The following is a 72,089-nucleotide window of genomic DNA, read 5'->3' on the forward strand; positions in this document are numbered from 1 at the left end:
TTATGCCTCTCTCTTTATATAGTAGACTTGATTTGAATAAGTTGACACCTACTGAAATATCTTTGCAAATGGCCGATAAATCCACTGCTATACCTGTCGGTATTTGTGAGGACGTGCCTGTTGTGGTTGCAAACGTTACTATTTTAACGGACTTTGTTATTCTTGATATTCCCGAGGACGATAGCATGTCGATTATCCTTGGTAGACCCTTTTTGAATACTGCAGGGGCTGTTATTGATTGCAACAAAGGCAATGTCACTTTTCATGTTAATGGTAATGAGCATACGGTACACTTTCCGAGGAAACAACCTCAAGTCCACAGTATCAATTCTATTGGAAAATTTTCATCGATTATTATTGGAGGTTTTGAATTCCCTCTTCCTACTATCAAGAAGAAATGTGATATTCTTATTGTTGGCAATGTGCATATCCCCGTTGAGGTAACCTAGTGTTGTTCGAAATTTCTCCGGTTCCATGTTATTCGAAATGAGTTTGTTAACAAGACTTGATCTACCTTGTTAGTGGATTCCTTTTGATGAGCATGAGATGGATGAAGTTAGAAAGCACAACCTTCTGTACCATGCTTTTACTTTCTGTTTTTTAGATTAAATAAAGCAAAAATAGTATTTTCTGCCTGTTTTCTGAATTATCTGTGCAATAAAAAATACCCCGAAAATAAAAGTTCTCCAAATTCCCTGAAAATGAAATATGATTTTTTCTAGAATATTTGAGAATATTTGGCACTGAGAACACATCACGGGGAGCAAGCACCTGGCCACGAGGGTCCAGGGCACGCCCACCCCCCTGGGCGCGCCCCCTGCCTCGTGGGCCCCTGGTGGCCCCCCTCCACTTATTCCTGCACCCACACACTCCTTCTTCCTCCCAAAAAAATCACCAACCAGCTCAAGCACGAGTTCTAGCTCATCTTGTTGCCATTTTCGATCTCCTTGCTCAAAGCTCCACTCACAAAACTGCTTTGGGGGATTGTTCTTCGGTATGTGACTCCTCCAATGGTCCAATTAGTTTTTGTTCTAGTACTTTATTTATTGCAAATTTTTGCTACTGAGGTGACCCTGTTCTTGAGCTTGCATGTCAAATTTATATCGTCCCAAGTAGTTCTAATGCATGATATAGTCTCTAGGCACTTGTGGGAGTAGTTGCTATCAATTTTGTTGTGTTTGGTTCACTTTTATTTTGAGTTACTAAAATTTTCAAAAAAAATTCAGAGGAAGAAATATGTTTAGAAAAATGTACTAAGGTGGTTCTTCAAGGAAGCAAGGACCCAGGCCCACAATACGTGAGCCGGACCATGAACTACCAAGAGAAGCTCAAGTGCGGCCTTGTGAATGGCCGTCAGAAGATTTCATGGTCCATGCAGGAATTAAGGAGGAATTTGACGCATATGTGCGTAATGCTGAACTCGAGGGCTTCATGCTAGATAAGTGCCCTCAGTATTATCACCTAACTAATTCCTTTGTGAGAAGGTTCAAATTTACATCTTCACGCAATTCTCATACTGTCCTATTTGATCTCTATGGTAAATCTTATACTATGGACTTAGAAGATTTTAATACTGCTTGTAAACTTCCGCTACTGAACCTCGCAAATCTGAGTTTAAAGATTTTCTTGCTAGTATCACTGTGGGGAAATCTAGAAATAACACAAGCTACCATAGGGAGCATTCATTTTCCTGCTATACATTATTTTGCTCTCTTTATAGGTAGATGCATAAACGGTAAGGATGAGGCATGTCACATGTGTGTTCCAGATCTTAGTGTTCTCAAGAGTGCTGTTTTAGGAGATAAACAATATAACTTGGGGGCCATTGTTGCACGAAGGTTGCATAATAATGGTTTAAGTGGAGACTTGTTTAGTGGGATTTATGCAACCCATGTGGCTAATTTTCTTGAGATACCCATACATGAAAATGATATGGAATTGCCTCCCGCTTATCTAGATTATGATGATATGGTTCGCCATCAGTTTATTGAGAGGAATGAACAGCCTCTCCAGTACCGACTAATGTTTGCCAGGCGCTGCACTGTCCATGTTGCTCTCCCTGCTCCTACTTTCTTTGACTTTCAGGAAAAAGGGAGATATATTATAACCAGGGAGGAGGCGAACGAGTATAAGAGGAGGACGGAGGCAGCTAGCCTCCAAGCTGCAGCTCATGAGGCAATAGCTGCTGCATCTTAGTACAACCCCAGCTACAACTTTGATCCTTGGGCATAGACCAACTTAGGCCAAAAGCCTAAGCTTGGGGGAATGCCTGCAGATTCCAGCTTAGTCCAATGCACGTGCACTATTATTGTTATCACACCGTTCGGTCGTGCAAGTGAAAGGCAATAATGACGATATATGATGGACTGATTGAGATGAGAGAAGCTGGTATGAACTCGACCTCTCTTGTTTTTGTAAATATGATTAGTTCATCGTCCTGATTCAGCCTATTATGAATGAAACATGTTTGCAATGACAATTAGAGATTATAGTTGCTTATGCCATGCTTAATTTGCTAGGAGTTTATAATGGTTTACCTTGCGTGCCAACATGCTATTAAAATGGTTGTGATGTGGTATGATAGGGTGGTATCCTCCTTTGAACGATTCAAGTGACTTGACTTGGCACATGTTCATGTATGTAGTTGAAAAAAAATCAACATAACCTTCACAATAGTTATGTTCAGGGTGGATTATATCCGACTCATGCTCGCACTCAATGTTTATTAATTTTAATGCATGTTCATGACTGTTGTTGCTCTCTAGTTGGTCGCTTCCCAGTCTTTTTCTAGCCTTCACTTGTACTAAGCGGGAATACTGCTTGTGCATCCACTTCCATAAACCCCAAAGTTATTCCATATGAGTCCACTATACCTTCCTATATGCGGTATCTACCCGCCGTTCCAAGTAAATTTGTATGTACCAAACTCTAAACCTTCAAATGAAATTCTGTTTTGCATGCTCGGATAGCTCATGTATCAACTAGGGTTGTCTGTATCTTCCATGCTAGGCGGGTTATTCTCAAGAGGAGTGGATTCCGCTCCTCACTCACGAGAAAATGGCTGGTCACCGGGATGCCTAGTCCCATGCTCAAATCAAATCAAAATAATTGCAAACAAAACTCCCCCAGGACTGTTGTTAGTTGGACGGTACCCGTTGTTTCGGGCCAGCCATGGATTGATGCTTGTTCGTGGTGGGGGAGTATAAACTTTAACATTTTGTTTGGGAACCGCCTATAATGTGTGTAGCATGGAAGATTTCGAGATCTCTCGGTTGTTATGTTGACAATGAAAGTATGCCGCTCAAAATATTATTCATCTCTGCTTTAAAATCAAGCTCTGGCACCTCTACAAATCCCTGCTTCCCTCTACGAAGGGCCTATCTATTTACTTTTATGTTGAGTCATCGTCCTCTTGTTAGAAAGCACCAGTTGGAGAGCACCGCCGTCATTTGCATCCATTACTATTAATTTATATTGAGTATGACTATGACTGGATCTTTTTTACCATGAATTGCAATGTTTAGTCAGTCCTTGATCTTCAGAGGTGCTCTGCATTTATGTTTTGCAGTCTCATAAAGGGCTAGCGAGATACCATCTTGTTATATCATATTATGATTGTTTTGAGAAAGTGTTGCATCCGAGATTTATTATTATTGCTCGCTAGTTGATTATGCCATTGATATGAGTAAATATGAGACCTAAGTGTTATTGTGAATTTGGTTAGTTCATAATCTTTGCTGAAAACTTGAATGCTGCTTTACATATTTACAACAACAAGAGCAAACAGAGTTTGTAAAAGTTTTTCTTTATCACTTTCAGTTTATTAACTGAATTGCTTGAGGACAAGCAAAGGTTTAAGCTTGGGGGAGTTGATACGTCTCCATCGTATCTACTTTTCCAAACACTTTTGCCCTTGTTTTGGACTCTAACTTGCATGATTTGAATGGACCTAACCCGGACTGGCGCTGTTTTCAACATAATTGCCATGGTGTTATTTTTGTGCAGAAATAAAAGTTCTCGGAATGACCTGAAACTTCACGGAGAATATTTTTGGAATTAATAAAAAATACTGGCGAAAGAATCAAGGCCAGGGGGCCCACACCCTGTCCACGAGGGTGGGGGGCGCGCCTACCCCCCTGGGCGTGCCCCCTGCCTCGTGGGCCCCCGGTGCTCCACCAACCTCAACTCCAACTCCATATATTCACGTTCGGGGAGAAAAAATAAGAGAGAAGGATTCATCGCGTTTTACGATACGGAGCCGCCACCAAGCCCTAAACTCTCTCGGGAGGGCTGATCTGGAGTCCGTTCGGGGCTCCGGAGAGGGGAATTTGTCGCCGTCGTCATCATCAACCTTCCTCCATCACCAATTTCATGATGCTCACCGCTGTCCGTGAGTAATTCCATCGTAGGCTTGCTGGACGATGATGGGTTGGATGAGATTTACCATGTAATCGAGTTAGTTTTGTTAGGGTTTGATCGCTAGTATCCATTACGTTCTGAGATTGATATTGCTATGACTTTGCTATGCTTAATGCTTGTCACTAGGGCCCGAGTGCCATGATATCAGATCTGAACCTATTATGTTTTCATGAATATATGTGAGTTCTTGATCCTATCTTGCAAGTCTATAGTCACCTATTATGTGTTACGATCCGTTAACCCCAAAGTGACAATAATCGGGATACTTACCGGTGATGACCGTAGTTTGAGGAGTTCATGTATTCACTAAGTGTTAATGCTTTGGTCTGGTACTCTATTAAAAGGAGGCCTTAATATCCCTTAGTTTCCAATAGGACCCCGCTGCCACGAGAGGGTAGGACAAAAGATGTCATGCAAGTTCTTTTCCATAAGCACGTATGACTATATTTGGAATACATGCCTACATTACATTGATGAACTGGAGCTAGTTCTGTGCCACCCTATGTTATAACTATTGCATGAGGAATCGCATCCGGCATAATTCTCCATCACCGATCCAATGCCTACGAGCTTTTCACATATTGTTCTCCGCTTAGTTACTTTTCCGTTGTCACTGTTACAATTACTACAAAACTACTACTGTTACTTTTATCACCGTTACCGTTACTTCCATACTACTTTGCTACTAAATACTTTGCTGCAGATATTAAGTTTTCCAGGTGTGGTTGAATTGACAACTCAACTGCTAATACTTGAGAATATTCTTTGGCTCCCCTTGTGTCGAATCAATAAATTTGGGTTGAATACTCTACCCTCGAAAACTGTTGCGATCCCCTATACTTGTGGGTTAACAGGCTCCAAATCGTGATCATGGTGATCCAAGTGAGGCTCCAAATGATGACCAACCTTCTGTTGTTCTGAGTTCTACTATGTATGTAAATCTTGCAAGGGTCAAATACTACTGTACATTTATCACTTGACATGATCTCATTACCCTTTATGTTTTGCACAGCTCTATGGTAGGTTTGTAGAAGACGCGCAAGGTACCGACAACCAAGAGGAGAAGATAAGAAGCAATGAGCACAAGGTGCACGAGGAGCAAAGTGATGGCAAGAAGCTCAAGGAACAGACATAAGGCCCAACGCTATTTATGAATAATTATGAAACATTATGAATAATGTTGTATTTCTGTTGGATGATGTTGGACCTATGTTAGAACTATGTTTGAATGATGTTGGACCTATGTTAGAACTTCAAATTTGACATGCTATATGGATGTTGGAATTCTTTTGAAACTTTGGTAAACTCACATTCATGAAAAATGTGCTGAAAAAGAGCTCCAAAGGTAGGGTAAATGGCCTCATTTCTAAGCAAGATTTTTTTGACCTTTTCTAAATGAGCCAATTAACTTTCCTACACATATATTCTATATACGCAGACTATGTGCGCTGGTTTTTCCTTTTTTTGATTTTTTTGAATTTTGTTTTGCTCATTTGAATTCTGGTCAAACCTAACTTTGACCAAGATTTAAACTAGTCTAAAACATCAAAATGAAAAACTAAGCCTGGATCCTTCTTAGTCAATCCAAACTGAAACTGTGGTGAGGTTTTTGAAATTTTCATGAAAAATGTGCTTAAAAAGATGGGTCCAAAGGTAGGGTAAATGGCCTCATTTCTAAGCAAGGTTTTTTTCGACCTTGTCTAAATCAGCCAAATAACTTTCCTACACATATATTCTATATATACACACTATGTGCGCTGGTTTTTCCATTTTTTTGATTTTTTTAATTTGTTTTGCTCATTTGAATTATGGTCAAACTTAACTTTGACCAAGATTTAAACAAGTCTAAAACATTAAAATGAAAAACTAAGCATGGATCCTTCTTAGTCACTCCAAAATGAAGTTGTGGTGAGTTTTTTGAAATTTTCATGTTCATTTCCCCAAAACACTTCTCTTCACTTCATACAAGAGAGTTTGAGGTACTCGAGATATCACATAAGACACATGGACTTTTCGTTTAAATGTATGTAAACCTTGTTTATCAACTTAAATCGTTAGTATATGACATAAGAAGACTATGTGCGCAGGTTTTTCATTTTTCTGATTTTTATTTAATTTATTATGCTCACTTGAAATCTGGTCAAACCTATCTTTGACTGCTTCAAACCCCTCCCAAACCCCGCTAACCCTAGCGCTGAACAAGGACCGTCCATCTAACCCTAGCGGTGATCAAGGGCCGTCGATCTAACCCTTCTAGAAGGAATCTGCGGAGAGGAGGGGGCAATTCGCGAGATGCAATCTGATTGGCTGGGAGATTGTTTTTTCTCAACAAGTACCAGGCGCGCTGGATGGACCGTTGGGCCGTCTCGTTGTCTGGGCCTGAGACCGCAGTTAATAGCCCGTCTCAGCCTTTCCAGGCATGCATGCATGCATAGGAAGGGCGGCGACGTGGGTTTGCATGCGCGGGAGGCGGACGTGCATGCATGCGAGCGAGGCGAGCAAGTCGAGCTAGGCTAGCGAGGCGGGCTAGGTGGCCATGCACGTATTGATTCAGAGTTAGGCCATTGTTTCAGATTATGGCAGCGGTTCAGATTACGACAGTGAGTCAGATGCACGCCCGGTCAAAGAGCTTCCCTATGTAGTGATTCAGATGCACGCATGTGCCCCATGCATCGTTTTCGTGCAAAAATTTAAGGGTCCAAAACGTAACGGATACACACACACGTCCGGATTCACACACGCACCATTCTCATCCCTTCTCTCTTCCTCTCCCACCCACAGGCCTATAAATGGGGTGCCTCTCTTCCTCTCCCACCCACAAGCCAGACCCGATCCATTCTCTCCAACTTCAAACACCCAAGCGACCGAGCCCTCTCCAAGCGACCAAGTGAAGATGCAGTTCAACGGGCCGATCTTCAATCGTCCGCCTGTCGTGCCGGAGCTGCGCTACCCACCGGGCGTGCTCGTGGAGAGGGAGCTCCGTGTGTGGGCGACTTCAAGGTGGAGGGGGTCCGTCGAACTCACCCGCACCTTCCTCAGAGCCGGCTATGCCCACCTCCCACGGGGCTCGCCTAGGATGTTCACCCTCAACGAGGTTCGTGACCGCGGCGGCATCCTCCTACTGCTCACGGTCACCTTCACCAACCAATTTGACGCGTGCGAGCTCCTCGGCCAAGTCTTTTGGTGCGGCTGCGAGGCCATCTTCTTCACGGTGTACAACATCTACACCAACTACGAGAGCATCTTCCCCACTCCAGGCCAGATGCACTCCCTTCCCTACGACGAGGAGGAGGAGGTGTGAAGTTGAAGACGGTGTTGAAGGGGCGCGCGACCAAGGTGGAACAAGGAGGTCAACATGAAGATGTTCAAGAAGGGGTGCGAGCCTGGAGTCAAGCTCGTCATGTTTTAGTTTTATCGTTTTTATTTTGTTGCTTTTCTATGTTGTGCGTGTCATGTCGTGTCGTGCCGTGTCCGTGAACTTATGGGTCCAAGTTATTATTGCCTAATGTAAGGGTACGGTGTGTTGCATCTTATCTATCCAAGTTATTATGTGTGTTAAAAATGTCCGTGTCCAAACATATCATTTCTTCCCTAAACCAGGTCATGAAGTTCGAGAACTTGTGGTTTTCATTAATGAAAATCGGAGGGGGTGAGAAGCCCTCTCTTTCATTAAAAAAAACCAAGTCATGAACTAACATGCAAATTTATTCCCTTTAAATCCTAAACCAAGTGTCACTCTAACCAAAATCATGTGGCAGTGCAAACATACGTTTCCAACCCTCCAAAATTTCAGTGCAAAACAAAGGAAAACCACTCTCACGTGTGTGCAAACATTCACGGTCTCACCATGTATACCTTCTTTCCCTACCCATATCAAAGTATTTCCATCTGTCCTAACGGTTACCAGCGCAGCCCTAAACGCCACAAACCCATGCGGTCCTGGGTTCGATTCCCTAGCCGCACCAATTTTTTGTGCATTTTCCACCCTTCATTTTTTTAGACAAATTATTTTTTTCTCAATGTAATGCCCTTAAAAAATGTTCATTAATTTTGGCACCAGGTGTAAACCTCTACCAGAGCTGAGGCACATTTTCCATGACATTTTGGTCTTTGATTTAAATCATGGTGTATTTGAATTGGAGTAATTAAATTGCTATTAAATATTTAACAGCTCCAAAAAAAATTCTAAACTTAATTGTTTGGCTCTGGAATAATTCAAATAATTCAATTAGCTTCCACAAAAAGTTTCAACATTATGATTTACTGCCTAAATTAAATCAGAATAGAAAACAGAAAAACACGTAAGAGAATCCCCAAATGGGCCTAATTGGATGCAGTTGGCCCATTAGTCTAGCCTGCACTTGGCTCTACGCTCTGAATTTGGCCCACCGAGGAACTTTTTTTTTGACAGAAAGGCAGAGCAGAGAGCTACATTTCATTGATCAAAAGTTTCTGAATTCCTCATTTCTTCTCCCTTTTTTCAACATATTTAAATGTTGGTCACTTCTTCTTTTTTTCAACATTTAAACAACTTTGACCAACATTTAAACTAGGTGAAATTCTCATACAATTTCAAGCTTACAAATTCCTCCATAATTCATGCCTTTCCATGCATTTTCAACATTACAACCAGTGCGATTACCATACCTACAAATGCCCAAAAGTAATTGCAAATGGGTATTGGTATTTGTGCTTGATCTTCAAGCTTCCTAACCTTCTTCTTCAACATCCTAAGCTTAACAGCTAGCTCTCTGTCAGTGCGTGCTTCGCCCTCCATCTCTTCTTCCGGAGCTCGTGTTGCGGCCACTGCCGTTCGTGGCAGCATGCACAACCATTCTTCATGCTTTTCTTGCAGTTCATTCATCAGAGTCTTGGCCAGAGCATCGATCCAAAGAAAGAAGCATGTCACCTGCATGAACACCAAACAGATCAACCCATTGCTCAAAGATCTCGACCATGAAAATGGTGCAGTTGCCCCGATTCTTACCCCATTCTCGCTGCACACGTAGAACGGACGATTCTGGTTCCTCGGTGTGTGAGAAACCCTCCTATCAACGCCCGCCCGGCACCGCGGACAGACGAAGACAGGCATGTCCACACGCGCCCGGCTCTGCATCCGCGAGGTGGCGCGGGAGCTTGAGGAAGACATGGAGCTCGGAGCCGAAGGGGATCTCAACGCCGCCGGGCCCTCCACAGCTAGCTTCCCACCGCTGTGCTCTCTCTCTCTCTCTCTAGCCGTGGTCACCGCCGAGCTCTCTGTCGCCGTTGTCACCACCGCTGTCTGTCGCCCGCTTATATAGCACACACGCAACGGCTCTCTGCTCAACGGTCTCTGCTGGGTCCCACAAGCCACGTGTGCAACGGTCTGAATAGAATTGGGCGTCTTTGCCGCCTGGTCCCACCTGTAAGGGCCGAGTCAAAAGGTTGACCTGACGGAGATGACAGAGTTCACGGAATGAGTCGGTGCGCACGGACTAGGGGCAAAACTGAGCATAATTCGCATCTGAGGACAAAACTGAGTACATGGACACCATTGAGGGCAAAAGGATATATAACCCAAAAAAATCATATGTGATTCAAATCCTACGAATGAAACAACCAACATAGGAACATTTCTAAGGGTTTTTAATCTTTCACTATATTAATGAAAATCTTTTGAATCAAAGATACCATTGCACCACACCCGATAAAAGAGGGATCCATAGATGGAAATAGAACTTGGCACTGACTCATGATTACATCTGTTAAAGGTTTTGAGCTTACAAAACGATATAACTTTGAAATTCTTAGTGTTTTTTCTATATCTACTATAAGTGATATAGAATATTCGTTGAAGCTAAGATCAAAACACATGTTTCACAATAGGTCATATTTTTCTACTTTAGAGCATCTCCAATAGACGGTCCAAATGTAAAAATACCTAACTTTTGGACCGTATGGGACAAAAAACGCTGCTCCAACAGATGGTCCATATGTAAAAAAATTGGACCGCGGCCTCACGGTGATGTAAAATTGAAAACTTTGTGATGCAAATTTACATCACGAGATGCAACTGCTTCAAATTCGGCGGCCGCCCGCCAACGCCCAACCGCCCTTCATTTCATTTCACAGTCGCGCCCGTTCGCCCGCCTGAACACCAGCTGGCCGGAAATCGCCGGCGCCACCGCCAAAATCCCTGTCGCCATCGCCGCCACCGCCCCGAATCCCCGCCGCCGCCCTCGCCCCCGTCGCCTCCCTCACCGGAAGCCGTCTCGCAGCCGCCCGGGCGCCGCCGAATCGGGAGGCAGCCGCGGTGGGATTCGGCGCCTCCGGCGGTCCGGCTGGCCCTGTAGGCCTTCGCAGGGTCCTTAGGCTGCCGCCGGCCTCCTCCCCGTCGGCCGCAGGCCTCTCCACGACCTTGTCGCCAGCTGCACGACTGTCGCACCTAGCCCGCATGACCTCCTCCCCGTCGGCTGCCGAACTCCTCTTCGCCACCCGCCGAGCTCCTCTTCACCGGCTGCCGAGCTAGCTCTCATCACCACCGCCGTCCGCAGCCGACTGCAACAACCAATCCAACCGGCGGCCATCTTCTTCCACCAAGTGCACAAGGTGTTCGTGGGGCTGCTGGTCGATTACATCTTGTTTTGGACCATCTCTTGGAGAAGCTCTTTTAATTTACATCTCTGATTTGGATCATCTGTTGTAGTTGAGCATTTTTCGGAGCTCCAAAACGCATCATTTAGCGGTCCATATTTTACATCTCCGGTTTTGGACCGTCAAAATTTGGACCATCTATTGGAGATGCTCTTAGTGGATCGTCGATGGCTATTCACAGCTACCTTGATGGCCCACCATCAGTATTTACCATGATCATTTTGGACATCATCTCCATGTGTATATAATCGGCTCAAACTTCTTGTGTGTGTCACGATTGTACCAGATAGACACATCATTGTAGGCCATGAGGTCTCACATCCTGCTACTTGGTAAAAAGTTTGTCGTTCAGCTCTTTTTTAAAAAAAACTCAGGTTTTATTTATTTGTGATAAGTAGTATATCGTTTGTGAGGATCATTACAATTGCATTTAAAGGCTCCTCAAACCAATCGAAAGTCAAAGAAAATTAGCTAGTCTAGCAAGCTCATGAGCTACTTTGTTTGCTTCCCTGTTACAGTGTTTAAATCTAGCAGTAACGAAATCACAAGCATAATGATAACAATCATCGAAGATTGCTGCTGCCGCGCCCGCCGACTGTCCTCCATCATTCATAGTTTCAGTCACCTCCATATTATCTGAATTTATAACAAGGCGATTGCATCCCGCCCTTTGCGCCGGTGTTAGACCGAATTTGAGAGCTAAAGCTTCTGCCATCAACACATCCGCGCAAAAATCTATTTTCTGATTCCCTCCAGCAATAAACCTGCTTTTGTCGTCTCGAAGGACCGCTCCCATGGAACCCCTAAGAAGATCGTGATCAAAAGAAGCATCAACACTAAATTTAACGAAACCTCTTGGAGGACAAGACCAGACCACCTTCTTCATCGACGCCTCGGGGGATGATGCATTAACAAAAAAATTGGTAAGAGCAAGAATCCCCATTGAGATTTGAGTTACATTTTGAGTTTTCTCATTGTGTACCAGTTTTCGTCTTTCCCATCATAGATACCATGCTGAAATAGCAATCATCTCACGTACGTTGTGGTCACCCAATATCCGTAAATCTTGATCTGGTAGGAGTAGTAAATACTCCAACACCGCCTCTCCCGCACGGTCAACTTCACAAGCTTTATCAATAATATCATCCACCCCAGCCTTTTCCACACCTCCTTTGCTTTACTACAGCGGAAGATCATATGATTTGTATCTTCTAAACCCTCCGAACAAGTGGGGAAGATGGGTGAAACTTTCATATGTCTGTTAGCTAGCGTAACTCAACATGGTATTGTACCATGTAGGGTATGCCATAAGAAAATTTTACTTTTGCTGGACAGACTAACTTCCATACCTTACTCCAAATGGGGTTAACTGTGGTTCGCCCCATCCCATTAGAGTGTTTTAATTTGCTTCCATACTGGTGGTGCCACTCCATAGAATAGGCAGATCGAACTGAGAAAATACCATTTTTTGAATAGTTCCAGGCAATGAAATCTTGCATATCATGTTGCGGTAGGGGAATTGAAAGAATCCTTTGTACATCGATTGGCCACATAATTTGTCTAATCAAGTCTTCATCCCAAGTATTAGAAGCAGGATCAATGAGATCACCTACCTTAGTTAACATGTTACCTCCCTTAGGCGTTACAATTTTTCTAGCTGCATAGCTTGGAATTCAGGCATCTTCCCAAATATTAATGTTGTGCCCATTCCCCACTCGCCAAATATAGCCACGTTTCAGTGTATTAGTGTCGGCCATAATACTTTGCCATGTAAAAGAAGAGCCTTTCTTTAACTTGGCTTAACTTTACCCGTAGGATAGAAGCACACAAGGAATCATGATTATCCAACAGTCACCATGCCTGTTTGGAAAGTAAAGCCAAGTTAAAACAGTGGATGTCATGAAATCTCATTCCTCCTTGATTTTTAGGGACACACAATTTCCACCAGGACATCCAATGCATCCTCTTCTGATTCTCCTCGTCTCCCCACCAGAAATGCGCTATCGCGTCGATGTTTCCTTTACATTTTTTTAGGAATTTTAAAGACCGACATTGCATAGGTGGGTATGGCTTGGATCACAGCCTTGAGTAGGATCTCCTTTCCCCCGGTAGACAGTAATTTTTCCTTCCAGCCACTGATTCTCTTGACAACACGCTCAGTTAGAAATTGGAAACAATCTGTTTTATCTATCCCCACATTTGCTGGCAGATCCAGATATTTATCACTGAGGGCCTCAGTCATTATATTCAATGTAGTACAAAGTTGTGCTCTAATCTTCACCTTCGTGTTGGGACTAAAGAAAATACTGGATTTTTCAACGCTAACTAATTGTCCCGATGCCTCGCAATATAGATCGAGCGCAACTTTCAGAGTTTCTGCACCTTGTTTGTTGGCTTTCATAAGAATCAATGAATCATCCGCAAAAAGAAGGTTTGTTATCGGTGGGGCATCTCTACATACTCTTACACCTGAGATTTTTTCATTTTCCTCTGCATGTGTCAGTAGGGCATTCAAGCCTTCAGTACACAACAAGAAAAAGTATGGTGACAACGGGTCTCCCTGTCTCAAGCCTGTTGTAGGCTTGAAACTCTCACTTTCCTCTGTATTAGTCCTAACTCTGTATTCAACTGTTGAGACGCATTGCATAATAAAGTTAACCCATTCTTGACAGAAGCCCAGTCTCAACATAATTTCTTTTAGGAAAGGCCACTCTACTCTATCATAAGCTTTGTGCATATGAAGTTTTATAGCACACAACCTTCTATTCCTTCTCTCTTATTCTTGATTGTGTGAAAACATTCATAAGCTACTAGAATATTATCCGTAATCAGTCTGCCAGGCACGAAGGCACTTTGAGTGGGACTGATCACCTCTGGCAGAAGGACCTTTAAACGAGAAGCCACCATCTTTGCAATTATTTTATATACCACATTACATAAGCTTATTGTCCTAAATTGGGTTACCTTTTCCGGTGAGTTAACCTTTGGAATCATCACAATTGCAGTATCGTTCCAACCGGCCGGGATGGTACATGTATTGGTTGCTTGCAGGACCTCCTCTATCAGGTCATCACCTAGCATGGGCCAGAATCTTTTATAGAAGATGACATGTAGACCATCTGGACCTGGGGCTTTTAGATCTCCAATACCGAACAACGCCTTGCGAACATCTTCGGCAGTGTGAGGGGCTAAAAGAGCATTGTTCATCTCAGTGGAAACTCTCCTACGAACAAGTGATAAAACCTCTTGGTTTGGTTGTTGGACTTCTGACGTGAATAGTTTTGAAAAATAATCAGTGATATGATCCTTCAACTCCTTATCTTCCTTCCAGACTCCCGAGTCATCTAGTAATTTTTTAATGTTATTCCTTTTCTTTCTGGCTGTGGCTGCATTATGGAAAAACGATGTGTTATGATCCCCGTGCATCAACCAATTCACACGCCCTCTCTGAAGCCAGAAGATTTCCTCTTGGTCCAAGAGGTTCTCAATTACCACAATAATTTCCTTCTGACGGCAGCGGAATTCAGTATTCATTGGACCACGCCTCAGTCTCTCTAACTCTTTTTTCGGTTTATTAATTCTCCGCTTCGGGCCCTTAAGAATTTCACAGTCCCACTTGTGTAAATCAGCATGCACGGCTCTCGTTCAGTTTGCAAGGGAAGGGCCAATGCCTGCTAACTTTGCTTTTTCCCAAGATGTCTTAACGATTTCATTAACAGTCTCTTCCTTTAGCCATTTAGCTTCAAATTGTTTTACACACCCAGTTGGTCCTCTAAAAATGTTATCGTCCAAATAGTCCATGTCCAGGACCAAAGACGGTGGTCAGAGTGAACATGTTCTTCGTTGATCACTACAACACGAGGGAATTTATGAGCCCACCCTACATTGCACACTGCGCGGTCAAGACGCTCTCGAATATCACCTCTACTCCAAGTAAAAGGATCGCTGGTGTATCCTAAGTCCTCCAGCCCACAATCCATAAGACATTCACAGAACTCCCTCATCATGCCATTTGGTCTCGCATTACTGCCCTCTTTCTCCGAAGAATATAATATTTCATTAAAGTCCCCCAAAATTACCCAGGGGTGATTCCCCTTACTATGTAGATTGTGTATGTCGTCCCAAGATAAGGTGCGCTCGTTCCAATTCGGGAGATAAACAAGACTTCTGTTTATGAGAAATGTTAAAAATCTGATGTTTGTTGGGCAAGCATGTAAAATCAAACTTTTTTATGGCAAATTATGTTATCGTGAGGATGATAATTTTCTTGGCAAGCACGACAAATCCTGGTAGAAAAAAAACCTAATGTGCAAAGAATCATACTTGCTAAAGCAAATTCCCATCCTCACATTAACATAATTCGTCATCTAAAACTCTCTTTGGATGATACTACACACACACTTCGTCCCAACCGTTCGAGAGACAAAAAAGGGCGACCCAGGCGACGACAGTTTCCCCTTGCAAAATGCCGGTGAAGCCAAAGCCATGGCCTCCGCCCTCTCTGTCCACTGCTTCGACGGCGGATGGAGGGGGAGGATCTCATTCCTCTTCCATGGTGTTCTGTAGATAGGGTTTATGTTTCGTTTGGTGGCATCGGAGTGAGGAGGACGGTGCCGTGTCGAATAAATCTGCTTCGGCTTCTTCCGCTCCATGATGATAATCTTTATGACGTTGTCGAGAAGCCGGTAGCCTAATCTTCTTGCCGGCTATTGTTCTTTATGTTGTTCGTGGCTTCTGTCTCTTGCAGCGGTGCCATCAGCTAGGACAAGATGATGATCCAGAAGAGGGTTTTGTGGTCCGACGACGGCATTTTCAACGTTCTCCCCTGACTTCATCGGTGGGAAGCGATAGATCCGGGTCTAGGCCAACATGGGGAAGTTCCCCGACCGACATGCCACAACGACAAGTGCCTTGCTGCATGGAGCGGGTCTGTTCATCGGTTTTGAAAGCCATTTTGGTGATGATGTTGTCCTGGATGTTGAGATGTTGGGGGCTGCGTTTCTCTTCTAATGATCGCTTTGGCGACACCAGAGATCTTTTGGGAACCTTTTGTAAATTTTATTTTCTTGGGATCCTTGATGCATAATTTTTGAGACGTGCTTCTTCGTCCAATTTGTCTAGCAATCTCCATATGCGTTTGTATTGATTGTACTATGTATATTTAATATAATGTGCGGTTATAAAGAAAAACGTCATCTCAATTTGCCAAAAATCTGACGTTCGATTTATAGCAAAATCCTTGTTCATTTGGATACGAAAAATGTGCATTCCTCCCTCGCACAAATTAGGCGATCCCGGAGAGATCTAGAGGCGAGGGAAGACGAGGCAAAATCGAAGGGGAGGTCCCGAGCCTGAGGCGGACGGGCGGACGTCGCATCCTGCCCCTGGATCAGACATCCGACGCCTAGGATCCGCGCCTCCGTCGTGCATGCACCTCGCCGACTGATCTCGCCTACCGCGGCACACCACCCACCTACCCCCCGGCGGCGGCCGCGAGCCGCCTCTTCCCAGCGCAAGCGAACAGGCTTTGAACAGAAACCCCCACACGAAAGAAAAAAGAGAGAGAAGTACGCAGCCCGGGCCCCACACAGGCGAAGTCACAAAACAACTCCAAAAGAGCAGATAAGCCCCTCTTCGTCCCGCGGCGCTTCGGCTTCGAAGGCAGGCAGCCAACCCCCCACCGCCGGCGGAGCCACCAACGCCACCATCCCATCCCATCCCGCCGCCACCCATGGCCTCCGCCGCCTCCCTCGCCGTATCCCACCACGGCCTCCTCGGCGCGCCCGCCCGCTCGCAGCCCCGCCCGCCCGCCCGCCTCGTCCGCCTCCCCCGCACCCGCCTCCGGGTCGCCGCCGTCTCCTCGTCCTCCTCGCCCCCCTCGCGGTGCGACCGCGACCGCGACCGCGCCGCGGCCGGCCTCGAGCGGTGCCTGGCCGCGACCCCGGCGCCGGCCTCCGCCCCGCCGGAGATGAAGGGCGGGAGGCAGCGCGGCTCGTTCGGGGCCGCCACGCTCCAGAAGGCCAAGCTCGACCTCTCCCAGAAGAGGCTCAAAGGCGTCCAGCCCGAGGTGCGTTCGTCACGCCTTTGGTTAAGGTTCCTTGGTGTTACAGCTTGGACTTTATGATTTTATCCCTTGCGTGAAACGGAAGGCACTACTGAATTCCGGTGCTGGTGTTCGAACGAACACGTGGGTCGCGTCCTTTGAGATGTTGGAATTGGTAGTTTATCTCTCTGTGTGTGCGTCTTCGGCATACGTTTCGTCCATGATCTGTGGCTTGCTGCCCAAACGGAGCTAGTACGTATTGGGAGGCCAAGTACTACAGGTCTACAGTGGAAGCTTGCGAATGCTCGGATAAATCACATTCGTCCACTTCTCATTCAACAACTCACTTCCATAACGTCTCTGTGATTCCGTGGCACCGCAGGTCTATATAACTTGAGCCCCTATGGCGTGTTTTGGACAAGGGCGATGCATGAGTACACGTAGAACTAAGTACTTGGGGTAGGGTATACTTGGTTGCTAGTCCTAATTTAGGAAAGCCGTATTTTGGACCAAACCAGAGCATGGGGATTCTAATGGTATAAAGTGTTCATAAATAGTGCTAATATGTACGCGTTCATTGCACTAGTGCACATAAAGTGATTAAATTCTTTTGGTCGGTTTTGTTTTTGGGCCGTCAAAATGTTGATTGTAATTATTTTATATGTACTTAACTCCTTCTAATGCACAAATTTGGCTGCTCATCCTCACCCAAATTGTTAATATTCTAAAACATTCATATTACAGCAATATGTAAATTGGCGGGGATCTCTTTTATCTTCAAGCTGAACTTAAGAGGGCATTCGAGTGCAAAAAATTGGGTGTAGTTTAAGTTGTCCAGTGCCACACTTAGGTATTTTGGAGATTCCACTTTGAAGGCCCCTTCTGATTTGCAGGATTTTAAGAACATAGGAATAAGAAAAACACAGGGTTAGAGTGTCATGTCCTCTTGAATGATCTTATAGGATTAGAAAACTTAGGGAATTTGCATAAAAAAGTGTTTGACATCACAGGAAAAACTAATGAATTGTAACAAGAGGTTTGAGTGGATGGAAATTTTCCTCCAAAGTAGAATGCAAAGGAATCCATAGGAAGTTTCCCAAGGATTCTAATCCTGCGAATCAAGCAACCCACACAGGAAAATTTTTAAGGATCCAAACACTCCAAAAATCCTATGAAATTCCTTTGAACCAATTTGTCAGTTTCTTCCTGCGGATATGCTTTTGGATGTTCCACTTTGATATGTTAGTTTGTCTGTTAATATTTAATGTTTTCTTTGCGCGCTTGGTATTGTTTAGTATCTTATCTCTTAGGAAAGTATGTACAACTTCGTTCATTTACGATTTGTATCTTTACATAACACTATAGCTGGCAACTGGTGGTGGTGGTGGAGACAATGGGAAACGAATTGGCTATGGTGGTGGTAATAGTGGAGATGATGATGGTGATGATGATGATTACTTTGAAGACTCTGACGATGGAGATGAAGAAAGTGGATTTTTCAGAAGGCGTATTATTATACAAGAGGTCTAATTCTTACTGAGAAGCCCTCTGGTCTGTGCTCCTCGGGTATGATAACTGTTTCTAAGCTGATGCATTTTACATCTCCCATTTGTACAGCTTTTTAAGAGGGAGTTTGTTGATGCCGTTCTTCAAGAGTGGTACAAAACAATGAGTAATTTGCCGGCTGGTTTGCGTCAAGCTCACGAGATGGTATTGAACTATCTGCTTTCTCTTAAATGTAGTTTGAGCTTTGATCCTTAACTACTGAACGGTATCAACTGGAATTTGTAGGGTTTGGTCAGCTCTGCTCAGATGGTCCAATATTTGTCAACGTTTGGAAGGCCCACAAAGGCTAGATATTTCTCTCGAGCCTTTCCAGACTTTTTCTCAAGAGGCCTTGTTGGAAGGTACTATCTGAAAATTGTTGGTTTGGTGATATCTGTTCAACATATAAAATTCTCCTTTTGAATTATTGTCATCTTGTTGAACTTGAGATATTGGGCTTTGTCACATGGGATTGACTCCAACATATAAAACAGAACGCTCCATGTTGAATAGTTTTTGTCTGTCATCTCTCTCCATAATGATATTACTGGAAGTACTTGGATCAAAATTGTACTCGCAAGTTGTAACATCAGCAAAGACTGATCATATTCACGCGTAAAGAATAATCACATATCGTACTTTGTTCATTTATGATTTGTATCTTTACAAAACACTATAGCTGGCAGCTATATCTAAATCATATAATGATCAATGTTTGGACATAATCTATTTGTGAATGTTCTCCGTTGGAAGTCAACATATCAGAAATCAACACTGTTGATTTTTTTAGAACTCCCTCAAGTTGTACTAAAGCAGCGACATTTAGGAGGGAGAGTGTATTTTTGTTTAACAGTGTCTTGATTGTTAGAGCTTCCAGTTTGTCGAGTTGTGCAGGATCTGATACTCGTTTAATTGACAACATATTCTAACATTATGAGTCTAAACATTATATTCTGAGTTATATTACTTCGCTGATAAAATAGCGCCAGCATGCACTCTGATTAAGTTTATAATATTTGCATGTCCCTTGTGTGGATTTTGTGACTTAGCAATAATAAAATAACAATTGGCATCTCTTCCCTAATTGCAGAATGCTTGCAGATCCATCTTTCCTGCATAAGATGACCTTTGAGTTGCTAGCTACCGCTAGTACATCTGTTTGGTGGGAGATGAAAAATCGTAAGGAGAGGTATGTTGTGCTTTCTTTTACAGTTTAAACCTGAATTTTTGGCACCTATCTCATTGAATCCTACATTTCTTGGGTGCTAGGTTCCAAGAAGAATGGGATTTGGTGTTTCTCAATGTAGTTACTGCCACAGTTTGCAATTTAGCCGTTTTCTGTTCACTTGCGCCATGCCGTTCATATATGATCCAGAAACTTCCAAATAATTTATTTGAAAAGAGCTATCCTATGAGACAGTTTGGTCTTCTAGGAAGAACCCAGTCCCTCTTTAGCAAGGCTGCTGAGCTTTGCCTAGGTGGGCTAATTATTAGCTCCATTCAAGGTGGTCTATCCAATGTCCTTTCTGCTGGAAGAGAAAGAAGGTGGGTTACTATGTGCATTTTATCTCCATGTTCACCAAATGCCCTGCTTTTCTTAAGTAATTATACAGTTCTGTCTGTACGTTTTTGGAGTTTAATTTTGAGCAATCTCGTTATGTGTAGGTTGTCGATGACTGTTCCTTCTATCAGCAACAATGCTCTTAGTTATGGAGCTTATTATGGCCTTTATGCAAATCTGCGGTATCAATTTTTATGTGGTCTTGATAGATCAATGGCGAACCATTTTGATGTCCTTGGTGTTACAATCTTTTTCGGCACAGCGATGAGGTATATCTCTACCAAATCATTTTGTCTGCAATTTCACCAAAAGTTTATGCTCAATATTGTTCATTATGTTTAGATACAGCTGCATGTTTACCTTATCTCCGACTTCTATTTTTCATTACATTATGAACCCAAGCTACTGACTTGAATTGAGTTAGATTTTGCCATGAGCGTATCACAAATGGCATTTACAATATTAGCATTTGGAAGCTAATGTTATACTTGATGTGTCACCATGTAAGTTGATCAAAGGATTCTTGTTATAGAATTGTCGCACCTTGCAGTTTCTTCATGATAGCATGTTGCGAAGATCCATCGCATCTGAGAAACCAAGTGTCAATTCTGTTATAGTTTTTTTTTTCTTCGCCTTATTTTAGCATGGATACTCTCTGCTTGAACCCATATAAGCATATAAGTAAACTGCTCCTAAAAGTAGAACATTCCAAAATTAGCCACTCATTGCACATATATTTCAGATTGATGAATATTCAAATTGGGGAGCTATCGAGACATGCCTGGCTTGGTGAGGGAGCAGATCTGCTTAACTCGGATAATTTGTTGAGAACATACAATGGCCCAGCAGCAGAGCTTGCCATCGATCAACAGACAGGGTGGTTTATATCCAAGAATGCAATTGTATCTGGCCTAGAACTTCTAGGCATCAAGTATGGTGCACCTGAAGATGCCTCTCCAAAGCTTCGGCGAAAGAGAATTGTCCGAAAGAAGTAGGGTGGATGAGGAAAAATCTAACTATTCTTTAAGCAAACGGCGAGTTTGATGGTTTTGAACTTTTGATACCCATATGCTGGAACAGTTTTGCTTCAGTTCCACCATGCCTTGTGTTGCCTATCGAAGTAGGATGGATGAAGGAAAATTAGAACAGCTTCAGTTGCAATTTGGGGCCATGATGAAAGGCTTGCAATTTTTTACTCAAGAGGCGATTCATCCAGTTCGTTGAAGGTCCTTACCATTCTTCTGCGTTGTTTTGAGCAAAAGTGCACCTTCAAAGTTCTAACTGTAATTTCTAGATTATAGATACCGCCAGACTGCTAGTAGATATCAGAGAAGCTCGTATGTTACTATATATTCTCTTTATGAGTTGTTTCTATGCATTTGCCGCTGGTCAGTTTTTCTCATGGAAGATCTATGAGCTGTTGAGTTGGGATCTATCGCTGAAGTTATGTTTCGAGATGAATACAAGTTTCTATGGCAGCGAAATTCTAAAATCTGATTTGATGAACTTGTGTTCAGTCTTTATAATGGTTAGACAGTGTGCCCATTTCAGTTTTGGCGCTGTGGTGTTTTTCAAATGATGTTAGCTTACTCTTCTGTATTTGATGGCATTTTATGGATTTATTATGAATGTGCCTTCTCTCGGCTTCCGCTCTCTACTTATTTTCCGCCTGCCTCCCCCAAGCCATGCTGTAATGGGGGCTAGCAACGTATATGTGCTACCGCGGCCACCAGCTCAGGAGGTTAGGTTGACTTCGTTGTACTCCCTCCGTTCCAAGATAGATGACCCAACTTTATACTAAAGTTGAGTAAGTTAGTAACTTTGTACTAAAGTTGAGTAAGTTAGTACAAGGTTGAGTAAGTACAAAGTTGAGTCATCTATTTTGGAACGGAGGGAGTAGACCTTTTCCAGGTTAGAAATGATTTGCTATGTTATCAAGGCAAAAAGACAGACAAATCTCCTTTGTTCACTCGACATTTGCTAGATGAACAAATTTAGTTCTCATTGGCATGAAAGTAAATTTTCACTGGAAATTGGGTTTCCATATGAATTGTAGAGCGAAAGCACATGAACAAGAACAGGACATGAAAGCACAAGGTTTGACTTTTAAGGAAATGTTTAAACTCCACCATGTACCGGAGCAAAGAAAAATATTCATGCAGATAACTTCAATGCAAATCCTATAGTCCAATCTTTTCATAGGAAACTTTCCTGTAGATCTCTGATGCTATGAGATTCCTGCAAACATCCTTTGTTCCAAAAAGGCATTGGTTGGATTGCAAGGTAGGCACATTTGCCAATGCTATGCTGGTAATCCTTTCTCTAAGGTGAGGTACCAAAATGAGACGGACGATTTCATAATGTAGCAGGGGCAATGCCAAGTGCTAGAGAAATATAGGATGATTTATGAATTTTCCAAGGACCCGGACAATTTTGCAAGTGTCGTTGAATGCCAGCCATTTCTTTGTGCAAAATAGCGGTGTTTCTTTTATATTCAAAACCATTTAAAACTGGTGGTTACCACTCTTGGGAAACTTCTGTACAAGATTTATGTACGAGGCCGGTCGACTCTGAGCATGTGCTTACTCAGCTCACGAATTGTTTCTGGAGGAGGTTGGCGCAGAACTCTAAATCGAAGCGCCCTTCCGGAGGGTCGCCGATGCAATCGAACACGGCGTCCGCTATCACGAAGTCCTCATCTGCGGTGTACCTGTTCAACACAAGAAGATAAGGCCCACTTCTTTAGGCTCATGAACAAATTCAGTATGCATGCTTAGGTTTTCAGCTAAGTTCATACTCCTAGTGCTCCATTCCCATTTTCTGCGCTGGTGTTTCTAGTATTCCTTCTCAAATTTAAACCTCTACAATGTTAGAAGCATATGATTATGCTATTGAATATGCCTTCCATTTCAAGTACACAAAGGTGAGAAAATAAATGAAGGAAAAAACATGCCATGTATGTAGCATGCGCGTGACGGCAAAACAAATCAAAATAAATTCTTATTTCTGAGGCCAGGTGATGCAGTAGGAATGGACTTATAGGTCAGATATACTGCAAAGCATTGTTCAGAAAGCTGACACATTTTTTCAGTCAAACCGGTGGCATTTGTGCGGAGCTAATAAATGACCGGGCCCAAGGCCAAAAGTATTTTGATCCCAATTTTATGCAGGACATGGACATTTTTGCTTTTTAGGAATATTCAGAGCATTAGATCTTGAGAAGATTCAGTGTTCTGTTATAAGAAACCCAGCCGGCCACTTTTCACCCGGTACTGCTCTGGTTTATTGGCTGGAAACTGTTTTCAAGATACCACTGCAGAAAGCCATATGCAAATGCAATATAAGATCTCTTGTTGAACAGTAGAAGTCAACAATTATTTTCTGTCCAAAAAGAACACCACCCTTCTTTATTATGAAATGCGTACCAACTATCATACAGAAGTACTTCACAGATAGAAAGTTATACCCGCTTTTTGTTACAATGCACTTCATACCAGCAGCTTTGGCCGCTGAAAGCCCTATGTTACTGTCTTCAACAACAACACAGCTGATATCCAAAGGAGAAATATCAGCAAAAATATTTTTAATATTACAGTAATAATTAGTACAAAAGAATTCATATAATTAAAAAATATAAAAATGTAACAAGGTTGTAAATAAAGTAATATATAAGCTGGTGCAGCAATGTAAATACAGTCGAAATTTACTACAGTATGTTGACCAAAATGGAAAGCCAAATGTTAATGTCATAGCAGTCCGTCTTCTTACATTGCATCTACTGTTCCTTTAACAATCTATGACAGTTACGACAGAGTTTTTCATGTGAACTAATGCATAATAATATTAAATCAGACTAATTTCAGATACCCTATATACAGAAATCCCACGTTCAAAACAGGCAGATCATTCTTTGTTTGGAACAATACACTCAAAAGAAAAACAGTGTAAATAACCTAAAATATTGCTTTTGCAGTACCTAGATGGATCAACTTCCAATGTAGTTGCTGCTAGCAAGTAGATTGCCTGCGAAAGCCCAAAAAAGAAACACATTATCTGTGACATGTACAAAAATACAGGAATCAGTTTTTTTATCCAGAACTTATATGTCCAGACAGTTACTTCACTGTAAGCAAATGTAAATCTGAGTATAGAAAGCATGAATTGAATCAAGCTTAATATGCCAAGCCAAACAAAAATTATAGGAGGATCATTTTGAAAGGATTTATCTTTAAAAGAAGCAAATGTCCAAGATTCCATTAAAACAAGCAAGTTTCAAACAAGAAGCTTCTGAGTGCTTGAAAACTTAATAAATCATGGGCAGTCAGATATACAGCACCTGCAGCACTGATGACTAGTTCATCTCTCCTTTCCAATGTTCAGTTGTAGTGTGATGCTGTCTATGAAGACTATTGCTTTTTTTGTCCTAGAAATTTTAAGGAGGTACTCCCTCCAGTTCACACGGTCTTCAAGTCAAGACAATCTATACATATGATTTTCATGTTTTTACCACTCCCTCTGTTCCATATTAAGTGCCGCTACTAAATCAGCGGCACTTAATATGGAAGGGAGGGAGTAAATATTTAAAACTATATTGACAGTAAAAGTTTAAAAGTTTGACGTAAGATATGTTCAAAACGTCACTTATTTGTGAACTGGAGGGAGTATGAACTATCTATGGAATGCTAATCATGGTACATCATTGCTGCAAATAAATATTATCGGGTTTCCAGGATCATTGTAGTGCACTAAGGCACATCTGCTACAAATAGGTTTGTTATAGTGGAAGGATGTCCAATGGATAATCCTTCAAATGCAATGGTGAGGTTAAGTAAATGTATGGGGCAATTAATGATATGGTATTATGTGGAAAAAGTAATTCACTGACAGTCCAAACTTTCCAAAGATTCTTGAAAGCTTCATGTAAACTTTGCAAAAAAACATTCAAACAAAAACCTAGAATATGTCAGATGAATTAGCATGTACCAAACTGTGAGATCAACTTAGGAATCGTTTGGCATCGCTGAGGCTTTTTAGGAGCACTTATTTGTTTCTATTTTCAGATGTGATCATCGGCTTAAAGTTTTTTTATCTGTCACAACAATATTACTAAACCATGAAAAAGGTTCCCCTGACAAAGTAGATTGAACTGTACAGCGCAACATCGAAACACAACTGCATACTACCCCTTACCGGATCAGGTTTTTTGCGAGGAACCACATCCCCAGCGAATATGGTAATCTTTTCTGCTCGGTCAGGCCCCAGTAAGCACGATACTATTGCTGAAACCTGCACTAAGTGGAGAGTGAAATATGTCAGATGCCCTGCATATAAACTCAAAATATAAATCAAATGTGAGGTGATTTAAATGGAGTGCAGCATAGTATAAAATGGGTTCTTCAGAGGAACTAATAGAACATTACCTTTTGAGTTCGAAAAAAAGAGAATTGCCTTTTACAAATATTGGAAGAAACATTTCTCCCATATGATGTAGTTTTTTTGTAATAATTCCTACCATGTCTCTCATATAAGCATTTGTGGTTGGGAAATTGTTACTTACAGCTTTCTCATTTGAAGTACTGCATACTGCAACTTTCACCCCTTTTCCTAGAGCTTCATCAATTAACCTGTAAAAGTTAAGAAGATAATTAGTGTAGTGTCAAAAACACTCTTATATTATGGGACGGAGGGAGTAATTTATAAATTTTCGTCTCACAAAGTTACTCCAGCATTTTTAGGTTAGTTGATTTACCATTCTACTGTTGGATTACATTGACACATCTTTCTATGCATTTAATGTAGGCTTCTTCAACGGTAAAACTTGTTAGTTATGTAAAACTTGTTTCACTCATTTCTTTAACCTTTTCAGATTACATATTAGAAACGTAATTACAATTAATAATACATATGGTTAATGCATTTTGTTCCCAGTATAGAACAGATTGGTTATGCCTATATTCATACAGCGGTAAAAATTCACTACCTATTATGTTGTTTACACGAAACATATATGATTTTTTAGTGACTATTTCGATTGTTGTAAGAAGCACTTCAAACTAGTGTAGTTGCAGCAGCCGTTTCTGGTGCACAAGTGCATTTGAACTGCATTTAAGTTACTGAAGTCATCAAATTGTTTGAAAACATGACCTTTGAACACCTGGACGGAGAGGAAGCAACTTCTTCTCAATTAGGGCCATAAACAATTCTGTTTTCCTCTTGTGAAGAGAAGCAACGAATTCCTTTCTTTCTTCGTCAGTCTTTGGCGCTTTAGCTGGCCACTCTGTCTTGTTGAAATATGCTGTCATCCTGTAAGGAATGTTCAAACTATTGTTACAGTTGAATTCAACAAAAATATTCAATTTAAATTTTCTAAAATGGATTAATTTGGTGTGAAAATCATGCTTCCAAGTGTAGGTCTTTTAGCATCACCAGTTTCAAGAAAAGTTCTTACATGTTATTTGCATATTTTACTTTTGAAAACACCTATGCTTTAATATTTGGATACCATTCTGAACTTTATTTTTCAGCTCAGAAAATCAGCTGGAGATTCCCCATACAAAACATCAGCTTTAGACTATCCGATTAGATAACTGAACAGCTGTCTTCGCTTTTCATCCTTGACATGATGATATTGCTCTTGGAGATTGCCATGGAACTTCAGATCAGTCAAATGTTTCAATATATTAGGAATAAATGAGAGGTCATTGAGTGAATATAATCTGACACAATAATAAGGAAATTATGGATTACATACTCCTAAAACAGTAAATAGATTCATCGTGGTGAATTCGTTTTAGGAATTCACACAAAAAATGTTTGAAATTCTGAAGATGCAAATAGTGGTCAGGATTTTAGCAGGCCTTCGAAGAAAAATGTGGCAGTTTGTCAAATTCCTCAAAGCAACACAAACCAATGATGATAAGGGTAAAGAATCGACTGACCTTTCCTTCCCACCGCCTATCTTGAGCAATTCTCCGTACAGTTCAACATCCCAGCTCACACCTAATTCCCTCTGCAAATACGAAGAATTATGTTGACCGGGGAGCAACCGCATCAGGAAATCGGGATGGGTCGTAGGCCAGGCATCGGTGGAGTGGAAGGAAACCATACCTCGGCGAACGTCTCGTTGAAGGAAATGCGGTGGCCGTCCTTCTCGGTGTCCACGAGCACGCCGTCGCAGTCGAAGAGCAGGGCCGCCGGCAGGGCTGCAGCCGGCGCTCCGCCCGCGCCCGCGGCGGACGCGCGAGCTGCCTCCGCTCGCAGCGTTCTCGCGGCGGATGAGCGGAGAGGAGAGGGCGACAGCATGCTCCCTCCTCCTGCCCGTCTTGGGAGGCACCGGGCGGCGATCCATGCGACGGGGCGGGCGCTTGAGAAGGTCCTCGCCGGGAGCGACGTGGAGGCGGTGGCGGTGGCGGCCATGGCGTTCATTTTGCGCGGGAAACGATGTGGATAGCGCGCCCTGTGGTCGATGATCCCGGGTTGGGATTTGATGGCAAAGCCCACCACACAATTTGCCTCTTCGGCTATGCCCGTCCTTTTGCCTTGTGCCGTCGTTGCCCCTACTCGATACAGTCAGTCTTCTTGTGCTAGTTGAGAGGGACTGCCTCCGGACGATCGAGTAGATCGAATATTTCATGAAGTGACAATTTTTCATGGTTGTATGAAACGAGAAAGTCAATTTTTCATGAAGTGGCATTTTTCGAGGGCGCTCCATTATAGAAAACTTTGCACTGGCAGCCGAACTAGTGCAACAAGCCAGGAAAAGGAAAGCACCAATGATTGTACTGAAACTTGATTTCCAAAAAGCGTTTGACAGTGTTAGTTGGAATGCTCTCAAACAAATTCTTACAGCAAGAGGCTTTGGGAGCAGATGGACCAGATGGGTGGATGATATCCTGACAACTAGTTCCTCCAGAATTCTTGTTAATGGCGCTGCTGGTGAAAGGATCATTTCAAGGTGTGGGCTAAGGCAAGGGGATGCCCTGTCGCCATACCTTTTCATTTTGGTTGCGGATGTTTTACAGCAGTTGTGTAAGAAAGAGTACCAGGAGGGGAACCTTAAGCACCCACTTGGAGCCGACGGACCTTTTTCCAATCCTGCAATACGCGGACGATGCGCTGATCTTACTAAAAGGTGACGTCCAACAAGCGCATCATCAGGCAGATTCTGGATGCTTTCAGCAACTTCACTGGATTAAAGATCAACTATCACAAGAGTACTTTTGTTCCAATTGGCCTAGAACAACAAGTTTGTTAGAATATTGCTGATGTTCTGCAGTGCCAGATTGCAGCTTTCCCTTGCACATATTTGGGACTGCCACTTTCCCTGAACAAGATACAGCATGGTCTGTTGGTCCCTGTGATAGTGGACAAGCGCCTATCTGGTTGGCTCGTAACTTTTCTATCCTGGGGGGGGGGGGGGGGGCGTCTCACCTTGATTAATGCGGTCTTGGCAGCATGGGCTGTTTCTCATGGCCAAAACAATCTTTGGAGAAAGTTGATCAAATCTTGAGGGGCTTCCTTTGGCAAGGGAAGAACAAGGCCACTGGGGGACAGTGCCTTGTCGCATGGGATGTGGTCACGCTACCAAAGGAGAATGGAGGGCTGGGAGTGCGAGACCTTGCGGCACATAACAAGGCCTTGGTATGCAAATTCATGGCAAAGGTCCTACAGCACGAAGAAGCGTCGTGTTATAATTGGTTTGCACAGAGATACTGTCAGAAGGAAATATCCTGGTCCCCTCACAGTCGGGATACTTCTATCTAGAAAGGTTTCAGAACAACCGTACAACTGGTTATGGAAGCTTCCAAATGCAAGCTCGGAACTGGTCAGGGAATTGCCTTCTGGTATGACCTCTGGCTTGACTATAGTCGGCTCATGACTGCTTTCCCGACGCTTTTTACCTTCTCTACGGCCCAGTTCTGCACGGTCGCTTCCCAGTTCAGAGATGGGTAATGGAGCCTTTAGCTCCACCCAAACCTCTCTCCCGTGGCAACACAGGAGCTGGAAGTTCTTGACGAAATCTTGAGTAATGTGCAGCCTCAAGATAATGCATCCGACACCAGAATGCCTCTGCTTGATGATAAGAGCCTGATCACTGCCTATTTCTACAAGCTGCTCACCTTTCGAGGTAAAAAGTACACGCCAGCCAGCTTCATTTGGGACAGAATTATACCACACAAACACCGTATCTTCCTGTGGATTGCACTCCGGGACAGACACAACACCAGAGATAACATGTTAAGGAAGCATTGGGATAAAATTGTTTCACATAATGGCCGTGATCTATGCCCGGCTACAGAGACAATGAGCCACATTCTACTACGATGCAAACTAGCACAAGCGCTATGGTCCAAGTTAGGCCTGCAGGAGCTGGACACATCCTCTACAGAACCGAAAATCTTTCTATGCTCAGAACAACCACGGACACTGCACGGCAAGTTATGGCATATTCTCTTCGCGGCGTGTGCGGTCACACTTTGGAATGCCAGGAACGCTCCAGTGTTTGAGGGATCTCTTTGGCAAGAGCGCCAGGTATACAATGGAGTCACTGAGCTGATCAGACTATGGAGCCTGCGTGCCTCACAACATACTAGGCAGAGCCTGTTGAACTGGGCAGCTGCTTTTACTCTGAGTTAGCAAGATGTGTTATCCCCCTTTTCTTCTATCCTGCACTATGTATCCTAACATAGGTCTGGTGATGGCCTACTGTACTAATTGTGCGGCGTTAACACCACCTTCATGTAAATGACTCTGGTCATCCGAGTTTTTTCGCCTGTTTTGAATGCATAAGGTAGGAAATGCTCTACCTTTTTATTCAAAAAAAGAAGGTAAATGATTCCTTTCATCTAACCGGCCGAAAATCTCACCGGTCGCACGCGAGCCACGATCGAACGAGATCGACACTCCCACTCGTACCGCGCACGTGCTATTGGGTCCATCCAAGGAGAGTCTTCCGACCGTTAGCCACACGTGTGTTGCTCTCGTTCACACGCTCATCTCATATTCATCCCCTACCTCGCCTTCTTCCTCGCGTGCCGTCGCCACACTGCGCTCTTATCGGGAGAGCGCTGCACCCCATCCTTCTCTCTCCCTGTAGTAAGTGCCGCCAGATAGGATGGTTGCATCACCGACGCGAGCGGGACATGGCGCGGCCTGCTGCGAGCATTCCAGGGCAAGATGACGACCACATATGCCATGAGCTGGAACCGTAAGAACACCAACGTTGCAGTTGGCTGGTTGCAGCAAATGCAAAATGTCCCACCGGTTGCAGCAAAACACCCCGTCGATCGCATCTTTCCTGCAGTTCGGTTTCATCATCGACGACTTGTGGTTGTAGCTTTTCTGCTGCCCGATTCCAGCACCAGTGACTTGTGGTTGCAGCTCTTCTGTTGCCCGGTTCCAACACCGCGACTTTGTGGTTGCAACTCTCTCCTCGCAGCCGGCCGCGACATGTTGCAACATTCAAAGGTGACGGTTCTAGCATGAACCGTGATACTACAACCGGCTGATGTCTATTACGCAACTTTATTCTTGTAGACTCTGTTGGCCTCCAAGCGCAGAGTTTAATAGGACAACAACAAATTTTCCTTAAGTGGATGACCTAATATTTACCAGTCCGTCGAGGTGTAGGATGAAGATGGTTCTCTCTCAAACAATCCTGCAACCAAATGCAAATAGTCTCTTGGGTGCCCAACACACACAATACAACTGTCAGTTGTATAGGTGCACTAGCTCGACGAAGAGATGATGATAGATGTGTAATATGGATGGTAGAAATAGCTTTTTATAATCTGAACAAATAAAAACAGCAGGTAGCAAGCAACAAAAATAGGCAAAAATGGTGTCTCAATGCTTAGAAACAAGGCCTAGGGTTCATACTTTCACTAACGCAATCTCCCAACATCATTAACATAATTGAATCACATAACAATTCCTCAAAGTGCGGTGAATAATCACTCCAAAGTCTCTATTCCTATCGAAGAAAGTAGGATGAAATCGTATAGGTAGTAAACCAACTCAAAGTTGTGTTTCCAATCAATCTTATGAACCACCCCAAAGTATCACGAATATTTCTAGAGATCTATGACAACATGATATGATACGCATCAATCAACTCTAATGCCGCCTAAATACCCCAATGTCACCACGAGTATTCGCGAGTGAGATATGCATCAAGTGATCTCAAATACAAAGTATTCAATCCGATAACAAAAAGACCTCAAAGAGTAAAACTCAATCCACCACAAAAAGATAGAGGGAAAGAACTTCATATGATTCAACTATAATAACAAAGCTCATGATATAAGTGAAGCACATAGGGTATTCAAACAAATTATGATGAATGTGTTTCTCTCTCAAAAGGTGTGTCCAACAAACAATGATTGTGGCAAACTAATAAACAAAATAAAACTATTGCAGAAGAAGCTCCAAGTAAAACTCATATCATGTGATGAATAAAAATATTGCTCGGAGTAATCATATCGATGAATTGTGGACGAAAGAGGGGATGTCATCTGGGGCATCCCTAAGTTCAGACGCTTGGGTCTTCCTTCAATATTACCTTGGGGTGCCTTGGGCATCCCCAATCTTAGGGTCCTGCCGCTCCTTAATCCTTTGTCCATCGCAAACTCACTCAAAACTTGAAAACTTCAACACACAAAACTCAACAAAACCTCGTGAGATCCATTAGTATAATCGGTAAACCATAAACTTAGGTACAGTTATAAACCAATTCATGATGGTTCTTGCATAATACCTACCGTGAATTCTAATTTATCCATGACTTATAACCCTGATATAATCTATAGCATCATTAAAACAAGCACACTATGCAATAAAATACAGAATCTGTCTAAAACAGAACAGTCTGTAATGGTATGAACTAAAATCATACTTCTATAACCCTAAAAATTCTAAAAAATAGGATGACGTAGAAAATTAGTATCAAAGTATTGTGCAAAATATTAATGTCAAGATCACGTTCCAGTAAAAAATGTAAATTCAAATACTGGACGCAAAAGTTTTTGTTTTTGCACATAATCAATTCAACTATCATGCAAATCATCCCGAAGGATTTACTTGGCATAAACACTAATTAAAATATAAAAACACAATCATTACAGTAGCAATAATCATGTCATCGCACCAAAAATAGAAAAAAAATAGTATAACTATTGGGTTGCCTCCCAACAAGCGTTATTGTTTAATGCCCCTAGCTAGGCATAATGCATAGTTTCAAGTGTTATCATCTTTTGAAGTATGGTTAACCATCTCCTTCCCAAATGGTCCAGTGCTATTATCAATCTTTCTTTTCCCCAACTTACTTTCTTTACCTTGATACGTCCATTTTGCATCATGCTTTTATATTAATATTTATTGCATTATGGGTTGTTATTACACATTATGGTACAATACTTATGCCTTTTCTCTCTTATTTTACAAGATTTACATGAAGAGGGAGAATGCCGGCAGCTGGAATTCTGGACCGAAAAGGAGCAAATCTGAGAGACCTATTCTACACAACTCCAAAAGTCTCGAAAATTTACGGAGAATTATTTTGGAATATATAAAACATATTAGGCGAAGAAGATACCGGAGGGGACCCACCAGGAGGCCACAAGCCTGGGGGCGCGCCCCTGTGGCTTGTGGGCCCCTGGCAGGCCTCCGGTGCCCATCTTCTGCTATATGATGTCTTTTGACCTGAAAAAATCAGAAGGAAGCTTTCGGGACGAAGCGGCGCCGTCTCGAGGCGGAACCTGGGCAGAAGCTATCTAGGGCTCCGGCGGATAGTTGTTCTGCAGTGGAAACTTCCCTCCCGGAGGGGGAAATCGAAGCCATTGTCATCACCAACGATCCTCTCATCGAGAGGAGGTCAATCTCCATCAACATCTTCACCAACACCATCTCCTCTCAAACCCTAGTTCACCTCTTGCATCCGATCTTTGTCTCAAAACCTCAGATTGGTACATGTGGGTTGCTAGCAGTGTTGATTACTCCTTGTAGTTGATGCTAGTTGGTTTATTCGGTGGAAGATCATATGTTCAGATCCTTAATGCTATTCAATACTCCTATGATTATGAACATGAATATGATTTGTGAGTAGTTACGTTTGTTCCTGAGGACATGGGCGAAGTCTTGTTATAAGTAATCATGTGAATTTGGTATTCGTTCGATATTTTGATGAGATGTATGTTGTCTCTCCTCTAGTGGTGTTATGTGAACGTCGACTACATGACACTTCACCATGATTTGGGCCTAGGGGAAGGCATCGAGAAGTAATAAGTGGATGATGGGTTGCTAGAGTGACAGAAGTTTAAACCCTAGTTTATGCGTTGCTTCGTAAGGGGCTGATTTGGATCCACATGTTCCATGCTATGGTTAGATTTATCTTAATTCTTCTTTCATAGTTGCGGATGCTTGCGAGAGGGGTTAATCATAAGTGGGAGGCTTGTCCAAGTAAGGACAGCACCCAAGCACCGGTCCACCCACATATCAAATTATCAAAGTAACGAACGCGAATCATATGAGCATGATGAAAACTAACTTGATAATAATTCCCATGTGTCCTCGGGAGCGCTTTGGTTTATATAAGAGTTTGTCCAGGCTTGTCCTTTGCTATAAAAAGGATTGGGCCACCTTGCTGCATGATACGTCTTCAACGTATCTAATTTTTTTGATTGTTCCATGCTATCATATTATCTGTTTTGGATGTTTTATATGCATTAATATGCTATTTTATATTATTTTTGGGACTAACTTATTAACCTAGAGCCCAGTGCCAGTGCCAGTTTCTGTTTTTCCCCTTGTTTTTGAGCTTCACAGAAAAGGAATACTAAATGGAGTCCAAACGGAATAAACTTCATGATGATTTTTCTTGGACCAGAAGACACCCAGGGGACTTGGAGTGCAAGTCAGAAGAGCCACGAGGTGGCGGCAAGGGTGGAGGGCGCGCCCTAGGGGGCGCCCCTACCTTGTGGGCCCTTTGGTGACTCCCTGACCTAGTTCGTCCTCCTATATATTCACATATATTCCAAAACCCTCAGAAGCATCCACGAAAACACTTTCCACCGCCGCAACCTTCTGTTCCCGTGAGATCCCATCATGGCGCCTTTTCCGGTATCCTGCCGGAGGGGGATTCGATCACGGAGGGCATCTACATCAACTCTATTGCCCTTCCGATGAAGCGTGAGTAGTTTACCACAGACCTACGAGTCCATAGCTAGTAGCTAGATGGCTTCTTCTCTCTCTTTGATTCTCAATACCATGTTCTCGTTGATGTTCTTGGAGATCTATCCAATGTAATCTTCTTCTGCGGTGTGTTTGTCGAGATTCGGTGAATTGTGGATTTATGATCAGCTTATCTATGAATATTATTTGAATCTTCTTTGAATTCTTATATACATGATTTGGTATATTTGTATTTCTCTTCGAATTATTGTTGGGGAACGTAGTAATTTCAAAAACAATTCCTACGCACACGCAGGATCATGGTGATGCATAGCAACGAGAGGGGAGAGTGTGTCCACGTACCCTCGTAGACCAAAAGTGGAAGCGTTAGAACAACGCGGTTGATGTAGTCGTACGTCTTCACGATCCGACCGATCCAAATACCAAACGCATGGCACCTCCGAGTTCAGCACACGTTCAGCTCGATGACGTCCCACGAACTCCGATCCAGCAGAGCTTCACATGAGAGTTCTGCCAGCACGACGGCGTGATGACGGTGATGATGTTGCTACCGACGCAGGGCTTTGCCTAAGCACCGCTACGATATGACCGAGGTGGATTATGGTGGAGGGGGGCACCGCACACGGCTAAGAGATCAATGATCAATTGTTGTGTCTCCAAGGGGTGCCTCCTCCCCGTATATAAAGGAGTGGAGGAGGGGGAGGGCCGGCCCTCTCTATGGCGCGCCCTAGGGGAGTCCTACTCTCACCGGGAGTAGGATTCCCCCTTTCCTAGTAGAACTAGGAGCCCTTCCAAGTAGTAGGAGCAGGAGAGAAGGAAAGGGAAAAGAGAAGAGAAGGAAGGAGGGGGCGCCGCCCCTCCCCTAGTCCAATTCGGACTAAGCCTTCGGGGGGGGGGGGGGGGGGCGCATCCTCCCCTCTCTCTTTCCCCTAAAGCCGAATAAGGCCCATATACACCCTGGCGAATTCCCGTAACTCTCCGGTACTCCGAAAAATACCCGAATCACTCGGAACCTTTCCGAAGTCCGAATATAGTCGTCCAATATATCGATCTTTACGTCTCGACCATTTCGAGACTCCTCGTCATGTGCCCGGTCTCATCTGGGACTCCAAACTACCTTCGGTACATCAAAACACATAAACTCATAATATCGATCGTCACCGAACGTTAAGCGTGCGGACCCTACGGGTTCGAGAACTATGTAGACATGACCGAGACACGTTTCCGGTCAATAACCTATAGCGGTACCTGGATGCTCATATTGGCTCCCACATATTCTACGAAGATCTTTATCGGTCAAACCGCATAACAACATACGTTGTTCCCTTTTTCATCGGTATGTTACTTGCCCGAGATTTGATCGTCGGTATCTCAATACCTAGTTCAATCTCGTTACCGGCAAGTCTCTTTACTCGTTCCGTAATGCAACATCCCGCAACTAACTCATTAGTCACATTGCTTGCAAGGCTTATAGTGATGTGCATTACCGAGTGGGCCCAGAGATACCTCTCCGACAATCGGAGTGACAAATCCTAATCTCGATACATGCCAACTCAACAAGTACCATCGGAGACACCTGTAGAGCACCTTTATAATCACCCAGTTACGTTGTGACGTTTGGTAGCACGCAAAGTGTTCCTCCGGTATTCGGGAGTTGCATAATCTCATAGCCATAGGAACATGTATAAGTCATGAAGAAAGCAATAGCAACATACTAAACGATCAAATGCTAAGCTAACGGAATGGGTCAAGTCAATCACATCATTCTCTAATGATGTGATCCCGTTAATCAAATGACAACTCATGTCTATGGCTAGGAAACTTAACCATCTTTGATTCAACGAGCTAGTCAAGTAGAGGCATACTAGTGACACTCTGTTTGTCTATGTATTCACACATGTATCAAGTTTCCGATTAATACAATTCTAGCATGAATAATAAACATTTATCATGAAATAAGGAAATAAATAATAACTTTATTATTGCCTCTAGGGCATATTTCCTTCAGTCTCCCACTTGCACTAGAGTCAATAATCTAGTTCACATCACCATGTGATTTAACACCAATAGTTCACATCATCATGTGATTAACACCCATAGTTCACATCGTCATGTGACCAACACCAAAAGGGTTTACTAGTGTCAATAATCTAGTTCACATCGCTATGTGATTAACACCCAAAGAGTACTAAGGTGTGATCATGTTTTGCTTGTGAGAGAAGTTTAGTCAACGGGTCTGCCACATTCAGATCCGTATATCAACAATGCTCTACATGGAGCTACTCTAGCTAATTGCTCGCACTTCCAATATGTGTCCAGATTGAGACTTAGAGTCATCTGGATCAGTGTCAAAACTTGCATCGACGTAACCCTTTACGACGAACCTTTTGTCACCTCCATAACCGAGAAAATAATTTTGACCGCTGTCCAGTGATCTACTCCTAGATCACTATTGTACTCCCTTGCTAAACTCAGTGTAGGGTATACAAATAGATCTGGTACACAGCATGTCATACTTTATAGAACCTATGGCTAAGGCATAGGGAATGACTTTCATTCTCTTTCTATCTTCTGTCGTGGTCGGGCTTTGAGTCTTACTCAATTTCACACCTTGCAACACAGGCAAGAACTCTTTCTTTGACTGTTCCATTTTGAACTACTTCAAAATCTTGTCAAGGTATGTACTCATTGAAAAAACTTATCAAGTGTCTTGATCTATCTCTATAGATCTTGATGCTCAATATGTAAGCAGCTTCACTGAGGTCTTTCTTTGAAAAACTCCTTTCAAATACTCCTTTATGCTTTCCAGAAAATTCTACATTATTTCCGATCAACAATATGTCATTCACATATACTTATTAGAAATGCTGTAGTGCTCCCACTCACTTTCTTTGTAAATACAGGCTTCACCGCAAGTCTGTATAAAACTATATGCTTTGATCAACTCATCAAAGCGTATATTCCAACTCCGAGATGCTTGCACCAGTCCATAGATGGATCGCTGGAGCTTGCACATTTTGTTAGCACCTTTAGGATCGACAAAACCTTCTGGTTGTATCATATACAACTCTTCTTTAAGAAATCCATTAAGGAATGCAGTTTTGACATCCATTTGCCAGATTTTATAAAATGCGGCAACTGCTAACATGATTCGGACAGACTTTTAAGCATCGATACGAGTGAGAAAATCTCATCGTAGTCAACACCTTTGAAATTGTCGAAAACATTTTGCGACAATTCGAGCTTTGTAGATAGTAACTCTACTATCAGCGTCTGTCTTCCTCTTGAAGATCCATTTATTCTCAATGGCTTGCCGATCATCGGGCAAGTCAACCAAAGTCCATACTTTGTTCTCATACATGGATCCCATCTCAGATTTCATGGCCTTAAACCATTTTACGGAATCTGGGCTCATCATCGCTTCCTCATAGTTTGTAGGTTCGTCATGGTCAAGTAACATGACTTCCAAAACATGATTACTGTACCACTCTGGTGCGGACCGTACTCTGGTTGACCTACGAGGTTCGGTAGTAACTTGATCTGAAGTTTCATGATCATCATCATTAATCTTCCTCACTAATTGGTGTAGGCATCACTGGAACTGATTTTTGTGATGTACTATTTTCCAATTCGGGAGAAGGTACAATTACCTCATCAAGTTCTACTTTCCTCCCACTCACTTCTTTCGAGAGAAATTCCTTCTCTAGAAAGGATCCATTCTTAGCAACGAATATTTTGCCTTCGGATCTGTGATTAGAAGGTGTACCCAACTGTCTCCTTTGGGTATCCTATGAAGACACATTTCTCCGATTTGGGTTTGAGCTTATCAGGATGAAACTTTTTCACATAAGCATCACAACCCCAAACTTTAAGAAACGACAACTTTGGTTTCTTGCCAAACCACAGTTCATATGGTGTCGTCTCAACGGATTTAGATGGTGCCCTATTTAACGTGAATGCAGCTGTCTCTAATGCATAACCCCAAAACGATAGTGGTAAATCGGTAAGAGACATCATAGATTGCACCATATCTAATAAAGTACGGTTACGATGTTCGGACACACCATTACGCTGTGGTGTTCCAGGTGGCATGAGTTGCGAAACTATTCCGCATTGTTTGAAATGAAGACCAAACTCACAACTCAAATATTCTCCTCTACGATCAGATCGTAGAAACTTTATTTTCTTGTTACGATGATTTTCCACTTCACTCTGAAATTATATGAACTTTTCAAATGTTTCAGACTTATGTTTTATCAAGTAGATATACCCATATCTACTCAAATCATCTGTGAAGGTCAGAAAATAACGATACCCGTCGCGAGCCTCAACACTCATCGGATCATATACATCAGTATGTATTATTTCCAATAAGTTAGTTGCTCGCTCCATTGTTCCGGAGAACGGAGTCTTAGTCATCTTGCCCATGAGGCATGGTTCGCAAGCATCAAGTGATTCATAATCAAGTGATTCCAAAAGCCCATCAGCATGGAGTTTCTTCATGCGCTTTACACCAATATGACCTAAATGGCAGTGCCACAAATAAGTTGCACTATCATTATTAACTTTGCATATTTTGGCTTCAATATTATGAATATGTGTATCACTACGATCGAGATCCAACAAACCATTTTCATTGGGTGTATGACCATAGAAGGTTTTATTCATGTAAACAGAACAACAATTATTCTCTAACTTAAATGAATAACCGTATTGTAATAAACATGACCAAATCGTATTCATGCTCAACGCAAACACCAAATAACACTTTATTTAGGTTCAACACTAATCCCGAAAGTATAGGGAGTGTGCGATGATGATCATATCAATCTTGGAACTACTTCCAACACACATCGTCACCTCGCCCTTAACTAGTTTCTGTTCATTCTGCAACTCCCGTTTCAAGTTACTAATCTTTAGCAACTGAACTAGTATCAAATACTGAGGGTTTGCTATAAACACTAGTAAAGTACACATCAATAACATGTATATCCAATATACCTTTGTTCACTTTGCCATCCTTCTTATCCGCCAAATACTTGGGGCAGTTCCGCTTCCAGTGACCAATCCCTTTACACTAGAAGCACTTAGTCTCAGGCTTAGATTCAGACTTGGGCTTCTTCACTTGAGCAGTAACTTGCTTGCCGTTCTTCTTGAAGTTCCCCTTCTTCCCTTTGCCCTTTTCTTGAAACTAGTGGTCTTGTCAACCATCAACACTTGATGCTTTTCTTGATTTCTACCTTCGTCGATTTCAGCATCACGAAGAGTTTGGGAATCGTTTCCGTTATCCCTTGCATATTATAGTTCATCACGAAGTTCTAGTAACTTGGTGATAGTGACTAGAGAACTCTGTCAATCACTATCTTATATGGAAGATTAACTCCCACTTGATTCAAGTGATTGTAGTACTCAAACATTCTGAGCACATGCTCACTAGCTGAGCTATTCTCCTCCATCTTGTAGGCAAAGTACTTGTCAAAGGTCTCATACCTTTCGACATGGTCATGAGTCTGAAATACTAATTTCAACTCTTGGAACATCTCATATACTCCGTGGCGTTTCAAAAACATCTTTGAAGCCCCGATTCTAAGCCGTAAAGCATGGTGCACTAAACTATCAAGTAGTCATCATACCGAGCTTGCCAAACGTTCATAACGTCTGCTTTTGCTCCTGCAATCGGTCTGTCACCTAGCGGTGCATCAAGGACATAATTATTCTATGTGGCAATGAGGATAATCCTCAGATCATGGATCCAATCCGCATCATTGCTACTAACATCTTTCAACTTAGTTTTCTCTAGGAACATATCAAAAATAAAACAGGGGAGCTAAACGCGAGCTATTAATATACAACATAGATATGCTAATACTACCAGGACTAAGATCATGATAAATTAAAGTTCAATTAATCATATTACTTAAGAACTCCCACTTAGATAGACATCCCTCTAATCATCTAAGTGATCACGTGATCCAAATTAACTAAACCATGTCCGATCATCACGTGAGGTGGAGTAGTTTTCAATGGTGAACATCACTATGTTGATCATATCTACTATATGATTCACGCTCGACCTTTCGGTCTCAGTGTTCCGAGGCCATATCTGCATATGCTAGGCTCGTCAAGTTTAACCCGAGTATTCTGCGTGTGCAAAACTGTCTTACACCCGTTGTAGATGAACGTTGAGCTTATCACACCCGATCATCACGTGGTGTCTCGGCACGACGAACTTTGGCAACGGTGCATACTCAGGGAGAACACTTTTACCTTGAAATTTAGTGAGTGATCATCTTATAATGTTACCGTCAAACAAAGTAGAATAAGATGCATAAAGGATAAACATCACATGCAATCAATAGAAGTGATATGATATGGCCATCATCATCTTGTGCCTTTGATCTCCATCTCCAAAGCACCGTCATGATCACCATCGTCACCGGCGCGACACCTTGATCTCCATCGTAGCATCGTTGTCTTCTCACCAACTATTGCTTCTACGACTATCGCTGCCGCTTAGTGATAAAGTAAAGCAATTACAGGGCGGTTGCATTGCATACAATAAGGCGACAACCATATGGCTCCTGCCAGTTGCCGATAACTTCGTTACAAAACATGATCATCTCATACAATAAAATATAGCATCATGTCTTGACCATATCACATCACAACATGCCCTGCAAAAACAAGTTAGACATCCTCTACTTTGTTGTTGCAAGTTTTACGTGGCTGCTACGGGCTGAGCAAGAACCGTTCTTACCTACGCATCAAAACCACAACTATAGTTCGTCAAGTTAGTGCCGTTTTAACCTTCTCAAGGACCGGGTGTAGCCACACTCGGTTCAACTAAAGTTGGATAAACTGACACCCGCCAGCCACTTGTGTGCAAAGCACGTCGGTAGAACCAGTCTCGCGTAAGCGTACACGTAATGTCGGTCCGGGCCGCTTCATCCAACAATACCGCCGAATCAAAGTGTGACATGCTGGTAAGCAGTATGACTTGTATCGCCCACAACTCACTTGTGTTCTACTCGTGCATATCATCAACGCATAAAACCAGGCTCGGATGCCACTGTTGGGGAACGTAGTAATTTCAAAAAATTTCCTACGCACACGCAAGATCATGGTGATGCATAGCAACGAGAGGGGAGAGTGTTGTCCACGTACCCTCGTAGACCGAAAGCGGAAGCGTTAGAACAACGCGGTTGATGTAGTCGTACGTCTTCACGATCCGACCGATCCAAGTACCGAACGCACGGCACCTCCGAGTTCAGCACATGTTCAGCTCGATGACGTCCCATGAACTCCGATCCAGTAGAGCTTCATGGGAGAGTTCCGTCAGCACAACGGCGTGATGACGGAGATGATGTTGCTACCAACGCAGGGCTTCGCCTAAGCACTGCTACGATATGACCGAGGTGGATTATGGTGGAGGGGGCACCGCACACGGCTAAGAGATCAATGATCAATTGTTGTGTCTCCAAGGGGTGCCCCCTCCCCGTATATAAAGGAGTGGAGGAGGGGGAGGGCCGGCTCTCTCTATGGCGCGCCCTAGGGGAGTCCTACTCCCACCGGGAGTAGGATTCCCCCTTTCCTAGTAGAACTAGGAGCCCTTCCAAGTAGTAGGAGTAGGAGAGAAGGAAAGGGAAAAGAGAAGAGAAGGAAGGAGGGGGCGCCGCTCCTCCCCCTAGTCCAATTCGGACTAAGCCTTGGGGGGGCGCAGCCTCCCGTCTCTCTTTCCCCTAAAGCCCAATAAGGCTCATATACTCCCCGGCGAATTCCCGTAACCCTCCGGTACTTCAAAAAATACCCGAATCACTCGGAACCTTTCCGAAGTACGAATATTGTCGTCCAATATATCGATCTTTACGTCTTGACCATTTCGAGACTCCTCGTCATGTCCCCGATCTCATATGGGACTCCGAACTACCTTTGGTACATCAAAACACATAAACTCATAATACTGATCGTCACCGAACGTTAATCGTGCGGACCCTATGGGTTCGAGAACTATGTAGACATGACCGAGACACGTTTCCGGTCAATAACCAATAGCGGAACCTGGATGCTCATATTGGCTCCCACATATTCTACGAAGATCTTTATCGGTCAAACCGCATAACAACATACGTTGTTCCCTTTGTCATCGGTATGTTACTTGCCCAAGATTTGATCGTCGGTATCTCAATACCTAGTTCAATCTCGTTACCGGCAAGTCTCTTTACTCGTTCCGTAATGCAACATCCCGCAACTAACTCATTAGTCACATTGCTTGCAAGGCTTATAGTGATGTGCATTACCGAGTGGGCCCAGAGATACCTCTCCGACAATCGGAGTGACAAATCCTAATCTCGATACATGCCAACTCAACAAGTACCATCGGAGACACCTGTAGAGCACCTTTATAATCACCCAGTTACGTTGTGACGTTTGGTAGCACGCAAAGTGTTCCTCCGGTATTCGGGAGTTGCATAATCTCATAGCCATAGGAACATGTATAAGTCATGAAGAAAGCAATAGCAACATACTAAACGATCAAATGCTAAGCTAACGGAATGGGTCAAGTCAATCACATCATTCTCTAATGATGTGATCCCGTTAATCAAATGACAACTCATGTCTATGGCTAGGAAACTTAACCATCTTTGATTCAACGAGCTAGTCAAGTAGAGGCATACTAGTGACACTCTGTTTGTCTATGTATTCACACATGTATCAAGTTTCCGATTAATACAATTATAGCATGAATGATAAAAATTTATCATGAAATAAGGAAATAAATAATAACTTTATTATTGCCTCTAGGGCATATTTCCTTCAATTATCGGTTTGGTTTGGCCAACTAGATTGGTTTTTCTTGCAATGGGAGAGGTGCTTAGCTTTGGATTCAATCTTGCGTGATTTAACCTAGTGACAAAGTAGGGGTAGTGAGACACGTATTGAATTTTTGCCATCGAGGATAAAAAGATGGGGTTTTCATCATATTGCTTGAGTTTATTCCTCTACATCATGTCATCTTACTTAAGGCATTACTCTGTTATTTATGAACTTAATACTCTAGATGCATGATGGATAGCGGTCGATGTGTGGAGTAATAGTAGTAGATGCAGGCAGGAGTCGGTCTACTTGACACGGACGTGATTCCTATATTGCATAATCATTGCCTTGGATATCATCGTAACTTTGCGCTCTTCTATGAATTGCTCGACAGTAATTAGTTCACCCACCGTATTATTTTCCTTCATGAGAGAAGCCTCTAGTGAAACCTATGGCCCCCGGGTCTATTTTCCGTCATAGTAGTTTCCGATCTACTATTTTGCAATCTGTTATTTTCAGATCTGTAAACCAAAAAATATTGTATCTTTTGTTTAGTTTTATCTATCTCTATCAGATCTCACCTTTGCAAGTGACCGTGAAGGGATTGACAACTCCTTTATCGCATTGGGTGCAAGTGTTTGATTGTTTGTGCAGGTGCATGTATTGGGGACTTGCGCGTTTCTCCTACTGGATTGATACCTTGGTTCTTAACTGAGGGAAATACTTATCTCTACTGTGCTGCATCACGCTTTCCTCTTCAAGGGAAAAACCAACACAAGCTCAAGAAGTAGCAGGAAGAATTTCTGGCGCCGTTGCCGGGGAGATATATGTCAAGCCTACCAAGTACCCATCATAAAACTCTCATATCTTGCATTACATTATTTTCCATTTGCCTCTCGTTTTCCTCTCCCCCACTTCTAAAACAATTTTCGAAAAGATTTGCCTTTTTATTCGCCCTTCTTCCGTTCATCTTTTCATTTGCTTTTTGTTTGCTCGTGTGTTAATTTGCCTTGATGGCTCAACCCAAGAACTTTGATCCTTACTATAGGATGTTGGAAGAAATTGAAAATAATACTAAGAGCTTCATGTCATTACAATTCGAGCATAATAGTTTCTTTAGGAACGAGCTCAGCGAGCAGAATTTTTTTATGGAGGATATGAATAAAGAGCTCGATGACATGTCTAAAGAATTTTATGGTCTTAAATATAAATTTTCTCATCTTGAAAATTTAGTTGGCCAAATTTCCGATAAACAAACCACCTTGGTAAATAAGATGGCCGCTAAACCAGAGCTTTGTGAAAATAATGGTGAAGATCTTAAAGTGATTGATGTGACTCCTATTGAATCTTTGTTTTCCAATATAAATCTTGATAAATATGGGACTAGAGATGAGTCAACTTTAGTTAAAAGGCGTCCCAAGGATTTGGAGTTTATAGATCTTGATGCAAAAATTGATAAAAGTGGGATTGGAGTGGTCAAAACTTTAAGTAGCGATGAACCTACTCTTTTGGATTTCAAGGAATTTAATTATGATAATTGTTCTTTAATAGATTGTATTTCCTTGTTGCAATCCATGTTGAATTCTCCTCATGTTTATAATGAAAATAAAGCTTTTATTAAACATATCGTTAATGTTATGATGTAATCTTTTGAGGAAAAGCTTGAATTGGAAGTTTCTATCCCTAGAAAACTTTATGATGAGTGGGAACCTACTATTAAGATCAAGATTAAATATTATGAGCGCCATGCTTTGTGTGATTTGGGTGCTAGCGTTTCCGCGATTCCAAAAACTTTATGTGATGTGTTAGGTTTCCGTGAATTTGATGATTGTTCTTTAAATTTGCATCTTGCGGATTCCACTATTAAGAAACCTATGGCAAGGAGGAATTATGTGCTCGTAGAATTCATTGTTCTTGATATAGATTGCAATCCTACATGCCCTATTATTCTTGGTAGACCTTTCCTTAGAACGATTGGTGCAATTATTGATATGAAAGAAGGAAACATTAGGTTTCAATTTCCATTAAGGAAGGGCATGGAACACTTTCCTAGAAAGAAAATTAAGTTTCCATATGAATCTAATATGAGAGATACTTATGGATTGCATACCCAAGATGACAATACCTAGATCTGTGCTTTTATGCCTAGCTAGGGGCGTTAAACAATAGCGCTTGTTGGGAGGCAACCCAATTTTATTTTTTGTTCTTGCTTTTTTGGTTCTGTTTTTCAATAAATTTTTCATCTAGCCTCTGGTTAGATGTGTTTTTATGTTTTAATTAGTGTTTGTGCCAAGTAAGACCTTTGGGATGGCTTACGGTGATAGTTGATTAGATCTTGCTGAAAAATAGAAACTTTTGCACCCAGTAAATTAATTCTCATTTTTAACAAAAGCGTGATAAAATATTGATTCGTTTTGCACAAGATTAATATACAAATTGCCTCTGTTTTCCTATTTTTTTTAGAATTTTTGAAGTTACAGAAGTATTCAAAGTTTACAGATTGCTACAGACTATTCAGTTTTTGACAGATTCTGTTTTCTATGTGTTGTTTGCTTATTTTGATGAATCTATGGGTAGTATCGGGGGGTATGGACCATGGAGAAGTTGGAATACAGTAGATATTGCACCAATATAAATAAAGAATGAGTTCACAACAGTACCAAAAGTGGTGATTTTATTTTCTTATACTAACGGATCTCATGGGTTTTCTGTTGAGTTTTGTGTTGTGAAGTTTTCAAGTTTTGGTTAAAGATTTGATAGAATATGGAATAAGGAGTGGCAAGAGCCTAAGCTTGGGGATGCCAAGGCACCCCAAGGTAATATTCAAGGACAACCAAGAGCCTAAGTTTGGGGATGCCCCGGATGGCATCCCCTCTTTCATCTTCGTCTATCGGTAACTTTACTTGAGGCTATATTTTTATTCACCACATGATATGTGTTTTGCTTGGAGCGTCTTGTATGATATGAGTCTTTACCTTTTTAGTTTGTCACAATCATCCTTGCTGTACACACCTTTTGTGAGGGACACGCATGAATCGTGATTTATTAGAATACTCTATGTGCTTCACTTATATCTTTTGAGCTAGGCAATTTTGCTCTAGTGCTTCACTTATATCTTTTTATAGCACAACGGTGGTTTTATTTTATAGAAATTTTTGAACTCTCATGCTTCCCTTATATTGTTTTGAGAGTCTCTCTAAACAGCGTGGTAATTTGCTTTGGTTATAAATTTGGTCCTAATATGATGGGCATCCAAGAGGATATAATAAAAACGTTCATATACAGTGCATTGAATACTATGAGAAGTTTGATTCCTTATGATTGTTTTGAGATATGAGGATGGTGATATTAGAGTCATGCTAGTGAGTAATTGTGGATTGTAGAAATACTTGTGTTAAAGTTTGTGATTCCCGTAGCATGCACGTATGGTGAACCGTTATGTGAGGAAGTCGGAGCATGATTTATTTATTGATTGTCTTCCTTATGAGTGGCGTTCAGGGACGAGCGATGGTCTTTTCCTACCAATATATCCCCCTATGAGCATGCACGTAGTACTTTGTGAAGGAAATATGCCCTAGAGGCAATAATAAAGTTGTTATTTTATATTTCCTTATTCATAAGGTTTATTATTCATGCTAGAATTGTATTGATCGGAAACCTTAATACATGTGTGAATACATAAACAAACACCGCGTCCCTAGTGAGCCTCTACTAGACTAGCTCGTTGATCAAAGATGGTTAAGGTTTTGAAAGTGCGTTATATCGACTAGAGGGGGGGTGAATAGGCGATTTTTATGAATTCTTCACTAAGGAATTTGCCGGTGAGGAAATTCCTTAGCGAAGAACTACTTGCAGCGGAATAAGTACTCAGAAGTAAACATAACAGAATACAAGGATGGTCATCATGATGAAATGAAGACGGGCAGAGAGTACAGAAAGCGTAAACACAAGATAACACAGGATGAAGACAAACAGACTGAAGAAATTGAACTGAGGAAATTGAGAAAGTCTTCAGTCAAAGTCTTCAAACACAGATATGACAAGCACACAACACAGTTATGAGGAAATGAAAGAGTTGAGGAAATAGAACCAGTAGGCTTGGTGAAGACAATGATTTGGTAGACCAGTTCCAACTGTTGTCTCAGTTGTACATCTGGTTGGAGCGGCTAGGTAATTAAACCTAAGGACACACAGTCCCGGACACACAGTCCTCACCGTATTCTCCTTGAGCTAAGGTCACACAGACCTCGCCCAATCACTCGTGGTAAGTCTTCAGGTGACTTCCGAACCTTCACAAACTTGGTCACTCGGTGATCCACAATTCCTCTTGGATGCTCTAGACCATGACGCCTAACCGTCTGGAAGAAGCACAGTCTTCAAAGGTAACAAAGCGTCGGATCCACGCAGGATCAATCTCTTCAGTGATGCTCAATCACTTTGGGTTTGTAGGTGTTTGGGTTTGGGTTTTTCCTCACTTGATGATTTTCGCTCAAAGTCCTCGGAGGATGGGATGCTCTCAAATGACAAGTGTCAGTTTCTCTCGGAGCAGCCAACCAGCTAGTGGTTGTAGGGGGCGGCTATTTATAGCCTAGGGAGCAGCCCGACATGATAAGACATAAATGCCCTTCAATGATATGACCGTTAGGTGGGTAGATATTTTGGGACAGTTGGCACAAAGCACAGCAACGGTCGTTTGAGTATCAAATTCCTCAGGGCTATCATGTTCCTCACTGTGTAGGCAATCCGCACTGGCGAATTCCTAACTCCTCAGTCAGAACAAATTCCTTAGAGACCAGAAGAACTTCGTCTCTGTCACTGAAGAATATGACTGAACTGTATGAGATTTCCAATGGCTTCACTCGAAGGGATTGGTAGGTGTAGGATTTTGAGTTGAGCATCACATGGAAATTTTTCCTTAGTATTTCCTCGACCCCCTTTAACAGTACGGTGCTTCCTATGACTCAAGAAAGAGAAAATGAAACTACGAAAATAAAAGTCTTCACGCTTCATGTTCCTCGAATGAATACCAAGTCTTCAAGGTTACACCAATTTCTTCACTTACAAAGTCTTCAGAAAGTCTTCAGAAATCCAAAGTCTTCAGTCGAAGAACCTCATTTTTAGGGGTCGACTTTCTCTGTAAATATCAAACTCCTCATAGACTTATAGACCTGTGTACACTCACAAACGCATCAGTCCCTTAACCTATAAGTCTTCAATACACCAAAATCACTAAGGGGCACTAGATGCACTTACAATCTCCCCAATTTGGTGATTGATGACAATATAGGTTAAGTTTTCAACGGGGATAAACATATGAAGTGTAAATACTGATATTGAGGAATTTGATTGCAAGATATAGAAGAACTCCCCCTGAAGATGTGCATAGTGAGGAATTTGCTTTTGAAGCAATGCACACTTGAAGAGTTGAATCATGGAGATCTCCCCCTATATCTTGTAATTCATACACGCATTTGACATATAATATGAAGAATTTGAAATGCATGATGAAATATGGTGACTGATGTAATTCAGCATGCGTGCATTAACATATATGAGGAATAAGCATGCAGAAGAGCTTCAGCAAAAGTATCAGGTCACCATAGAGTTTAAGTTTACAACTCGATCCAATAAAGTCTAAGAAGAACGAGAGTTGTAACTTAGTAAAAAAACGCCCATATAAGATAGACCCGCTTGAAGACTAACTCAAATTTCTCCCCCTTTGCCATCGAATGACCAAAAGGATCGAAACTTAGGACTAACGCCCCTGAAGAATCTCAAGTTGATGAAGGAGCGCCAGCATTGTTGGGGTCGTGTGTTGTAGTAGGGCCTGCCGCAGTGTCGTCCAATTCTTCATGCTCATCGGCGTCGCGCGATGAAGAATATGAGCTGGCCACCAAGGAAGGAACCTTGACCTTCTTGTATTTCTTCGGTGGAGGTGCAGACCAGTCAAAGTACTCCTTGAGACCCATGTTCTTCAGTTCTTCTTCACCATATACATGTGACAGAATAGCCCAAGTGCGATCGAAGACTTCATGGAGGTAGTAGTGGTTTTTCTTCACTGCATTATGTGTATCAGTCATGTTGTGAAGAATTGAACCAAACTGACGCTTAACCCATTTATGGTTTCGATCCACCTTCTGGTGAAGACTTAGCAGAAGTTCACGGTCAGTCATCACACGAGGAGCAGTAGCTTGAGGATTTGGCTTGGAGGCATGGGCAGCAGAATCATGAGTGACAGAGTCATCATTGGTGGAATAAGATGCAGCCTTGCGAAATTGACCATCCAATGGACGAATGCCTTCATCTATAACAGCTGGTGCCTTGCCCTTTTCGTCAGCTGAGGAATAAGTTCGCTTGAGGACTTCAATCGGGGGCAAGTAGCTGAGGTGATTCTGAAAATCAGCCTTATAGTTGAGTGAAGACCTTGTTCTGAGGAATCTCATGATCCAGGGTGCATAAGGCTTCAGCTCAAACGGTGAAAGTGCAACATTTGCCAGAGTCCTCATGAAGAAATCGTGATAATTGACAGGAATGCCATGAATGATGTTGAATACCAGATTCTTCACGATGCCAACAATTTCCTCATCAGATGAGTCGTGGCCTTTGATTGGACTCATAGTCTTCGTCAGAATGCGATAGACTATCCTTGGTACATACTGCAATTCCTTTACGAGGAATTTTGTCCTAGAGGCTTACCAGGTTTCAATGGCTTCATCAGCACTTGCATATAGTGATCAGTAAGCTCATGCTCTTGGTACATGCAACGAGCTCCTTCAGGTGGAGCACTGATGGGCAGGGCGTGAAGTAATTCAGTGGTCGGTGCCTTATAGTGAGTATTTTCGGTCATCCAGTCCAAAACCCAGGAGCTCACATCGTCAGCATCTCCTGTGATGTGCAAAGTTGCGTAGAATTGAAGAATGAGTTCTTCATTCCAATCAACTATGTCTGTGCAAAAGTTGAGGAGGCCTGTGTCATGAAGCACACTGAGGACAGGTGAGAAACACGGCAGTGATTCCATGTCCACATGAGGAATATGCTCGTGGTCGAAGACTTTGTCCTTGTTGAAGAGCAGTGAAGAATAGAAGTTGGCCTGGCTGGTGGTCCAGAAGCGCTTCCTTCTAAGACAAGCAGAATCGTAGGGATTTTAGTCAGTGAAGAACACGTGCTCGCCCAAGAAATCATCAGCCTTGAATTTCTGCTTCTTTGAGAATGGATCCTTTGGCTTGGGCTGAGGAGTGTCAGTCAATTGCATTATCACCTCAGGAATCACAATCTCAGGTTCTTCATGCTGAGGAATTTCAGCTTCTACTCCAGTGACAGCCTGGGTCTTCAATTCTTCATTTTCATTTTCTTCGGCACTAGTGGCTGGAATTTCTTCATGGACAGACGGTGTGGCATGTGGTTCATCAGATCCCATTTGAACTGTAGTTGCTGGGGACTGAGGAATTTGTTGCAATGGTGTGAAGAGTGGAGAGTTGGGGTGCTGACTTTCCCAAAAGTCATCATTCAGCACAGGTGTGGTACAACCAATGTCCACATCTTCATCTTCCATTTCTTCAACGCCGGCCTCTTCAGCAGTAAACTGAGGCATAGGCGAGGAAACAACTGGAGTTGAAGGGATTTCATCCACTTCATTTTCTTCATCCATCTGCTCTAACGTAGCAGCAGAAGGATTTTCTTCATCAGATCCGCTAGGGATCACGTATTCTTCATCAAAAGGGATGATTTCCTTTGATGGCATGGTAGTGAGAGGAACGACATCAATTGGGTTTGCAAATAAGCTGGTCATTGACTTCATCTTCTTCGGAGCTGAAGAATCTGAAGAAGCTGATGCCTTCCTTTTCTTCACTGCTTCACGCTCTGCAGCCTTGGTCTTCTTTGCATCTGATGCAGATGGAAGAATCGGAGTTGGGGTAGGCGTAGGAGGAGCAGAGGAATGTGGTTGATTTTCTTCAGGCACAACTGATGCAGTTGCCCTGACCTCTTCATTTTCGTCAGGCGCACCACTAGTGGATGCCCTGGCAATTTCATCGACGGCTGGAATGCAGTCATCAGCCCTGGAACTCACATTTTCTTCAGCAGCCTGAATGTCATCAGCGGTGCTGGCATGTTCTTCAGTCGGCTGAGCAGATGCTTCAGCCTGAGGAATTTCTTGTTGCGATGGGGCTGCAACATTGGAGGTGAACTTTTGAGTCAGTTTCACAAACCTGGCCTTGGCTCCTTGCCAATCAGCATAGTAAGCATTGAAATCATCGCTGAGGACTTTGATTGCAGACTGGATCTTCACAAGTTCATCAGTTGTCATAGTGACAACGTTGTTCTTCAGGAATTTTTCTTTCCTGTACTGCGCTTTCTTGATCTGCCTGGCCTTCTCAAATTTCCATTTCTCTTCTTGGATGGAGGCAGTCAGCATATGACTTTGGCCAGGAGTCAACTTGAAATCAGGCATAGGAGTGTTTGGGTCTTTGTGCCAGAGATCAATGTAGTCGAGGATCAACTTTGGATCCAAAAGTAGAGGCACATTTGTGCCCTTGGCTCTAGCGGCCCTGACTTGCCTATCTCTGATGATTTTAGCAAGTTCTTCATCATCAGCTTCGTCTTCATCAGACGGCACTTGAAAGGCGACCTGCTTCTTGTGAGGACTTGGGCGAGAACCTCGTCCAGCAGTGGTCTTTGTCTTCAAGAGAGAGGATGCTGTTGAAGAATTTGGTGCACCTGAGGAACTAGCAGAAGCTCTTGAGGCAATAGAGATGCATGTAGTCCTTTGGCACGTGGCAAGATGCACAGGTGCTGAGGATTTGGTCGGAGCAGCCGAGGACTTAGGCGGAGGAGCTGAGGATTTTGGAGGAGCAGGAGCAGCGTGAGGAATTGGCCGTGAGGGCTTTGAGGATTCTGGCCGTGAGGGCATTGCTGAGGAACTTGGCCTTGAGGGCATTGAAGGTGAAGCACTTGACTTGTGCGCGGGCTTCTTTGCCATGGATTTCTTCGGCTTGACAGAGGCCTCAGCGGCAGCAGCAGCAGAGTCTTCATTGAATTTCCTCACTGCTTCTCTGGCTTGTCTAGCCAGCTTGGCCTGGCGCTTGGCCCATTCGTCAGGATAGTCCTCACCGCGCTTGAGGCTGGTGGGATCAGCTATTTGGCCAGGTGCCAATGGAGGTCTTGGGCATGGAGGATTGAGTGCGAATTTCTTCATGTATTTAGGAGTAACATATCTGTACTCCCTCCACTCCCTTTCCCATCTCCTCTCTATCCTCTGTATGCGCACCTTGCGCTGATTCTTGTCCTCCTTACCAAACTTGGCCTCATCAGGAGTGCAATAGTCTTTGTATATGTCATCAGGGATCTCAAAGGCAGTATTGATTGCAGGCCTCTTTCCTCCTTTCCGTGGCTTCTTACCGTCAGCCATTTTCTTCAGTTGAGGAATTTGAACAATTGAATTCTCTGAAGAAGTATGCAACTTTTCTTCGAGGAACGCTGCAAATGAGTTAAGTTGATGAGAACCTAGTGATTCAGCAGCGGACATGAGTACCTGTGAACAGAGTATAGTTGCGAGGAATTTGGAGAGGTCATATGCGTTCTCAGAAGGTTTTTGTAAAAAGAACAAGTTTGAGGAATTTAACCAGACGAGTCTTGAAGAATTTCACTAAGCGTTCTTTGTCTTAGGTTCCAGAGTTGTATAGATCAAAGATCCACACAACTGAGGAATCTTGAAGAAAAATTATTGCTTAGAGAAATGAATCAAGAACAGATGACATGTGAGGTGTTTAGTGTGTGAAGAATTTGAAGAATAAACACCTTTGAGGATTTTGTAGAAATCATTTGAATCAAAGAGGGCAGTAAAAGTAACTTTTAATTACCCTGAACGAAGAACACGATGAACTGGGATGTAGAGGTGAGAAGTTCGTCTGTGTAGATCTTCCACGCCCTAACTCGGCGGAGGAAGACAGCTACGGCAGCGGCGGAGTGAATATTTCCGCGGCTGGCGCGAGTACGACAACGACGAGGTCAAGGCAGTGAAGCTCTTCCTCACCGGTGACGATGAAGTAACGGCGGCGCTAGGGTTTGAGAAGCTCGAGCTGGAGAGAGGTCGAGTGGAGTAAAGGAAGTGAGGAAGGGAAGGGGGGTATTTATAGCCACGGTGAAAAAACTGTTCGCCCGAAGATTTTGGACGAACGTGCCCCTGACCCTTCTCATTCGCTTGACATGTGTCACCCATGTACTGAGAAGTGGAGATCGTGTTAGATCGTGGGTGAATAGATAAGTATTTCGTGGGATGCGGAACGGTTTGAGCGGCAAAACCGAAAATTTGGATAAGATAAGTTTTAACGTTCCGTTCGCAAATTCTTCAGCTGACAAGGACACAGTGAAGATTTTGAACGAGTTTAAAATAGAACGCACATGAAGAATTTGTGAATAGATTGGGTTGAGTATAGCATAGAGGGGGAAGGGTCCGATCACATTCACTTAGCAGAAAAACCAACTTGAAGAATTAGCCATAAGTGAATGCTGTAGAGGACATAAACTTATATATATATATAGCCAATGAAGAAAAACGACGGAAACAGTGAAGACAATGCAAAGTTGAAGAACATGAACAATTGAGGAATTTCAAACTGAGGAAAAACTCAATTGAAGATTTTCAACTTTTGGTGGTGGCGTGACCCACCGTATAAGAATGATGATTTCAGACACCGCGTACAATTGTTGTAGGGTTCTGAGAATCAAATTCTTCGTTAATTTCTTCACACTTAGATTGTTAGTCTTCATTGATTGAAGAAAAACGTTTCTTCATGTGTTGCACATCTAAGTCATCAATTTTGCATAAGTGTTAGGATGAGTGTCCTTTTCAAAGAACATTCGAAGATTCTAAAATATTTAGCTCACACCGCAACTTGCTAAATCTCTTCTCATCCAAGGGCTTTGTGAAGATATCGGCTAGCTGTTCTTCAGTCTTCACATGCTGAATAGAAATGTCGCCCTTCAACACATGATCACGAAGAAAATGATGACGAATCTAAATGTGCTTTGTCTTCGAGTGCTGAACTGGGTTGTGAGCAATCTTGATGGCACTCTCATTGTCACAGAAGAGAGGCACATTCTTCACGTTGACGCCGTAGTCCTTGAGAGTTTGCTTCATCCACAGCAATTGAGCACGGCAAGAACCAGCAGCAATGTACTCAGCTTCAGCAGTAGAGAATGATACGCAGTTCTGTTTCTTCGAGGACCAATAGACCAAAGATCGTCTGAGGAAATGACATGTACCAGATGTTGACTTGCGGTCCACACGATCACCAGCATAGTCAGAGTCAGAATATCCAATGAGATCAAAAGCCGAGCCCTTGGGGTACCATAATCCAAGTGTTGGTGTGTGAGCTAGATATCGAAGAATATGCTTCACAGCCTTATGGTGTGATTCCTTTGGTGTAGCTTGAAATCGGGCACACATGCAAACACTAAGCATTATATCTGGCCTAGATGCACATAAGTACAATAAAGAACCAATCATGGAGCGGTATACCTTATGATCAAAGTCAATACCATTTTCATCGGTGCACAGATGGCCATTTGTGGTCATAGGAATTTTTACGCCTTTGCAATCTTGCATGCCGAATTTCCTCAGTACATCCTTGAGGTATTTCTCCTGAGATATGAATATGCCATTGCGTTGTTGACGAATTTGAAGACCTAAGAAGAATTTCAACTCTCCCATCATAGACATTTGATATTCTTCACTCATCATATAGGCAAATTCATCACTATAATGTTGGTCAGTACAGCCAAAGATAATATCATCAACATATATTTGGCACACAAACAGTTCACCATCATAAGACTTAGTGAAAAGAGTAGGGTCGAGTGAACCAGGTTTGAAGCCTTTCTTCATGAGGAATTCCTTCAAAGTATCATACCACGCCTGAGGGGCCTGCTTGAGGCCATAGAGGGCCTTATTGAGTCTGAAGACTTTGTCAGGATTCTTTGGATCTTCAAAACCTGGGGGTTGAGCAACATATACTTCTTCCTCAAGCTTACCATTGAGGAATGCAATTTTCACATCCATTTGATATAAAGTGATATCATGATGGTTAGCATAAGCAAGTAATATGCGAATAGCCTCAAGCCTAGCAACAGGTGCAAAAGTTTCATCGAAATCAATTCCTTCAACCTGTGTGTAGCCTTGAGCTACAAGCCGTGCCTTATTCCTCACCACAAGGACATTTTCATCTTGCTTGTTGCGGTAGATCCACTTTGTGCCAATGATATTGTGCTTGCGAGGATCTGGACGTTTAACCAGTTCCCAGACGTTGTTGAGCTCGAATTGATGTAATTCTTCTTGCATGGCCTGAATCCACTCAGGCTCCGGAAATGCTTCATCTACCTTAGTGGGCTCTGTGATAGAGACAAAAGCTTAGTGCCCACAAAAGTTAGATAAATGTGAAGCTTTTGAGCGTGTGAGAGGACCTGGTGCTTCAATGTCATCGATGATCTTTTCAACTTGCACTTCTTTTGCAGCGCGAGGATGAGCTGGTTGTCGTCGAGGAATTTGATCAGCATTTTCTTCAGCACCATTTTCTTCAGCATTTTCTTCAGGTGCATTAGCTCGACGTTCTCACATTCTGGAATGAATTCTTCAGCAAATTCTTCGGTAGGAATGACATCCTCAGTAGCCTTGAACTTGATAGTTTCCTCAGGTGCTGGTTCATCTATCACAGAAGGTAGGTGCTCCTGTTGATGATGTGGCACGCAATATAGATTGCCTCAATCCAGAAGTGACGAGGCGTCTTGTACTCATCAAGCATAGTGCGAGCCATCTCAACAAGAGTCCTGTTCTTGCGCTCCACAACGCCATTTTGCTGAGGAGTATAAGGAGCAGATAACTCATGAGTAATACCAAGTTCATCAAGATAGTCATCAAGACCAAAATTCTTGAACTCAATTCCATTGTCACTTCTGATGTGCTTGATCTTCACACCAAAGTTGGTTGAAGCCCTCGAGGAAAATCGTTTGAAGACTTCCTAGACCCAATACCTGACTTTTGCCTTTGTCAGCGAAGATGATATGCTTCAAATGAGATGGAGATAAGGGAGCATCCATCAATAGATTCTTGTCACCAGTCATGTGATTTGTACATCCACTATCGAGGACCCACTCAGTGGCTTTGGGTTGATCATCCTGCAGATGAATTAGTGCAGCTTACGAACTCATATACTTCATCAGTGAAGAATATGACATCAATTCATGAGATCAATTTCATCAAGTAATAGAACAGATAAAGCAGTATGAGGACGTGAGAAATGAAAGTTCATTTCTTCATGATTAGCCTGCGTCCTTTCAGACATTTTTCAGGTCTCCAGCAAATTCTTCAGACGTTTGAGCACGTCTGGAGACCTGACCCTGCAGAAGAGATTAGTTCTTTTTCTTCACCACCCACATCTGAAGGGGTGGCAAAGAGTTCATCACTCTACGAGCTCCATACGAGAAAGGTGGCATAGAAGCCAGTCCATTTTGTTTCACATAAGAGGAGTTGGGATAAGCATATGAATAAGCAGAGAAATTCTTCGAGGACTTATGAACATAATGGCTAGAAGAATAATGCTCATATTCATAACCCTTAGCTCTCCCCTGCGAAACAGAGTTGTTAGCACGATGATAATCATATGAGGACTTTGATCCTTTTGAGGAATATGATCCATGTGAGGAATTTGGTCCGTATGAGGACTTGGATCCATATGAAGAATTTGGTCCATATGAAGAATTTGATCTGGGGTTCCTATTCTTCACAGGTGGTGTCATGAGGACATTCACCTGAAGACTTTCAAGGCACTTTTTGGGAACCCAGATTTTCTTCATAGGGGAACCGTTCCTGCAGTTAGTGCCAACATATCTAGCAAATACTTCACCATTCTAATTTTTGAACAGTTTATAGTTGGAGTCAAATGACTCATCAGAAGAATGAGAAGATTCACATGTAAATCCAGATAGATTAGATGGATCAACTGGAGGTCCCTTTGCAGCAACCCATGAGGTTTTGGGGTACTACTCAGGCTTCCAATATGTACCATCAGCATTGAGTTTCCTCTCAAAGGCAATACCCTCTTTCCTAGGGTTCCTGATGAGGATCTGCTTTTTAAGCACATCACAAAGAGTCTGATGCCCTTTGAGGCTTTTGTACATGCCTATCATGTACAATTCCTTCAGCCCTGCATCGTCAGTGATACTAGCAATGTCCTCCGATGAGGAATTAGTAATAGCAGAGGCAGGTGAAGAATTTGTAACATTAGAAGCATTTGAACATTCAGGTGAAGAATTAGCAGATTCACGTTCAATGCATTTCAAACATGGAGGAACAAATTCTTCCTGAGAAGCGCTGATTTGTTGAGCAAGTAATGAATCGCGCTCCTTCTGAAGATCTTCATAACTCACTCTTAGCTTTTCAAGATCTTGCTTTCTTTGAAGAAATTCATAAGAAAGCTTCTCATGATCAGACAAGAGAGTGTTATGATGACCTTGAAGATTGTCAAACCTAGTCTAAAGTCTCTGAAGATTTTCAGTCTATGTTTTAGTGCGATCCATTTCTTCACCCAACATATCATCACTTTTCTCTAGCATATTTTGAACCTTTTCCAAGGCCTTTTGTTGTTTAGTGGCAATACAAACAAGCTTGGTATAGCTAGGTCTAAAATCATCATCAGATTCATCATCACTAGACTCGGATGAGGAACATTCGGTTACCTTGGCACCTTTTTTCATGAGGCATGGTGCAGAAGATGATGGTTCAGGTTCGAAAGTCATCGTTTTGAGTGATTCCTTGAAATCCTCAAACCAGGGATCATGACAAGTTCGATGACCTTCATAGACGTCAGAGATTCGGTCCCAGATTAGCTTCGCATTGCAAAGATGCATAATGCGCCTGAATTCATCTCTGGATAGGCAGGAATAGATGATATCCTTCGCCATGATGTCAAGTCGAGTGTACTTGCGAATATCATCAGTGTCTGCCATCTTGCATAGATCGGTAAGACCAATCTCAGTGACGTTCCACAACTCGCTGTTCATTGCCATGAGGCACTTCCTCATCATGGCCTTCCACTTGGGATAATCATGACCGTCAAAGATGGGGCATGTCACTTTCTTCATACCTGCGGTCGACATAACTAAAACTCCAGACGGTTAAACCAAAATTACACAGAACAAGGGAGTACCTTGCTCTGATACCAATTGAAAGTGCGTTATATCGACTAGAGGGGGGGGGTGAATAGGCGATTTTTATGAATTCTTCACTGAGGAATTTGCCAGTAAGGAAATTCCTTAGCGAAGAACTACTTGCAGCGGAATAAGTACTCAGAAGTAAACATAACAGAATACAAGCATGGTCATCATGATGAAATGAAGACAGGCACAGAGTACAGAAAGCGTAAACACAGGATAACACAGGATGAAGACAAACAGACTGAATAAATTGAACTGAGGAAATTGAAAAAGTCTTCAGTCAAAGTCTTCAAACACAGATATGACAAGCACACAACACAGTTATGAGGAAATGAAAGAGTTGAGGAAATAGAACCAGTAGGCTTGGTGAAGACAATGATTTGGTAGACCAGTTCCAACGGTTGTCTCAGTTGTACATCTGGTTGGAGCGGCTAGGTATTTAAACCTGAGGACACACAGTCCTCACCGTATTCTCCTTGAGCTAAGGTCACACAGACCTCGCCCAATCACACGTGGTAAGTCTTCAGGTGACTTCCGAACCTTCACAAACTCGGTCACTCGGTGATCCACAATTCCTCTTGGATGCTCTACACCATGATGCCTAATCGTCTGGAAGAAGCACAGTCTTCAAAGGTAACAAGCGTCGGATCCACGCAGGATCAATCTCTTCAGTGATGCTCAATCACTTTGGGTTTGTAGGTGTTTGGGTTTGGGTTTTTCCTCACTTGATGATTTTCGCTCAAAGTCCTCGGAGGATGGGATGCTCTCAAATGACAAGTGTCAGTTTCTCTCGGAGCAGCCAACCAGCTAGTGGTTGTAGGGGGCGGCTATTTATAGCCTAGGGAGCAGCCCGACATGATAAGACATAAATGCCCTTCAATGATATGACCGTTAGGTGGGTAGATATTTTGGGACAGCTGGCACAAAGCACAACAACCGTCGGAAATTTGAGTATCAAATTCCTCAGGGCTATCATGTTCCTCACTGTGTAGGCAATCCGCACTGGCGAATTCCTAACTCCTCAGTCAGAACAAATTCCTTAGAGACCAGAAGAACTTCGTCTCTGTCACTGAAGAATATGACTGAACTGTATGAGATTTCCAATGGCTTCACTCGAAGGGATTGGTAGGTGTAGGATTTTGAGTTGAGCATCACATGGAAAATTTTCCTTAGTATTTCCTCGACCCCCTTTAACAGTACGGTGTTTCCTATGACTCAAGAAAGAGAAAATGAAACTACGAAAATAAAAGTCTTCACGCTTCATGTTCCTCGAATGAATACCAAGTCTTCAAGGTTACACCAATTTCTTCACTTTCAAAGTCTTCAGAAAGCCTTTAGAAATCCAAAGTCTCCAGTCGAAGAACTTCATTTTTAGGGGTCGACTTTCTCTGTAAATATCAAACTCCTCATAGACTTATAGACCTGTGTACACTCACAAACGCATCAGTCCCTTAACCTATAAGTCTTCAATACACCAAAATCACTAAGGGGCACTAGATGCACTTACAAGTTTCCTAACCATTGACATGAGTTGTCATTTGATAACGGGACCACATCATTAGGAGAATGATGTGATGGACAAGACCCATCCGTTAGCTTAGCATAATGATCGTTCAGTTTTATTGCTATTGCTTTCTTCATGTCAAATACATATTCCTTCAACTATGAGATTTTGCAACTCCCGGATACCGGAGGAATGCCTTGTGTGTTATCAAACATCACAACGTAAATGGGTGATTATAAATATGCTCTACAGGTATCTCTTGAGGTGTTTGTTGAGTTGGCATAGATCGAGATTAGGATTTATCACTCCGAGTATCGGAGAGGTATCTCCGGGCCCTCTCGGTAATATACATCATAAGCTTGGAAGCAAACGGCTAAGGAGTTAGTCACAAGGTGATGTATCACGGAACAAGTAAAGAGACTTGCTGGTAACGAGATTGAACTAGGTATGAAGATACCGACGATCGAATCTCGGGCAAGTAACATACCGATGGACAAAGGGAATTACGTATGTTGTCATAACGGTTCAACCGATAAAGATCTTCGTAGAATATGTAGGAGACAATATGGGCATCCAGGTTCCGCTATTGGTTATTGACCGGAGAGCTGTCTCGATCATGTCTACATAGTTCTCGAACCCGTAGGGTCTGCACGCTTAACGTTCGTTGACGATATAATATTATATGAGTTATGTCATTTGGTGACCGAATGTTGTTCGGAGTCCCGGATGAGATCACGGACATGACGAGGAGTCTCGAAATGGTCGAGAGGTAAAGATTGATATATAGGACGATGGTATTCAGACACCAGAAGTGTTTCGGGGGGTACCGGGTACTTATCGGGTCACCGAAAGGGGTTTCGGACACCCCCGGCAAAAGATATAGGCCTTATGGGCCAAGAGGGGAAACGCACCAGCCACAAGGGGCTGGTGCGCCCCCCATATGGGTCGGCCTAAGGAGGAGAAGGAAAGGGGAGAGGCCATGCGTCTTATATCTATCCATGCACTGCCTACTTGATTTCTACGGTTGGGCTGCACAAAGCCACTTGGGCTGTATGTTTCCTTTGGAAGTTTCAAGCCCACGGGAAAAAAGATAAGTCGTCTCCGGCATAATAAGGCAAAAAATAAATCTAAGGATTCCGCATCGCTCGACCAGCTCAGCAGGTTTTCCCCATCGCTTGGCCAGCCGCCGCCACTATCCCTTTCGGCGTGAGCACGCAACATGGTACCCTCCCCCAGCCAGTTCTCAGGTCAGCTGCCGCCACTGACCACTCCGCCACCACGCATGAAGTCCTCCCAGCTAACCACCACGACCATGCTTCCTCGACCAGCTGTTGTTAACCCTTCCGCCACCACGGCCGACGGCCCACCGGCCAGCCACCGCCGCTAGCACTTCCGCGCCTCGACAGATGACACCTGCCGTCTCTAGGCCTTCCACCGCTGCACAGATGTGCATTAACTCTATCCCGCCGTTCATCTTCTCACTGCCGAGTTTATTGCTCCCACAATCCCTTCGATCTCCATGACGGATACTCTCCCAGCCACAAATGCACATGAAACGGCTCACGCACCACAACATTCATTGCCCCCCACATCAGCTCACCCTCTATATATTACCCTACAATTGTGGGAAAAGTGGGTTTATAAGCCCCTCTGTACTACCATCGTCATCCACCACCCACACCTATTCAACCGGTCCTGCCCTGCTAGCTTCACACTCCAGCCACCCCTAATTTCCCTTATCCTCAGGTTTATACTTTTGAATTTCTCAGATTTCACTCGAGAGCGAAAGGTGCTTGAATTTTTGCTTCATAGATCTATTGCTGCTCGGATTGGATTCACTCCTCCATAGGTCTCCTACTTCTCACATTGGTACACAAGCACTTATCTCTGTATTTAACACATGCTACTCTCATATTCCAATTGTTCTTGCTGGCTAGCTATTGGTACTTTCATATGGTAGTTTATGGATTTACAACTTTTGACCATTTATAATTGTGCATCTTCCTTCTATTTGAAAACAGGAAGGTCTCAATTTTCTTGTGCGATGAGCAAGTCGATTTTGTTATATGATTATATATATGGTCTCAATTATAAGCAATGCAACATATATATCTTCTCATTTAGGATAGACGTGATCTTATGTTTCTGAATTTCTTAGATTACACCCTGGACTGGAAGTTGCTTGACGTTATGGTTCATAGACCCCTTGCTGCTTGGATTGGGTTCGTTGTTTCATAGGTCTCTTGTGGTTCGCATCGGTATGCACGCACTCACTGCTAAATTTGATTATTTATACTTAATGAGCATATGCACATTCTGTTTGTTTTCGTGCATATTACATAGTACATACCATAGAAATTTCTTCGTCTAGATTATTTCGTGCAATGTTTTGTTCAAAATATTGGCTACAAACTGTTTCGTGGCATCTTGGTTTGAATAGAGGTTAGTTAGGACAGTACAAAAAATACCCTAAAGATTTCTATGACCAAGCACAACATGTAATAAAAATGGAGTTGACATTAATATTAGATTTGTTGTTCCTCACAGTCTCCACTGATGGTATGTATAAATACATTTTCAATTATGTGAAGAAATGTTTTGATTTTGCCAGATAAAAAGGGAGTGTAATGCTGGATCATCTGATTCATCAAGTGAACCAGTCAATGAAATAGGTAATTATCTAGAATGTTGCTATATTTCACCAATTGAGGTTGTTTGGCACTTGCCGAAAAGAATGGAGATTCATTCAGTTTCTAGGTTCTCCAAATGTTATCTCACAAAGAAAAGCTTCTCAGTTCACAATGCCCCAATGTTGCCATCTACAAAGGTTAGACAGTTTCTATTAATGCAAAGAGTATCTTCTTTTTCCTAATTTTCAACAATATATTACCTACAAAATATGAACCTTAACCATGAAGTACTTCGAGCCATCTCCAAGCAAAGAAAAGATGATCCATCCATCTTCAAAAAGTATCAAGAGGTTTGCCATCAATCACAAATTAGAAGTTACAAGCTCTATCTAAACATTCATGACCCAACTTTTGCTATTCACAGTGCGACCATCGACGGACCAAAGCGATCATCGACGAACCAAAGGACTCAAACAACATTATACCTCCCTCTTGCCAACCCGCTGCTATTGTCATCGAGAAAAAACAAAATATGTAATAATTTTAAACTTCTCAATATAACTAACTCAATCGGTTCAGATTGAACATGAAATTGAAATGATCATTTTTCGTAGGTACTCTTTAGATAAACTCTTCAGAGAAATTGAGCATTCAACTTAAAGAAGGCAAAACCACCAACAAACATATTATTGTGCAATCAGGCCAGGCAAGGGAAGCATAACATCATTAAGATGCATGCAAGCATCAGAATAAAGTTGCAAGAATGTTGTTTTTCAACAACATGCAGGACATCGTCAAGATGCATGCAAGAACCTACGAGCTGCACATCCTTTCTACCAAAACTTAGTATATACGTTCCAGCTCCGGTGACGTGTACAAAATGGTAGAAACATAAGTAAATGCCATGTCAAATTTTAGGGTGAAATTCTATCTGAAATCTTGATGGTTCAGTTAACTTTTTTATCATTTCATCATTGTTTAATTTTTTGTCAATGCACCAATTATCTTCTACAAGATCTAGCAGCAACACGCGGGGTATCATATAGTTAACCTAGAGCCCAGTGCCAGTTTCTGTTTTCTTTCCTTGTTTTAGAGTTTCGTAGAAAAGGAATACAAACGGAGTCGAAACCGAATAAAACTTTCGCCATGATTTTTCTTGGACCAGAATACACCCAGGAGACTTGGAGTACAAGTCATAAGAGCCGCGAGGCGGTCACAAGGGTGGAGGGCGTGCCCCAACCTTGTGGGCCCCTCATAGCCCCTATGACCTAGATCTTTCGCCTATATATACTCTTATACCCCAAAAGCATCTAGGGGAGCCACGAAACCACTTTTCCACCGCCGTAATTTTCTGTACCCGTGAGATCCCATCTTGGGGCCTTTTCCGGCATCCTGCCGGAGGGGGAATCGATCACGGAGGGCTTCTACATCAACACCATTGCCTCTCCGATGAAGCGTGAGTAGTTTACTTCATACCTACGGGTCCATAGCTAGTAGCTAGATGGCTTCTTCTCTATCTTTGATTCTCAATACAAAGTTCTCCTCGATGTTCTTGGAGATCTATTCGATGTAATACACTTTTGCGGTGTGTTTGCCGAGATCCGATGAATTGTGGATTTGTGATAAGTTTATCTATGAATATTATTTGAATCTCCTCTGAATTCTTATATGGATGATTTGATATCTTTGCAAGTCTCTTCGAACTATCGATTTGCTTTGGCCAACTAGATTGGTTTTTCTTGCAATGGGAGAAGTGCTTAGCTTTGGGTTCATTTTTGCGGTGTCCTTTCCCAGTGACAGTAGGGGCAGCAAGGCACGTATTGTATTGTTTTCATCGAGGATAAAAAGATGGGGTTTTCATCATATTGTTGAGTTAATTCCTCTACATCATGTCATCTTGCCTAATGCGTTAATCCATTCTTTATGAACTTAATACTCTAGATGCATGCTAGATAACGGTCGATGTGTGGAGTAATAGTAGTAGATGCAGAATCGTTTCAGTCTACTTGACACAGACGTGATGCCTATATTCATGATCATTGCCTTAGATACAGTCATAACTATGTGCTTTTCTATCAATTGCTCGGCAGTAATTTGTTCACCCACCGTAATAATTCCTATCTTGAGAGAAGCTTCTAGTGAAACCTATGGCCCCCGGGTCTATTTTACATTATATAAGTTTCCGATCTATACTTTCAGTTTCCTATTTCCTTTATTTTGCAATCTTTACTTTCCGTTCCATAAACCAAAAATACCAAAAATATTACTTTACCGTTTATCCATCTCTATCAGATCTCACTTTGCGAATAACCGTGAAGGGATTGACAACCCCCTTTGTCGCGTTGGTTGCAAGTTGGAGTTTGTTTGTGCAGGTATTCGGTGGCTTGTTGCGTAGTCTCCTACTGGATTGATACCTTGGTTCTCAAAACTGAGGGAAATACTTCCGCCCCTTTGTTGCATCACCCTTTCCTCTTCAAGGGAAAAACCAACGCAAGCTCAAGAGGTAGCAAGAAGGATTTCTGGCGCCGTTGCCGAGGAGATCTACACCAAGCCAAGACATACCAAGTACCCATCATAAAGTCTCATCTCTCGCATTACATTATTCGCCATTCGCCTCTCGTTTTCCTCTCCCACACTTCTAAAACTATTTTTGAAAAGATTCGCCTTTTCTTCGCCCCTCTTCCGTTCGTCTTCTTCACTTGCTTTTTGTGTGCTCGTGTGTTGGATTGCTTGCTTTGTCACGATGGCTCAGGATAATACTAAATCGTGTGACTTTTCCAACACTAATAATAATGATTTTATTAGTACTCCGATTGCTCCCGATACTAATGCGGAATCTTGTGAGATTAATACTGCTTTGCTGAATCTTGTTATGAAAGATCAATTTTCCGGCCTTCCCAATGAAGATTTTGCATCCCATCTTAATAATTTCGTTGATTTGTGTGATATGCAAAAGAAAAAAGATGTGGACAATGATATTGTTAAGTTGAAGCTATTTCCGTTCTCGCTTAGAGATCGTGCTAAAACTTGGTTTTCATCTTTGCCTAAAAATAATATTGATTCATGGAATAAGTGTAAAGATGTTTTTATTTCCAAGTATTTTCCTCCCGCTAAGATCATCTCCCTTAGGAACGATATTATGAACTTTAATCAACTTGATCATGAACATGTTGCACAATCTTGGGAGAGGATGAAATTGATGCTTAGAAATTGCCCTACTCATGGTTTGAATTTGTGGATGATTATAGAATTTTTTAATGCCGGATTGAATTTTGCTTCTAGAAATTTTTTAGATTCGGCCGTGGGAGGAACTTTTATGGAAATTACTTTAGGAGAAGCTACTAAACTCCTAGATAATATTATGGTTAATTATTCTCAATGGCATACCGAAAGATCTCCCACTAGTAAAAAAGTGCATGCAATTGAAGACATAAATGTTTTGAGTGGAAAGATGGATGGGCTTATGAAATTGTTTGCTAGTAAGAGTGCTCCTATTGATCATAATGACATGCCTTTGTCTACTTTGATTGAAAACAATAATGAATCTATGGATGTGAATTTTGTTGGTAGGAACAATTTTGGTAACAACGCGTATAGAGGTAATTTTAATCCTAGGCCGTTCCCTAGTAATTCCTCTAATAATTATGGTAATTCTTACAACAATTCTTATGGAAATTATAATAAGATGCCCTATGAATTTGAGAATAGTGTTAAATAATTTATAAGTTCACAAAAGAATTTCAATGCTTTGATTGAAGAAAAATTGCTTAAGATTGATGATTTGGCTAGGAACGTGGATAGAATTTCTCTTGATGTTGATTATTTGAAACTTAGATTTATTCCACCCAAGCATGATATCAATGAGACTCTCAAAGCCATGATAATTTCCATTGATGAGTGCAAAGAAAGAACCGCTAAGATGCGTGCTAAGAAAGATAGGTTGATAATAATGATGAAGATCTAAAAGTGATTGATGTGACTCCTATTGAAATCTTTGTTTTCTAATGTAAATCTTTATAAATATGGGACTGGAGATGTGTCAACTTTAGTTAGAAGGCGTCCCAATGATTCGAAGTTTTTAGATCTTGATGCAAAAATTGATAAAAGTGGGATTGAAGAGGTCAAAACTTTAGGTAGCAATGAACCCACTATTTTGGATTTCAAGGACTTTAATTATGATAATTGCTCTTTAATAGATTGTATTTCCCTATTTCAATCCATGTTGAATTCTCCTCATGCTTATAATCAAAACAAAGCTTTTACTAAACATATCGTTGACGCTATGATGCAATCTTATGAAGAAAAGCTTAATTTGGAAGTTTCTATTCCTAGAAAACTTTATGATGAGTGGGAACCTACTATTAAGATTGAGAATAAAGATTATGAATGTTATGCTTTGTGTGATTTGGGTGCTAGTGTTTCCACGATTCCAAAAACTTTGTGTGATGTGTTAGGTTTCCGTGAATTTAATGATTGTTCTTTAAATTTGCATATTGCAGATTCCACTATTAAGAAACCTATGGGAAGAATTAATGATGTTCTTATTGTTGAAAATAGGAATTATGTGCCCGTAGATTTCATTGTTCTTGATATAGATTGCAATCCTACATGTCCTATTATTCTTGGCAGACCTTTCCTTAGAACGATTGGTGCAATTATTGATATGAAAGAAGGAAACATTAGATTTCAATTTCCATTAAGGAAAGGCATGGAACACTTCCCAAGAAAGAAAATTAAATTGCCTTATGAATCTATTATGAGAGCCACTTATGGATTGCATACCAAAGATGACAACACTTAGATCTATTCATGTTTTTATGCCTAGCTAGGGGCGTTAAACAATAGCGCTTGTTTGAAGGCAACCCAATTTTATTTTTGTTTTCGCTTTTTAGGTCCTGTTTTGCTTTGAATAAATCATCTAGCCTCTGGTTAGATGTGTTTTTTTAATTAGTGTTTGTGCCAAGTAAGACCTATGGGATAGCCTACGATGATAGTTAATTTGATCTTGCTGAAAAATAGAAACTTTTGCACTCACAAAAACAATTCTTATTTCTAGCTGGAGAGTAATTTTTAGTTGATTCTTTTTTAAGAAGATCAATAGACAAATTATCTAGGATGTCCTATTTTTTCAGAATTTTTGGAGTTAAAGAAGTATTTGAACTATCCAGATTGCTACAGACTGTTCTGTTTTTAACAGATTCTGTTTTTCGCATGTTGTTTGCTTATTTTGATGAATCTATGGCTAGTATCGGGGGGTATGAACCATGGAAAAGTTGGAATACATTAGATATTACACAAATATAAATAAAGAATGAGTTCACAACATTACCTAAAGTGGTGATTTGTTTTCTTATACTAACGGAGCTTATGAGATTTTCTGTTAAGTTTTGTGTTGTGAAGTTTTCAAGTTTTGGGTGAGAATTTGATGGACTATGGAATAAAGAGTGACAAGAGCCTAAGCTTGGGGATGCCCAAGGCACCCCAAGGTAATATTCAAGGATGTCAAAAATCCTAAGCTTGGGGATGCCCCGGGAAGGCATCCCCTCTTTCGTCTTCGTCTACCGGTAACTTTACTTGAGGCTATATTTTTATTCACCACATGATATGTGTTTTTCTTGGAGCGTATTTTATGATTTGAGTCTTTGCTTTTCAGTTTGCCACAATCATCTTTGCTGTACACACCTTTTGAGAGAGACACGCATGAATCGTGATTTATTAGAATTGCTCTATGTGCTTCACTTATATCTTTTGAGCTAGGCAAAATTTTCTCTAGTGCTTCACCTATATCTTTTTGGAGCACGGCGGTGGATTTATTTTATAGAAATTGATGAACTCTCATACTTCAATTATATTATTTTTAGAGTTTCTAAACAGCATGGTAATTTTCTTTGGTTATAAAATTAGTCCTAATATGATAGGCATCCAAGAGGGATAAATAAAAACTTTCATATATAGTGCATTGAATACTATGAGAAGTTTGATTCTTTATGATTGTTTTGAGACATGAGGATGGTGATATTACAGTCATGCTAGAAAGTAGTTGTGAATTTGAGAAATACTTGTGTGAAAGTTTGTGAGTCCCATAGCATGCACATATGGTGAACCGTTATGTGATGAAGTTGGAGCATGATTTATTTTTTGATTGTCTTCCTTATGAGTGACGGTCGGGGACGAGCGATGGTCTTTTCCTACCAATCTATCCCCCTAGGAGCATGCACGTAGTACTTTCTTTCTATGACTAATAGTATGTGAGTTCTTTATGACTAATGTTGAGTCTGTGGATTATACGCACTCTCACCTTTCCGCCATTGCTAGCCTCTCTTGTACCGCGCAACTTTCGCCGATACCATAAACCCACCACATATCCTTCCTCAAAACAGCCACCATACCTACCTATTATGGCATTTCCATAGCCATTCCGAGATATATTGCCATGCAACTTTCCACTATTCTGTTATGATGACACACATCATCATTGTCATATTACTTTGCATGATCATGTAGTTGACATCGTATTTGTGGCAAAGCCACCGTTCATCATTTTTATACATGTCGCTCTTGATTCATTGCACATCCCGGTACACCGCCGGAGGCATACACATAGAGTCATATTTTGTTCTAAGCATCGAGTTGTAATTCTTGAGTTGTAAGTGAATAAAAGTGTGATGATCTTCATTATTAGAGCATTGTCCCATGTGAGGAAAGGATGATGGAGACTATGATTCCCCCACAAGTCGGGATGAGACTCCGGACGAAAAAAAGAGGCCAAAAAATGAAAGAAGGCCCAATAAAAAAATAAGAGAAAAGAGAGAAGGGACAATGTTACTATCCTTTTTGCCACACTTGTGCTTCAAAGTAGCACCATGATCTTCATGATAGAGAGTCTCCTATGATAACACTTTCATATACTAGTGGGAATTTTTCATTATAGAACTTGTCTTGTATATTCCAATGATGGGCTTCCTCAAAATGCCCTAGGTCTTCTTGAGCAAGCGAGTTGGATGCACACCCACTTAGTTTTATTTTTGAGCTTTCATAAACTTATAGCTCTAGTGCATCCGTTGAATGGCAATCCCTACTCACTCACATTGATATCTATTAATGGGCATCTCCATAGCCCGTTGATATGCCTAGTTGATGTGAGACTATCTCCTTCTTTTTGTCTTCTTCACAACCACCGTCTATTCCACCTATAGTGCCATGTCCATGGCTCACGCTCATGTATTGCGTGAAATTTGAAAAAGTTTGAGAACATCAAAAGTATGAAACAATTGCTTGGCTTGTCATCGGGGTTGTGCATGATTTAAATATTTTGTCTGATGAAGATGGAGCATAGCCAGACTATATGATTTTGTAGGGATAAGCTTTCTTTGGCCATGTTATTTTGAGAAGACATAATTATCTTGTTAATATGCTTGAAGTATTATTGTTTTTATGTCAATATTAAACTTTTGTTTTGAATCTTACAGATCTGAACATTCATGCCACAATAAATAGAATTACATGGATAAATATGTTAGGTAGCATTCCACATAAAAAGTCTGTTTTTATCATTTACCTCCTCGAGGACGAGCAAGAATTAAGCTAGGGGATGCTTGATACCTCTCCAACATATCTATAATTTTTGATTGTTCCATGCTATTATATTATTTGTTTTGGATGTTTTATATGCATTAATATGCTATTTTATATGATTTTTGGGACTAACCTATTAACCTAGAGCCCAGTGCCAGTTTCTGTTTTTTTCCTTGTTTTAGAGTTTCGCAAAAAAGGAATACCAAACGGAGTCCAAACGGAATAAAACTTTTGCCATGATTTTTCTTGGACCAGAATACACCCAGGAGACTTGGAGTAGAAGTCAGAAGAGCCGCGAGGCGGTCACAAGGGTGGAGGGCGTGCCCAGGGGGTGGGGCGCGCCCCCAACCTTGTGGGCCCCTCGTAGCCCCTCTGACCTAGATCTTTCGCCTATATATACTCTTATACCCCAAAAACATCCAGGGGAGCCACGAAACCACTTTTCCACCACCGTAATTTTCTGAACCCGTGAGATCCCATCTTGGGGACTTTTCCGGCATACTGCCGGAGGGGGAATCGATCACAGAGGGCTTCTACATCAACACCATTGCCTCTCCGATGAAGCATGAGTAGTTTACTTCATACCTACGGGTCCATAGCTAGTAGCTAGATGGCTTCTTCTCTCTCTTTGATTCTCAATACAAAGTTCTCCTCGATCTTCTTGGAGATCTATTCGATGTAATACTCTTTTGCAGTGTGTTTGCCGAGATCCGATGAATTGTGGATTTATGATAAGTTTATCTATGAATATTATTTGAATCTCCTCTGAATTCTTATATGCATGATTTGATATCTTTGCAAGTCTCTTCGAACTATCGATTTGCTTTGGCCAACTAGATTGGTTTTTCTTGCAATGGGAGAAGTGCTTAGCTTTGGGTTCATTTTTGCGGTGTCCTTTCCCAGTGACAGTAGGGGCAGCAAGGCACGTATTGTATTGTTTCCATCGAGGATAAAAAGATGGGGTTTTCATCATATTGTTGAGTTAATTCCTCTACATCATGTCATCTTGCCTAATGCGTTACTCCGTTCTTTATGAACTTAATACTCTAGATGCATGCTAGATAACGGTCGATGTGTGGAGTAATAGTAGTAGATGCAGAATCGTTTCAGTCTACTTGACACAGACGTGATGCCTATATTCATGATCATTGCCTTAGATATAGTCATAACTATGCGCTTTTTTATCAATTGCTCGGCAGTAATTTGTTCACCCACCGTAATAATTCCTATCTTGAGAGAAGCCTCTAGTGAAACCTATGGCCCCCGGGTCTATTTTACATCATATAAGTTTCTGATCTATATTTTTCAGTTTCCTATTTCCTTTATTTTGCAATCTTTACTTTCCGTTCCATAAACCAAAAATACCAAAAATATTACTTTACTGTTTATCCATCTCTATATGATCTCACTTTGTGAATAACCGTGAAGGGATTGACAACCTCTTTGTCGCATTGGTTGCAAGTTGGAGTTTGTTTGTGCAGGTATTCGGTGGCTTGTTGCGCAATCTCCTACTGGATTGATACCTTGGTTCTCAAAACTGGGGGAAATACTTCCGTCCCTTTGCTGCATCACCCTTTCCTCTTCAAGGGAAAAACCAAAGCAAGCTCAAGATGAAGCACTACCTCGCCGTCTTGCTGGATCAAGAAGGCGGAGGACGTCACCGAGCTGAACGTGTGCAGAACGCGGAGGTGTCGTACGTTTGGTACTTGATCGGTTGGAGCGCGAAGAAGTTCGACTATATCAACCGCGTTGTTAAACGCTTCCACTTACGGTCTATGAGGGTACGTAGATCATTGCCTGTGCGTAGATTTTTTTTTGTTTTCCATGCAACGATTCCCAACAGTGGTATCCGAGCCAGGTCTATGCGTAGATGATATGCATGAGTAGAACAATAACAGTTGTGGGCAGTGATAGTCATGCTGCTTATCACCAACGTCTTATTTTTATTCGGCGGTATTGTGGGATGAGGCA

The 72,089-nt window shown here is 42.1% G+C and overlaps 2 protein-coding genes and 1 long non-coding RNA gene across 4 annotated transcripts; 2 read left to right on the plus strand and 1 right to left on the minus strand.

Annotated features, from left to right (window-relative positions):
• The first annotated feature begins 16,615 nt into the window (after positions 1-16,615).
• Positions 16,616-21,707, plus strand: LOC109735407 (uncharacterized). Its single transcript, XM_020294621.4, has 8 exons — positions 16,616-17,119; positions 18,461-18,619; positions 18,713-18,805; positions 18,887-19,002; positions 19,731-19,829; positions 19,910-20,185; positions 20,306-20,470; positions 20,944-21,707. Exons 1-8 carry the CDS (start codon positions 16,784-16,786, stop codon positions 21,194-21,196), a joined length of 1,497 nt encoding a protein of 498 aa, XP_020150210.1. The 5' UTR covers positions 16,616-16,783; the 3' UTR covers positions 21,197-21,707.
• A 953-nt stretch (positions 21,708-22,660) lies between these two features.
• Positions 22,661-27,801, minus strand: LOC109735377 (CBBY-like protein). 2 transcript variants are annotated; one of them, XM_020294598.4, is made up of 8 exons: positions 27,309-27,801; positions 27,140-27,210; positions 26,346-26,504; positions 25,759-25,825; positions 25,392-25,487; positions 24,178-24,224; positions 23,668-23,748; positions 22,661-22,911 (listed from the first exon to the last, which is right to left on the minus strand). In XM_020294598.4, the coding sequence occupies exons 1-8, from the start codon at positions 27,624-27,626 to the stop codon at positions 22,788-22,790; spliced, it is 963 nt and encodes a 320-aa protein (XP_020150187.1). In that variant the 5' UTR covers positions 27,627-27,801; the 3' UTR covers positions 22,661-22,787. The 2 variants fall into 2 exon arrangements, with proteins under 2 accessions (XP_020150187.1, XP_073360444.1); XM_073504343.1 differs by lacking the exon at positions 22,661-22,911 and adding an exon at positions 22,999-23,514 and having other exon boundaries at positions 23,627-23,748.
• Positions 27,802-61,118: 33,317 nt separating this feature from the next.
• Positions 61,119-64,064, plus strand: LOC120969395 (uncharacterized). The gene is made up of 5 exons (XR_005763556.3): positions 61,119-61,782; positions 62,072-62,171; positions 62,525-62,893; positions 62,968-63,077; positions 63,158-64,064. It is a non-coding gene; the product is annotated as an uncharacterized lncRNA (long non-coding RNA).
• Positions 64,065-72,089: the final 8,025 nt, after the last annotated feature.

The sequence above is a fragment of the Aegilops tauschii genome, chromosome 7 (assembly GCF_002575655.3).
Source record: "Aegilops tauschii subsp. strangulata cultivar AL8/78 chromosome 7, Aet v6.0, whole genome shotgun sequence".
Classification (NCBI taxonomy): domain Eukaryota; kingdom Viridiplantae; phylum Streptophyta; class Magnoliopsida; order Poales; family Poaceae; genus Aegilops; species Aegilops tauschii.

What these genes read in the sequence shown, in the direction of transcription:
- LOC109735377 (XM_020294598.4), bottom strand. Translation starts at nt 27,626, where the DNA reads ATGAACGCCATGGCCGCCACCGCCACCGCCTCCACGTCGCTCCCGGCG. An exon ending in GTACTTCAAATGAGAAAGCT is followed by an intron (nt 25,488 to 25,758) that starts GTAAGTAACAAT and finishes CACTTAGTGCAG; the next exon opens with GTTTCAGCAATAGTATCGTG. An exon ending in TTGGAAGTTGATCCATCTAG is followed by an intron (nt 23,749 to 24,177) that starts GTACTGCAAAAG and finishes TTTGGATATCAG; the next exon opens with CTGTGTTGTTGTTGAAGACA.
- LOC109735407 (XM_020294621.4), top strand. Translation starts at nt 16,784, where the DNA reads ATGGCCTCCGCCGCCTCCCTCGCCGTATCCCACCACGGCCTCCTCGGC. An exon ending in TCAAAGGCGTCCAGCCCGAG is followed by an intron (nt 17,120 to 18,460) that starts GTGCGTTCGTCA and finishes ATAACACTATAG; the next exon opens with CTGGCAACTGGTGGTGGTGG. An exon ending in ATGAAAAATCGTAAGGAGAG is followed by an intron (nt 19,830 to 19,909) that starts GTATGTTGTGCT and finishes CTTGGGTGCTAG; the next exon opens with GTTCCAAGAAGAATGGGATT.